The 60948-nt window shown below is 44.1% G+C and overlaps 2 protein-coding genes across 2 annotated transcripts; both read left to right on the top strand.

Annotated features, from left to right (window-relative positions):
- Positions 1–662: 662 nt before the first annotated feature.
- On the top strand, positions 663–33982 carry LOC129337057 (b(0,+)-type amino acid transporter 1-like). The gene is made up of 6 exons (XM_054990531.1): positions 663–1409; positions 4748–4881; positions 12174–12303; positions 23399–23523; positions 31458–31545; positions 33669–33982. Exons 1-6 carry the CDS (start codon positions 663–665, stop codon positions 33900–33902), a joined length of 1458 nt encoding a protein of 485 aa, XP_054846506.1. The 3' UTR covers positions 33903–33982.
- A 21285-nt stretch (positions 33983–55267) lies between these two features.
- Positions 55268–57708, top strand: RHOB (ras homolog family member B). The gene has a single exon (XM_054979438.1). The coding sequence runs from the start codon at positions 55667–55669 to the stop codon at positions 56255–56257; it is 591 nt and encodes a 196-aa protein (XP_054835413.1). The 5' UTR covers positions 55268–55666; the 3' UTR covers positions 56258–57708.
- Positions 57709–60948: the final 3240 nt, after the last annotated feature.

Genomic DNA, 60948 nt, shown 5'->3' with positions numbered 1-60948 from the left:
AACTCTACAAAGGATCGCATTGCTCATCAAGGAGCTTGTCCAGTTGCAAAGAGTGGAACATCCTTCTGTAAACATCCTTAGGAGCATGCTGATCTTTTATGGCATAGTTTTCCTATTGGGCACACTAAGACAATATAATACCTGTTTCACACCACTTTTAAGAGTATTGACTCATTAACTTGGACAAAAACACTGGGTCAACCTTGGTGTGAACAATTATCAAACTGCTTTTTAATCAGTCACAAGGCATAAAGTACAGCAGAGGCCGGAGCTTATCTCCCTCTTGTCTCACCTGAAGCTGAAAGTGCAAAACTGCTGTCTAGTAGGAGACCTTAAACTGCAAGGACTTAAATACCCTCTTCTCTGCTTGGAGCTAGGAAATTAAAACAAGGACGCTCAGCGGGATCGGAGCCAAAACAAAACAGTTCTTTAAAAAAAACTAAATTGAACAGGGTTAAGCAAGCTGTTACAAGGAAAGGGCTTTGAGACACTTAAGTGTAACACCCAAACTTGGCAAAATGCTTCTTTGGCTGACTTCCTGTAATTATTAACTTGGATTCTGGAATCCAGAAAGCATTGGCAGTCGGCGTTCTCTTTCTTCTTGACAGTCTAGTGCTGTCACTAGTCCTTTAGTTGGAGTAACAAGTTCTGCTGGTTCCATCATGAGGCGAAAGGGACGAGGCGAAGCAGATGGTTCAGCAGCTCAGCTCAGTGAGACGACAGAAATGAAGCTGAGGTTGAAGCGGGAGATCGGACTGCCCAGTGCTGTGTCATTAATTGCCGGGACTATGATTGGCTCAGGTATTTTCATGTCTCCAGAGTGGGTGCTGCGTAACATAGGCAGCCCTGCTGGCAGCCTCATCATTTGGGCAGCCTGCGGCCTACTGGCCACCTTTGGAGCCCTCTCATATGCTGAGCTGGGAACGATCATTAAAGAGTCCGGCGGCGAATATATTTACATTCTGAGGAACTTTGGCTCTCTCCCTGCCTTTCTTTTCGCATATACGTCCGTCATTGTGGTAAGGCCCGCAGGTGTGGCGGCCATCTCGCTAAGCTTCGCCGAATATGCTGTGGCTCCCTTTTATCCGGGGTGCTCCTCACCTCAAGCGGCGGTCAAGTGCACAGCTGCAGCCTGCATCCTGCTTCTAACTCTGGTCAACTGCCTTAGTGTTAGGCTGGCCACTTCTATTATGAACATTTTTACAGGTGCCAAGCTCTTGGCGCTCTTGGTGATTGTTATCGGAGGAGCGGTGTTGCTGGTTAACGGGCAGACGCAAAGTTTCCAGAATGCCTTTCAAAACACAAGGTTAGGGGCTGGGGCAATTGGAGTTGCTTTTTACCAGGGTCTGTGGTCGTTTGATGGATGGAACAACCTGAATTACGTGACTGAGGAAATTAAAAAGCCTGAAGTAAGTGAACAACTTTTAAAAAAATCTTTTATTGATAAGCTCAATTGCTTATACTTTATATTGTATATATCAATGCCAGAGATTGCTTGCACGCTTTACACCGACATAAAATGGCACTGGGATTCTTGGCTTTATAATACTGGAAGTACTGATGAAAAGCAAGTCAACTGGAAATCATTCATATGACTAAGAACCCAATTTTAAATCTGTACACTAGTACATCTGCATGCAACACCACAGAGTTGCTTATAGTGCAGAAGTCCAGGTGCAAAATGTGCTCATTTCTGAACTGCGCGCAGCCCTACAGAACTTGGCAGGCAAGAACCAGCACTGTGAATGTAACTCAGGGAAATAATGTTGAAAAGAATCATGCTTCTTTGAGGCACCAAACCAGGTTGGATATATGTCTTCTTTGAGGAATAGTATCATTTGGATTTTTATACTACAAAGTAAACAAATGCGGTTCCAGCTTAGAAAGTTCATTCAAATACAAGTTAATGAAAATCTGTATTGGCCTTACTTATCTAATCAAAAGTGAAACAAGGCCAATATCAGACATGTCAGACATAGATTGGATTTTACACCACTCTATAACACTACAATCCTAAGAACACTTTCCTGAGAGTAAGCCCCATTGAATAGACCTAAGTAGGATTCTGAGTAGATCTGCACAGTAAATGTCCTCAGTTTTGTCAAAGCATCCTGGAAATTGTAGTCTCAACGTGTGCTGACTGTCCTGAAGACTGCTTGTTCCCTCCTCACTCCCTTCTCCCACAAGGAGTTTCCGGGATTCACTCAGGAGTAGGAACAAATGCTAAATCGGCTGTCATGTAGATATATTCATTATGCTGGTGAAACTATACCACTTACAAGTACCATCTGTATGTACCTATGCTGGAAACTCCCAACTGGCAATGACTTCTCACAATGCCATCCAGAGCAGGTCTGCTCAGATTACTACTTAGATCTATGCAATGGGGCTTACTCCCAGAAAAGTGTTCTTAGTTTTTGAACTGTCCATGTGGTTGCACATAGAAAAATAGATGCAAGCAACCTCCTTATGTGATGTAGTACATTGATATACTTGTATTTTTATGTGCACACTTGTACATATTGTATCTGTATTGGTAAAATATAATGTGTGAAGGTGACCTTACTGAAGTCCTCAAACTATTAATGTCAGGAACTTCTCCTTTGTGTGGTAGATTTCCTGAGTCATGATAGTGTAGCTTATTTGTTTTTAAAATAAATGCCTCTGCATTCTTTTTAATTATGTGGCTAGATGATGATAGCTGAGGAAGCTCTGCTTATATACTTCCTTGCTGGATGTGGTCTGTTCTTAGAGCGTTGGTTAATATTTCACTTGCTCTCCATTTTTAAAGTTACTTTCTGCCCTGGACTTTTCTTTTTCACACCTCATTAGTTGCCTTTATAGTGCATTTTCTTTTCTATTTGCACTCATTATTAAATAGGGTTTGACGGGGGCTCCTCGTTTCACTCTGTTCTAATTTTATTATTTCTAAACTTCTTGCTGGATCAGGTACTTCGCTTTTCTTCATCCACTCCCCCCTCCCACCTCCATAGTAATCTGATGACACTACATTTCTATTGGACAATTGATAAATGATTTTTCTGTCCGACATATATTTTGGATACACTATAATTCACATCCATTGCATTGTATACCATTTGCTAATTTTCTCCCCATTATACACTTTGTTGTTATTATTTTGAGGAAAATATCTGTTCCTTTGTTTTGGGAACTCTCCTGATAGTTCAAATGACTATCACATTTTAATACTGCCTTTTGTATAAGGCGCTCAGGTAGGATATATTATTCTCTCCTTCTTTCATCTTGACAACATCGCTGTGAAGTTATGCTGAGAAAAAGTGACTCGCCTAAGATCACCCAGTACATTGTGAGATTTGACACAGGGTGGGGAATTGAACGTGAATATTCCCTGCCTAAAAGAGAGATTCCCAACCCTGTTGAACCTGTGGGCACTTTTGGAATTTAGAAAAACAGTAGTGGGCACCCCCATAAAATGGCTGCCAAGGTAGGCCTTCCATGTAACTGTGTGGTGAGGAATTACTTCTTCTAGGTGTGGTAGTGGAGAGTGCCCTCAAGTCCTAGCTGACTTATGGCGACCCCTTGTGGGATTTTCATGGCAAGAGACAAACAGAGGTGGTTTGCCATTGCTTGCCTCTGCAATCCTGGTCTTCGCTGGAGGTCTCCCATCCAATTACTAGGTTCTGACAAGATCAGGCTCACCTGGGCTATCCAGGTAAGGGCACCTCCCCCAGGTAAGTGGGAGAAAAAAGGCCTACAAATAGTGGTGCTCTAGGAATTTCCCCTAATTTCTAGGTTCGAAATCATATACCCAAGGGAAGGCAGCCTACAGTATCACCTGGGAGTGGCATCACTTCCTCCCCAGTCTCTGCCGTCCCCAGGCACTGCCCTCAAAATCTTCTGGAATTGGCCAAGGCGGTGTTGAGAACACAAAGTGAGAGTACAGCAAACCACAAAATGGGTGTCATGAGTGCTGGATCTGGTCACAAATGCTGAGAGGTCCTAAGCAAAGTGTCTTCCTACCATGGAGGCAGCAGTTTTTGAATGTGTGCTACCTGCAAACGCAAAGATGATGCTTCTTGGATTCTTCTGAAGCACCTCCTGCTCCAATAAGGTGAGAGCCAGGAGAGAGCCAAGACCGTTTTTTTGCCAGTCCTAGCAGGCCCTTTCCCAAATAGAAGCAGGAATTGCACGCCGAGCAGTACATCAGTGAATACCATGGTTCCCACGTTGGCAGCAGTGGCGCCAGGGTTTTCGGTGCTTGCAGCCGGCTGGCGGGGCCGGACGCCCCTGTGTGTGTGCGCGCGCGCATGCACACATGCACTGGCCTGCATGATGACATCACATATGACGCCATCACAGGAGCGTGCGTGCGCCGCCGGCCCGATTGCTGTGGCGGGCAGCTGGGATGGTGCGCAGGTGGCCTCTGAGCTCTCCCGCTCGGTTGCCTGCGCCGCCACAGACACCTGCCCATAGCTGCTGTGCCTGGCTGGGGGGGTGTGCTGGCGGCGGTGGCAGCGCAGGGCAGGAGGGACTGTGGCGCGTGCTCCCCCCCCCGCCCCTCCTCCGGCGCTCCCTCTGGCCCTGATGCCACCGCCTACCTGGCCTCAATGGGCACGCTGGCCCTGCACGTTGGGGATCACTGCACTAATCACTGCAGCGTACTGGCTCTCAGCATAAAGTTATATATAAAAATAAAACTAAATGTTGAATAAACACATGCTTTTGTGTAAACATACTCACATTGTTTCTTTTATTTTCTCTCCAGGTAAACCTGCCTAGGGCAATGATGATTGCCATTCCTCTGGTGACATGTTTTTATTTGCTGGTCAATGTGAGTTACTTCGCAGCCATGACTCCAAGTGAACTTCTGTCTTCCGGGGCCGTGGCCATTACCTGGGGGTGAGAAAAATTTCTCAGTGCTGAGCATTCCTATGCATGCTCTCCAAAAGCAGCTGCATTTTATCTGTTACTCAATCCTTGTACAGCTACAAGCGCCACAGTGTGTAGGATTGCCAACCCTGGGTTGAGAAATTACAGGGAATTTGGGGGCAGAAAGGGCAGATTTTGGGGTGGCGAGGGAGCTCAGTAGGGATATGATACCATACAATATAGCCTTTGAAGATGCTGTTTTTTTCCAGAGGAACTGATCTCTGTAGTCTGGAGATCATTTGTCATTCCAGAACTCTAGGCTCCACCTGGAGGTTGGCATCCCTAACAGTGTGTAACAGGAAGGTCACTTTTTGTGCCACTGAATGTTATCTCTTTTTAGCCTGTGTAATGTTTTTGTTGTTAGCTGCCCCAAGTCTGGAGGGACGTATGAGATTTAATTAAATAAACAAGTATAGCAAATAGATAGTTGTAACTGGAGGAGGGACAGGTTTGTAACTGGACCATTTCAGCACTCTTTCACATACTCCCTCTACCCAAAGCCCAGGAGATGCACTCTCTGGAGTACATATCCATTTAGGAAAGTATCTCAAATATCCATTCTTTAGCATTGCATTTAGGAAGAAATTCACAGTCTGTTTTGCCAAGGGGCAAACAGTTCTTTTGGATTTGAAGGCAATAAGCACACAAGGGTAGAAGGAAACGCAAATTTATTAAATCTCTCCAATAAGGAAAGAAATCAATAAAATGCAGAAGCAACAGAGAAAAGATACAAAACTTATGCGTACGCCCCTTCTGCTATTGGGAGCCCTCAGAGAACGATAGCGGGCAGACCCCTGCTTCTGGCCAGTTCCAGAGCACTGCTTCCACAGTTCAGCCTGAGCTGAGGTTCAACAGGAGAGGGGGCTTCTAAGACTTATATAGAAAACCAAGTTGCATAGTTACACCTGGTATTTGTTCTCTCATAATTGTCCTCCAAGGGAGAGATGATGAATCCTCTTCCAAGGGAGATGCAGGGCCAAGTACTCAAGGCCTCCTGACAAGCAGTGCATCTGGTAATCACCCAAGATGAAGACTGCTCTTATCTTCCCTAAAACTCTCGTACCAGGTGCTAATCTAAACACTTCATTTCTAAATGCAATAACCTGACATTGTGATTAGACAAATGGACATCAGAGTAGAAAGCAAGATCTTTAAGAGCAAAGCACTTGACATTTGCTGAAAGGTATGTTCAGGCTTGGTCTGCTACTGAGCCCAAGATGTTGGAACTGTGGCACACCACTGACCCCTCGAGATTACACTTCTCTTCCGCAAATTGCCATTACACAGTCATTTGGAGAAGTCATTTGAAAATGTATGCTAACATTTTGAGTGGATAAGGCTATAGGACATATCCAAGCCTTTGGATCCTAATACAAATAACACCCAAATACATAATCTGGAATCCAGAGGGGTATTACCGGACCTAATAACATGTCAGCCTCAGCCACTTGTTCATCCTCCAAGGACAACATTTGTCAGTATGGGGCAGGGGTCATAGTGTCATACTAGCATCTAGGAAACCCAGGTTCAAATCCCCATTTATCCCTGAAGCTCACTTGGGTGACCTTGATGGGTCAGCAATACTCTCTTAGTCTCACCTGCCTTACAGGGTTGTCATGCGAATAAAATCGAAAAGAGGAAAATGGTGCACACTGTGCTGAGCCCTTTGGAGGAATGTACTGGGCTGTACACGGGACAAACAGGAAAGTCCCTACAGAAAATAACAAATTGACACAAATATGCTGTTAAAAATTGCAATATTCAGAAAGAGGTGATGGAACATTTTAAACTTTCAGGACATGCCATTGCAGATCTAAAGGTTACTGTTCTCCTAAAGCAGAACTTCAAAAGCAGAATCTAAAGTGAAAGAGCGGAATTATGATTTGTCAAGAGGTTCAAATACTGTGTTTACCCCTCAGGCTTGAACAAGGACTTGGAATTCCTCACTCACTATAGGTGCTATAGGGGCTAATATATTTAAGACTCTTTGGAAACGGCAATTGGTACAGAATGATGAGGCCAGAGTGTTAACGGGCGTGGTTTGTTGGGACCTTAGAGCTCCAGTCTTGTTCCATCTATGCTGGCTCCCAATTTGCTTCCAGGCCCAATTCAAAGTGCTGGTATTGACCTTTAAAGCCCTATACAGCTTGGCACCAACAAGGACCACTTTCTCCCATATGAACTTACCTGCCTACTCCGATCGTCTTGGGAGGCCTTGCTTTGAGTGCCCTTACCATCCGAGGCTAGATGGGTGGCCACCCGAGAAAGGGCCTTCTTGATTGTGATGCTGAAACTTTGGAAGTCACTCCTCAGAGAGATCCACCGGTCTCCCTCTGTCACTGTCTTTCGCCAGCAGTGTACCCCCAGGAAACTCTTACTGGCCTCCTTCCTGATCGTTTCTGTGTTTCTTTATATGTCTGTATGTTTTTATTGTATTTATAAATACATTTTAAATGTTATTTTAATGGTTTAAATATTTTAATATTTGTTGTTCACTGCTTTGAGACTCTATTTTGGGTAGAGAGGCAGCATATAAATGTTTTAAATAAATAAAAGCGTAGCATGACTCACTTTTCCTAAATGCTGTGGCACAACAGCCCCACTAGCCTGAAGGCACTGCCCGGTCTTGCCCTCTGAAGCATTTGGGAATTAACCAGCGGCAGTCCAAGTGTCCACCTGGCACATGCAACCCACCTGGTCCCTCTCAACCCTTGGAGGGGCTTTCACTTCTTCTTTCTGGTATCTGCTGCCACCACTTGGCCTTTGTAGGAATTGCCTGCTGGGTGGGCCAAGGCTCCCAGCTCCTCTGCGTTGTCTTGCTGTTCCGGGCTCTACCTCATGCTTGAGTCTCCCCCCAGGAACTGCTTGCTGCATTTGCATACCAGAGTGGGATTAGCAATTTGCCCATTTTAAAATAATGTGTTTGAGCAGTGCAAGTGGAAGTGATATAGAGAACAGCATTTAAGAATTTAAAAGCATTTATTAGAAAAAAAGAAAAAATGTTCTCACAAATATTTTAAAGTACACCAACAGATTGCAAAAGTTTCAGGTGGGTAGCCATGTTGGTCTGTAGTAGAAGAGCAAGATTTGAGTCCAGTTGCACCATAGAGACTAACTAGATTTCCAGAGTATGAGATTTCGAGAGTCAAAGCTCCCTTTGCTCCAATAGGACACTTTGACTCTCAAATGTACATACTCTGGAAATCTAGTTGATCTCTAAGGTGCATCTGGGCTAGATGCTTACCAAGAAGTTCCCGTCTCTGATTTAGGCCTGCAGCCTCTCCCTCAACGGCAATGACTGCTGCCTTGCAGGGAGCCCAAGAGTGTGCTCTTCCTGCCTTCAGATAAAACCAACAAAAAAGGACTTCTCTATCCCAAGGGGTTTTATTATCTCTGTTGGCCCACCCCTTTGCAGATAAAGGGACAGGTCAAAGGAGTCTTTCCTGGAGTCTTCAGGAAGGAACATTCTGCGCCCCCCCACCATACACACACACCTGAAAGTAGCAGCTTTCATCAGAAAGTCTTCACTGGCCATTCTATTGTCTGCAGCGAGGCAAGTCATTTGCCTCGCTGCAAATGGGTGTGCCTGGGAAAACTTTTGGCCCTACTCCCTACTCATAAGCTAAGAGTGAAGAGACACTTTTTAAAACTACAAGTTTGGAACAGTCCAAACCTCCACACCAAAATGCATTTCTCCACAGATGTTAAATAGTTCAGCTATATGTTTATAAAGTGTCTCTTGCCCTAATGGTATCTCTGCTCACTATGTTTCACACTGCACTTTTCTTGATTAGATCTATTTTTACGTTTATCCTACTCGCCCTACCTATCAATATTTGGGACTGTTCTTCGCACACTCTGAATGAATTAATTTCTCTTTGATATTGTTTTTACCTGGCCTTTCCTTGTAACATCTCCCTCTCATGCCTATAACTCGAATGATAAATATATCTGCTGTACATGTGTTGCATCTGGTGACAGGAGCTCAGGTTCACAAAAGCTTATATTAGGATAAATTTTGTTAGTCTTTAAGGTGCCATTGGACTATCTATAGTTTTATACAAATATTGAGTTTATATTCAAAAGCTCTTAAGGAGAAAGCACAGGAATATACAATTGCCATTCAACAAAATATCACAGGGCATCAACAGGGTATCACTTCTTCACTTCTTTTGCCTGGGAGCAGTGAGAGACGAGAGAGAGAAAACAATGTGCCTGACAGGTTTACCATCCCACCAAGATACATAGCTCTTGTTCACACCACACATCATCACCCCCTGGTTGGCATTTCTGTGCACAGCATTGCCAAATCACGGAGAGACAGAGAACTGGACTAATTGGGCCAGTCAGTAGTAAAATATATTGCAAGCTTTGGAGTTTCCTTGAATTTCCATTAGGCATGAGTTCTAAACTACACACCAAACTGCCAGATACTGAACCAGCCTATTGGCCCATCAAGGTCAGTATTGTCTACTCACTGGCAGTGTCTCAGGCAGAGGTCTTTCCTGACCCCTACTACTTGATCCTTTTAACTAGAGATACTGAGGATTGAAACTGGGACCTTCTGTGTGAATGAACTTTCCCCGAACTAGTAGCATAAGCTCTTATACCTCCCATTTAGATTACAGCCTGAGTTGCTTCAAGAGACAAATGAAGACTCAAGTAAGGTAGTTACATTCCAGAAGCTTTAGAATCCTGGATAAAGAGTACAAAAGAGTTACCAGGGTAACACCTACACCGAGTAAATTTCAGAAGACTCACTAGGTTCATGTCTTGCAGCAAAAACAACAGTCTTCCGGCACCATGAAGACAAATTAATTGTGGTATTAGTTTTTATGGGCAAAAGCATACTTTATCAAATGCAAGAAGTGGGCAGTGAACGTGTTGAGTGTTACATGCATGCTTCTGAGTCTGTTTGTGTATGAGAGAAAACTGTTATGCAAACTGAAGTTAAAAGAGAAATGAACATATCCTGAAAGAGGGAATAACATGCTTGGCAAAGTCAGTTGAAATGAATTGCTAGGTATCAACAGAGATGTTGATAATTTTCACACTAAAACATTTTGTGTGTTTAGTCTGCAATTTATTGTCTAGGGGCAGTCTTAACCAATAGGCAAGAGAGGCAGCTTCCCTGTGTTCCTACTGGGGGAGGCTGCCCCTGCCCCCCCTAGAACAGAGGGGGGCAGCCAGCTCAGCAGCAGCGGCCACATGTGCTTGCTGCCATCTGAGGCTTGGGCAGCCAGCTTCTGGGGGCAGCAGTGGCTCCTAACCACCCCACAATAGGCACCTCTTATTTTATTCATGGCATCAGGGGGTTAGTATGACCAGGGCTCTGGTGGGGGGAGGTGGCCGTGATTCTGTGGCCCCATCTTGGATTTTTGCATAGGACCCTAGAATCACTACAACTGCCTGTCTTCTTATCTGACAATTCCTACTTTTTATTTTTATATTATTATTATTATTATTATTATTATTATTATTATTATTATTATTATTATTATTATTATTATTATAATAATAAAAAGATTCTCCTTCCTAGAGTGAGATAGCATTTTGAGTAGATACGATAGTCCTCTTTTAAAAAAAACACTGCTGTAAATACTCTTGTACATGATTCATCCACTATTTATGTTAATGCGCCCATACACGATTAATTGCCGGAGATGAAAAGCATTCTCCTAAGACAAATAAATTCTATTTAATTGCTTATGTCATGATGACCTTTCCATGCATTTCCTATCATTTCTGATTCATAAAGTATTTGTCAAGGTTCTCCTTGGTTACCACCACCCTTTTAAAGCTCTGCTCCTCCTGTTCCATTAACCCTTTTCCATTCCTGGACTCATGGCAAGTTGAAAGAGCAGGAAGAGATGCATGTGTGGACTACCCGATGGGATGGCCAGCAAAACTGTTGAGCTCATGCAGCATATGGCAGAGCAGAAGGTTATAGTTACACCAGGGGTATAACATTAGCAACTGAAACATGACACTGCTGGTTTCAGGGCAAAGACAAAAAAGGGCTGATCTTTTCTGGCAACTATTTTTATTTATTAAATTGAAAACTTACACATAAAATGAAAAGTAGATTAACAATATGTCCTTTTGCTGTCGTGTCACAGTCTGGGTGCAGAGCATTCCCATAATTAGAAATCTCAGTCTCGCATGCTATGCTGTACACAACGATAAAAACTTAACCAGTTCTGAAATTTAGCGGGGTAGATTATCAATGTGGAATGTATGGCTGACCTGACAGTCAGCAAAATGGGCACATGTACACAATACAACATTTGCATCATATGATAGACCACAGTTCCTATCATTATTTCAAAAGAGTAAAGGAGATCCATATAATGCCATGTATACCTAACACCAAGAGAAGATACTTCCCTAAGATGGAAATGTTAATACCATTTCTTGTATACCAGTCCTAATTCCGTTATGTGTAAATAAATTGCATTGATTCCAGTAAGCATGTTCAAGGTCCCATTCTGACTTGTGTCTAAATCAATGACCCTTCTAAGCGTATGTAATTAGGATTGTCAAAAAAGGAAGCCAGCCTGAGCAATTTGTAAACACATGGAGCTGCCTTGTACCAAGGTCTGACCATTGGTCTATCTATCTACTCTTGGAGCAGCTACCAGAATCTCAGGCACAGAACAATCTTTCCTAGCAACTCTTACTAAAAATCCCTTAATTGGCAGTGCAAGTGATTGCACACGGGACCTCCTAAGGATGGGCTCTACCACTGAGAGCTGTGGGCCCTCCTTCATGTCTTCCTCTCTCTCAATATTTTATCTCACCTTTCCTGCCATCAATGACAGCTCATGTATAAGCAGAGACAATTCCACAAGCCAGACATACAGGTTCTTGTACTGAGAGTGGGACTTCTCCCCAGATACCACCTAGGACAATGGTCTCAGTTGGTGTAATATTAGTATCACTGAAAATGACCAGAAGAGAGAACTTCACGAAAGAGGTGCTGTAATATGTCTCAGGTCTTTTTGCATTGGCTTGAGGCGGGGAATAAACCCTGAGAAGTATCTAGGGAAATGGAAATGTAAGCAACCTACTGAAGGAGAGTTCAAAAACTTGTTTTGGAGCACTGATCTTAGTGAAGTAGAGCAAAATTCCAGACCTAGGTTCACAAACACTGGAAAACTTTTCCAGCAAACTGACCCTTCATTTAGGATGCACTGACAAAATGAGATGGGTGTCCACTCTTGGCCCTGGGGTCTTAATTCAGTTTTCATCTCCTTCTTTAGGAACAAAGTTCTGGGCAACTCAGCATGGCTGATTTCATTGTCAGTTGCACTGTCCACATTTGGGTCAGCGCATGGAACATTCTTCAGCGGAGGCCGAATGTGCTACACTGCAGCAAGGGAGGGCCACATGGTAAGTACTCTGAACCCATCTGTAGTTCTGCTACTTGAGTGCAGATATTTAACAAGATTTTGTTCTCTTGCATGCATGGTACATCCTATCACTTTTGTGTTTCGAAAAGCTGATAAACATATTTGATCCTTCCATGGATTACCATGGCTGCCTCTGAACCAACTGAGCCATGCTTGCAGAGTCCCAGGGGCAGAGACTCCTGTTCTAGCAAGAAAAAAGCATGGAGCTTTGTCAGGTGGGGAAGTGGACACTGTAGGTCCCTTCCACACTGATGCCCTTAATGTTCCACCCTGTTTCTCATAACTAGGGATGTGCAATTCGGGTATATGATACCCGAAAAAACCCGAAACAACCTGTTTCAGGTTGTTTCGGGTTTTTCTGAAACGTTTCAGAAAACCCGAAACGTTTCGGGTAATCCGAAACAGCGATTTCCGAAACGTTTCAGTATTTCAGCTTGTTTTAGTAATAATGCATTTCAATGGGAAAAAGCCTCCCCCAGCCTCCCATAGGCTTCCCGGAAGCCGGGGGGGGCATTTTCCCACCGAATCAAGCCAAACTTGGTGGGGACCTTATTCTAACTCCCCTCTAACAACCCCCCAAGTTTAAGAAAGATTGGACTTTGGGGGGGCCAAGTTATGGCCCCCCAAAACAGGTCCCCCTATCCTCGCCTAAAAGGGAAAGGTTTTTGCTTGCTGCTGATGATCTCTTACGTTGTGGGTGCTGCTGCTGATCTCCATGTTTCCTATGGGGGGGAAATGAAGAGGCAGGCTTGTCTTTCTAGGGGGGGCATTTTGCATGCAAAATGCCCCCAACCCTCAGGGGCCCTTCTCCTACCTTTCCTCCCACCCCTCACCAAGTCTCAGCCTGCTGCCACTTGGGGGGGGCATTTCATGGCCTCCCAAAGTAGGTGCTCTCAGCCCCCAAAGTCTACCCCCTACATCCCCACACATACCCAATTCTCCCCCAGCTGCCACACACAGATCCAAATTCCCACAGTAGCTCCTCACAGGCCCAAATCCAGCCCCAGCAGCCCCACACAATCCCAGGAGCAGGCTGGCCAGCCTTCTCCCTTTGTTTCCTATGCTGTGAACTATAACACTCTGTTTTCCAGAGCAAATGTGCACAGCCCAGGGATGCCACAATGGTGGACACACTTCTGAGTGCCAGCTTGTCCCTGTGAAAGAGCACCTGAACCACAGACACCCTCCCTCAAATTCCCCCACCACCTACAGAGATGGCTGGCCAGCCAGCCCCATTGTTCTCTATGATGGGAACCAACTGGACAGCAAAGAATAAAACATGAACAACACAAAGTTTTTAAAAAAACATTTCTCACTTTCAAAGTACAAGTAGGCAAAGCATTATGACATATTTCACCAGCAGTCCCCCACACAGAAAAATAACATGACTCACTTAAGATCAGAGAATCACAAAAACACAATTCCTGTCAAAAATACTTTATTTCTTGAACAGATTTACATTACACAGCAGGGGGGCACACCAAAGGGCATTCCAGCATTCCACCTCACAAAAATAACACAACTCACTTAACATCAGAGAATCACAAAAACACAATTTCTGTCCAAAACACTTTATTTCTTGAACAGCTTTAGGTTACACAGAAGGGGGGCACACCAAAGGGCATGGCAGCGGTATCTTACACAAAAATAACACAAGTCACTTCACATTAAAGAATCACCCCAAAAAATTGCTGTCAAAAGCACTTTATTTCTTTAACTGCTTTAGGTTACACAGTAGGAAGGCACAACAGGGCGTAAAAGCAGTCTACTACACAAAAATAACACAACTCACTTCACATCAGAGAATCACTCAAACACAATTCTCGGGCAATTATCTGGTGAGCGTTTGAGATCAGACGCTGCCGTCCACTACCCACGGTTGCCTTCGGACGGCCTTGCCCCAACGCCAGTCCTGCCGAACCCCAAACAGCCACCGCCGGGAATTGGAAATTTTGCCCCGCATCATCCCATCAGCATATGTCCCCTTGGCATTTCTAAACCCAATACGGGACTGGTGACTGCTTACCTTGAGTCATCTATGTTCACCTTGTTGCGCCCACCTGTACTCTTGTGGAGTGATGTACTCTTTGTAATTAATTGCTCATGTGAGCTTTAAAATGGTATAGTTATTGTTATAGACGGAATTTGGAGACGGAATACTTTGTGAATGTATTCTTTATTTATTGTATAATAATTGAATTAATGTATTCATAATTGCACTTTGCACTTTGCACTATAAAGAAATATGCACTTTTTGTAATTATTGTTGATTATTGTATTTTCCGGTTGGTTGTTTTGTCAGTTTCTGTTTTACCGGTTGAATTCCCGTTTGTCTGTATAGCTTAGCTATTGGGAAAGATCTCAGAAGCTAAGCAGGGTCTGTCTTGGTGAGTAATTGGATGGGAGAACCTCCACCAAAGACCAGGGTTGCAGAGCCAGGCAATGGCAAACCACCTCTGATAGTCTCTTGCCATGAAAATCCCACCAGGGGTTGCCATAAATCATCTATGACCTGAGGGCACAACACACACACAGGCAAAAGAACACTTTTAAAAAACAAAATGTATATGCGTGTGTGTGTGTGAAAGAAAAAACACAAGTCAACAACAATTCCATTTCTACTTACAGACTGTACCTTTACATTGCCCTTGTTTTCTTCTTCGTTATTTCTATTGCTCAGTTTAATTATTTCCCTCACAGTGGTATGGCATTCATGAATGAATCCTTCCTTAATCAATTCTTGTTGAGGGGGGTGGTTTTAATTACTACTATTCTCTTTGCTGCTGAAGGTATTGCTCACAGTATTTTTATTATCATAATTGCCCATTAGTCATGAAAACGAACAGAAATGAAATTAACGACCACCACCCCTTTCGCTGCCAAGAGGATAGCAGTAATTAAAGGCTTATGAAAACATGAATCGATTAAACATCCATTCAGAAATACTGCATCTGCAAGTGAATAGGAAGTGGTTGGTTAAGCTGAAAAACAGAAGCAATGGAGAAGAACGGGGTAGGGTTGCCAATTCCAGGCTCGAATATTTTTGGAAATTTGGGGGAGGAGCTTGAGGATGGCAGAATTTGGAGAAAGGAGGGAGCTCAGAAGGGATGTGATGCCGCAGAGTCCATCATCCAAGGCTGCCATTTTCTCCAGGGGAATTGATCTCTGTGATCTCTGGAGATTGGTTATAATTCCAGGAAACCTCCAGGTCTGACTTGGACTTTGGCAACCTTGGAAAGGGAATATTTTAAGAGAAAGTAGCCCCTGGTAGCCGCAGTGAAACATTTTCAATGCCCTGGTGGACAGCTGGCATTTTTGTTTTAAGAGAGGGGAGAGTTACAAATCAGGGCAGAAACACATAGCATATGCTAGATTGAATGGGCTGACAATGACGCAATCTGGAGTCTTTCCAAAAACTGAGTAAAAAATTATGTCTATTAAGCAACCACAGTGTTACCTCAGATCTTAGCTACTTTTCTTTCTTCTTCTTTTGCCTATTACTAGCACAAATGCTTTTTTCCACCTTCTTTTGCAAGAGGGTTATTTAATTCTGTGGCAGCGTAGCCAACTTTTTTGGCAATTGTACCAGCGGTCAAGCTATTCTAGTGCAGACCTGTGGTGCCCCCTTGTGCTCTAGTGTGGCCTTAACGCTTTGTCTCTTCCTCTAAACTTCCCCAACCAGAAAAGGATGTTAAAATTCAAACTGTACAGGACTCACATAAAAGATCAGGGAATGTTTTGGAGGCGCTTTCTGAATATTAGTTCCAGTTTGGGCCTTTGGGCATTCTGCAAAATCTACGACTTTCAAACAACACAAGAACAAACTGTGGTGTTTTCTGCATGCATGCTTACAGTGGGTTGTCTGGCTATTCGATCGGCTTTAAGCGTCTGTAATTCCTCACTTGAGGGAGTCAAACTGAAACGGTATCTGTTTATTGTTTCTGCACTAGAAAAATGTTATTTTTGCTGTGCGTTTCTAGGGAACACATCAGCTTTGTTAGTTAATTGGCTGAGGAGACGTCAGTTTTGTCAATTGATCATCTGAGGAAGGCATCAATGTTGCAATCTTGTTTTTTTTAAAAAAATGCAAAAAAAAGGACTAAAAAGTACAGAAAGCACACAAGGAAACTTTAAAATATCAAGTCAAATTCAGGGCCCTCTGCAGAGTTTTTGAGTTAGCTATGTTGCAGCTTTTTTCCCTGTTCAGTTGCAAGTTTTTTTTGTTTTTAAGGCACCAAGGTTGCAATGTTGCTGTTTAAAATAAAATTTTCAAAATTCAGTAAAAAAAAACTGGATTGGTTTCAGTCCAACCAATCAGGGTGCAGGGGGACAAAGGGAAAGGTGAAAGGGAGGGCCAAGGCCAGGCCTCACATCAGAGAAAGCATTTTGCACTTCAAAAAAGCTGCTGTTTTATTTCTTTGGGAAAAAACAGAGATATGTGCACAGGGAGAAAAGCCACAGAAGAGCCAGGGAAAGACCTATTCTGCTGCAGATACAGCCTTTCTCTGTGCAGAATGCAAAAAATCTGGAAGCAGTTTGGAGACTGAATTTTGACCATGTGTGCAGAACTCTGGAGATAAATTAATGCAGTATGAGTCCAGAACCAATGAAAAAGCCCCATGCAGAAAAGACTTATTCTGCTCTCAACAAGGGCCTTTCATCCAAGTATGTTTGTTTAGAATGGAAAGTTTCCCATAGGAAGAGCTCAGAGCAGCTGCCATATTTCAGGGATGTTGGGTCAAAGAGCGAAATTAAAAATGAAACGAATATGATACAATGGGGGGGAATGTACGAAATTCATTATACTCCTTAAAATGCAACTTTCACGACTTCCGGTTTGGGATTCATGGAGGTCTAACGCAGCTCCATTTGCGGAGCTGACCGGACTGCCGTTTTAACCGGCCGGAGGGGTGAAAATAACCCGCGGCCGACTGCTCTCAGGCGGGGAGCAGGCAAAGAACGCTCAAGACCCTAGGGTGAGCTAGATCTCGGACGAGGGGGGGCTCTACTCAAGGAGTCTCCCCCCGATCCTTGAGGTCCCACCTTGTGACGGGTCGGCTATAATCTCTGCGGCAGTTTTGGGGCCAATTCGGCTGGCATAAGACCTACATACCCAAGCTTCGATCGGGGAGGGAAGTCGAGAGGAGAATTTAAGATCGAAACAGCGATTACAACCCGAGAAAGTTGAAGAGAAGGTAAAGATCGCTATCTCTTGAAACGGGACAGATTGATAAAAACAGAGAAGAAAGAAAGTAGATTTTTAAACTGCAACAGACTAGTGAAAAGGAGGCGAAGACTCGGCAGGAGTTGTATTTTAAAAGAGACTAAATTTAAAGAAGTTATTGCCAAAATTGTACTATTGTTTTGAATACCTGTGGTTTCGGAGCTGTGGGAAAAAGACACCATCGCGAGACCTGCTGTGGGAAGACGGGAGACAGGAAGTGCGTAACAACAATAGAGTGGCTGGAGGGAAGCGGCCCTTGCCGACGGATAGGAAGTAGGGAATCGCCATTTTTGAAAGGGGAAGGGTCGCGGCTTCAGCGGAAGAGGAAGTAGGCCATTTTGGATTACAATAACATAGAGAAACCATAGAGAAAAGACGCCCGACATTTTGGATACAAAAAATTAATCTTGGCAAAGATTGGGACATTTGAAAAAAAGGAAAACGTTTAAATATACGCCACGGAGCTAAGGAAGAGAGCAGATTCGTGGGAGCGAGCTAAAGCAAGCCCCACGATGTCGAAAAAAGAGTGGCAATCGGCGATAGAAAATTTGGACAAAAAACTCATAGACATGATGAAAGAACTTAAAGACACGAAATTGGAGCTTATTAAAGAGGTCAAAGAAGTTACACAGACAGTAAAGTCGGAGCTGTCAGAAGTGAAAAAAGGCGTGGAAACGATTAGTAGTGAATTACAAGGAACGCAGCAGAGAGTTAAAACAGTAGAAGACGCGATGGAGAATTTAATAGACACGCAACAACAGAGATGAGACTGGTGAAGGGGAGAATGTCAGTTGCAGAAACTAAACACATGGAGAAGCAGCTTCGTTTTCGTGGCCTGCCGGAAGTGGAAGGGAAGTCAGCGCAAGAACAGATGACTGAGGTGTTGGCTGATTACCTGGGGAAGGAGGAGGAGGAAATTGTGGCTATCCTAGATGTGGCGTACCGAGTGAACTCGAGAATTGCAACCCAGAGGAAATTACCAAGGGATGTGATTGTGCAGTTTACAACCAGAAACATGAAAGAGAGGATTGTGACAAAACAATTTCAAGATCCATTGGAGATTGATGGCAAGACGATTATCATAATGAAGGAACTGCCCAGATCAGTGTTATTGGACAGGAAAAAATATAGAGTGCTAATTCAAACCTTGAAGGACATGAATATCAGGTACAGATGGGAGTTACCGGAAGGAGTGTCCTTTGAGTTTGGAGGGGCAAAAAAACGCATCAGATCTGAGCGGGAGATGGAGAGATTTATTAAGGACAATGAAAAAGACTTACCAACAAAACCATGAATATGGAGTGTAAAGTATTATCTTGGAATGTAAATGGACTAAACTCACCGAATAAGAGGAAAAATATTTTTCATTGGCTACTAAAACAAAAATGTGATATTGTTTGTTTGCAGGAGACCCATATTAGAAAACAGGATGTAAAATATTTAAAATCTGGAAAATTGGGCAAAGAATTTGTAGCGGCCTCTAACAAGAAAAAAAGAGGAGTGGTGTTGTACATAAAAGAGGAGCTGCAGCCAAAATTTGTTATGAGAGATGTGGAAGCCAGATTTGTAGCAGTGGAATGTAATTGGAATTTAAAGAGAGTGTTGGTAGTTGGACTTTATGCACCTAATGGTGCAAAGGAAAGCTTCTTTGAGGATTTAAGGAAGCATTTAGACGATCTTGTATATGATCAGATAATTCTTGCTGGAGATTTCAATGGAGTGACAGATTTGGAACTAGACAAAAAGACTACAACAGCACAAAAGAAAAGAGGACTATTGCCAAAGCTTTTTTTTGAGTTGATTCAACAAGAGACTCTCGAAGACGTATGGAGGAGAGAATATCCTAAAACCAAACAGTTTACTTTTTATTCTGCAAGGCATCTTACATTATCGAGAACTGATATGATCTGGGCCTCAAAGGACTTAGCGTTATGGACTAAGGAGGTAGAAATAATGCCGATGGTAGGCTCAGATCACAATCCAATTATGTGGAAATTTGGAAAAAGGAGAAAAAGGAAAGCCTGGAGAATAAATGAGGACTTGTTACAGGAAAGTGAGAATATGGAAATATTGAGAAGAGAGACAAAGTTTTTTATACAATACAACGTGAATAAAGAAGTACCAACCAATAAAGTTTGGGATGCTTACAAGGCGGTTGTAAGGGGCATACTAATGGACTTAAATGGCAGAGCAAGGAAAAAGAAAGAGGAGAAAAGACAAGAGACTGAGGAGAAAATAAAGGCCAAAGAAGCACAGTTAAAAAAGAGACCAGGGAAAAAGAAAATATATCAGGAAATCAAAATTCTTCAAGAACAGTTAACAGCAATGAGTAATAAAGAATTGGAGTGGAACCTTAAAAGACTGAATCAAAAAGCTTTTGAAGGTGCTAATAAACCTGGGAAATATTTGGCATGGCAATTGAAGAAGAAAAGAGAAAAGAAAATAATAAATAAAATCTGTGAAGAAAATAAAACGCATCTGGAGCAGACTACCATTAGTAGAGCCTTTTATAAATTCTGTGCTAAGCTGTATAATAAAAAAGAAGTAACCAAAGAATCAATAACATCATATTTGGAGAAAACCAAACTTCCAGAGATTTCGGAAGCTTGGAGAAATAAGTTGAATAGTGAAGTAACCGATGAGGAAATAAGTAAGGCAATACAATCCGCAAATCTAGGAAAGGCGCCAGGGCCAGATGGACTTACGGCTAAATTTTATAAGACAATGGCCAATGAACTGGCACCATTCCTAAAAGAGGTGATGAATGGAGTTTTCAGGGATCAAAGGATTCCAGATACTTGGAGCGAAGCGAATATGTCATTGATCCCAAAAGAGGGCCAAGATTTGACTAACGTGAAAAATTACAGGCCTATATCATTACTTAACAATGATTATAAAATTTTTGCGAAGATATTGGCGGAGAGACTGAAGGGGTGGCTCTCGGAAGTCATAGAGGAAGAACAAGCAGGCTTTTTGCCAGACAGACAAATAAGAGACAATTTAAGGACAGTGATCAATGCTATTGAATACTATGATAAGCGTTGTGATAAAGAGGTTGGTTTCTTCTTTGTAGACGCTGAAAAAGCGTTTGACAATTTAAACTGGGACTTTTTGTTTGCCACTATGGAAAAGCTACAATTGGGAGAAAGATTCATCAGAGCAATTAAAGAAATTTATAGAGACCAGACTGCAGCAATTGTAGTGAATGATGAACTGACCAAGAAATTGACGATTAGTAAAGGAACAAGACAAGGTTGCCCGCTATCTCCATTGTTGTTCATTTTAGTATTGGAGATTCTGATGATACAAATACGACAAGATGAGGAAATACGAGGAATAAAAATAAAGGATTATTCATACAAGGTTAGAGCATTTACTGATGACATAATGTTAATTGTAGAAGATCCATTGGAGAACATGCCAAAAGTGATAGATAAGATCAAGGAGTTTGGTGACTTGGCAGGTTTCTTCATTAACAAAAAGAAGTCAAAGATATTATGCAAAAACATGACTAAGCAGAAACAACAATTGTTAATGGAAACAACGGATTGTGAAGTAACTAGTAAGGTGAAATATTTGGGAGTTGAGTTGACTGCAAAAAATATAGATTTGTTCAAGAATAATTATGAAAAATTATGGACTCAGATAGAGAGAGACTTGATTAAATGGAATAGACTGAATTTGTCATGGTTGGGCAGGATTGCAGCAGTTAAGATGAATGTGTTACCAAGAGTAATGTTTTTGCTACAGACAATACCAATCATCAGAGACTCTAAACAATTTGAAAAATGGCAGAGGAAAATATCAGATTTTGTTTGGGCAGGCAAGAAGCCTCGAGTGAAAGTAAAAGTTCTACAAGATGCAAAGGAAAGAGGCGGAATGCAACTGCCCAACCTGAGACTTTATCATGATGCAATCTGCCTAGTTTGGTTAAAAGAGTGGATGATGTTAAAGAATAAGAAACTATTAGCCCTAGAGGGATATAAAAAAATTTTTGGATGGCACGCATACCTATGGCATGACAAAGTAAAGGTCAACTCGATGTTCCTACATCATTTTGTAAGGAGAAGTTTATATACAATCTGGAAGAAGTACAGAATTTACCTACAAGAAGGAACCCCCTTGTGGGTGGTTCCATACGAGGTGATAGATCCGAGAGCTGTTGATAATGAACAACAATGTTTAACATACAAAGAAATAACTAAAATTGAAGTATCTAAACTTAGAATAAAGACGCAAGAGGAATTATCACCTAACTATGATTGGTTCCAGTATAGACAGATTAGAGACTTATACAATTCGGACTCTGTAAAAGGGGGCATACGAACAGAGAACTCGGAACTAGAGCAGACCCTTCTTAAAGAAGACAAGAAAAGAATATCCAAGGTATACCAAGTACTGTTGAAATGGTATACTGAGGATGAGATAGTTAAAACACAGATGGTGAAATGGGCTATAAATTTCAATAAGGAAATAACAATGGAGGCATGGGAATACTTGTGGAAAACTACAATGAAGACAACGACATGTATTAATATTAAAGAGAACATCTTCAAAATGATCTATCGTTGGTACATGACACCAAAGAAGATTGCGCTAGGGAACTTGAATACTTCTAATAAATGCTGGAAATGTAAGAAACATGAGGGCTCCCTCTATCATATGTGGTGGTCGTGCGAGGTAGCTAGGCAGTTCTGGGGGGAAATAATAAGAGAAATGAGTGAAATTTTACAGTTTCAAATAAATAAGAACCCAGAACTCCTGCTGCTAAACTTGGGAATGGAGGGAATTCCAGCCCATCATAGGACGTTGATTTTCTATATGACTGCAGCAGCTAGACTTTTGTATGCGCAGAAATGGAAAGTACAAGAAGTGCCAACTATTGAAGATTGGATCTACAAATTGCTGTATATGGCTGAAATGGACAAGATGACAAGAAAACTGAGAGATCTGGACTCAGGGCAGTTTAACACAGACTGGAAGAAGCTGAAACAATATCTGGAGAAGAAATGGGAGGTGGGAGGAAAACTGTGGCAGTTTGAGAACTACTGAAGTATAATAAAAGTATAAAAGAGAGGGGTGACTTTACCGGGGGAGGAAGAGAAATGTGAATTTATAAGCAGTTAGATTAATTGATTGAGATATATATAGATATGTATAGGTTAACTGATAGAACATTGATAGAGAATAATTAATGATAAGGTTTAAACATGAGGATTGAGTAATTAACAACATTTTCTTTTTTTGATAAGATTTATATGCACCAAACTGAATGTACAGAAGAGTTAAATTGATTGATTATGCAAGGAGTTATATAGAATTACCATAAAAAGATGAAATGAGTAATATATAGAGAACAAATCAAATTGTTTGATTCAAATGTGGGAAATTTTTATGGTTTATGATATATAGGTTTATATAGAAATATTCAAAACTGGAAAATGGGATAAATTGTTTATCTAAAGACGTATAGTTTGGGTGTATAATAAGTAAAGGAGTTAAAGATGTACTGCTTAATATAATGGAGAATGTATATCTGTTTTAGACAGAGGAATTTAATAGAAGAAAGGGAAAAGGGACAGAGGGTGGGAAAGCTGTTGGAAGTCAACAAATGGGGGGGAAAGGGAGGGGGTTAGAAACGAAAAATTAGGGGAAAATTGATTGTAATGTAAAAATAATAATGTTCTAACCCAATAAAAAACTTTTCAAAAAAAAATGCAACTTTCACATTAACTGCTCATTTGCTAATTAAAGTCTGATGTCTGAATTTTGGAGCAAGCTCCACTGAAGACAAGGAAAGAGGGAAATTATCCTTTCTTATATACTTTCTGCTTCGTGTCTTAATTTGCAGCCAGACATTCTGTCAATGGCACACGTACGACGCCTCACCCCTTCCCCAGCGCTCATATTTACATCAGCAATTTCTTTAATTATGGTTATACCTGGAAGTTTTAACCGCATAGTAAACCTTTTCAGGTGAGCATACAATGCACTTTCATTACTCTATTGTTATTTTTTTCATTATACCATTTGGACTGTGTTTTCTTCATAATTCTACAGTGCTACAGATTAGTAAGACCTATATTACTTAGTAGAGTCTGATTGGAGATCCATCTGTTTTAGTATTGGGCAACATGTGAACACCCTGACATAGATAGCCTAGCCTCTTACCAGATCTTGTCAGATCTCAAAAACTAAGTTGGGAGACTGCCAAGAAAGAACAGGGTTGCTATACAAAGGCAGGTGATGGAAAACCACCTCTGTTCATCTTCGTTCTTCTGTGCCTCCACACATGGGACTGCACAGGCACAGGCCAGCCGCCGGAAAATTCTTCATCGCTTCTATAGCTCCGAAGGGGCCGTTTGTCGCGCGGCTCAGCGACCGTTTCCCGCCCAAACGGTCACATGTCCTTCCAGCGACCAACGGCCCCTTCCCTCAGTTCTCTTCTTGCCGCAGCTTGAAGTGAACGTCTGCTTCGCAGCTCCGTGCTTGTAGTGATTGATTGAATGATTATTTGATTATTTGGTATTGACTTCGGACTTCGGACTTGACTATTCTTCTTCTGACTGATTTGGATCTTGACTGGACTTGGTAAATATAACCTTGGACTGTTTTGACGTCGCCTTTTTGCCTGACCCTATTATGGCTTCTAAGGCCTTATTTAAGCACTGCGTTCAGTGCCACACAAAAATGGCACAAACCGATGGCCATGATCTGTGTCTGTTTTGCCTGGGGGAGACCCACAACGTTCCGGCTTGCAAGGTCTGCCAAAAGTTCACTCACAAGGCCCAGCAGGAGCGTCAGGCACGCTTGAACTCCTCGTTGTGGCAGAAGGTGATGTCTGAGGGTACTCCTTTGCCTTCCCCCAAGGCTGGCCCTAGCCCCTCTGCTGAAAGGCATTCCCGAGCGGGCTCAGTGGCATCCACGAAGTCGGCGTCAAAATCTCAGCCGATGAGTGCTGCGGCATCGAGAGCAGCCTCTCCAGTGCAGGGGCCGGTTAAATCGCCCCAAGACGCGGCGTCGGTGCGCTCGGATCCGAAGAAGGCTTCGGGATCAGAGCCGAAGAGAGCGGATCCGAGGCCACTGGTGGAACCGACAGCGGTTACGGTGCCGAGGCCCCAGCTCGCCGCCGGGAAGTCGACCCCCAGGAAGGTGTTGGGTCCAAGGCCGGAGTCCAGCAAGAGGCAGGCCGCTGAGAGGGCTTCGGTTCCGAGGGCCTCTTCGGAGCCTCCTTCCAAAAAGCCGAAGAAGGCCAAGCATCGCCACTCTCGGTCCCCACGTCGGGCTTCTACGGAGGAGGTGGTGTTGGTGGTTCCGCGCACGCCTTCCCCTCACCTGAACTCGCCGGTCAGACCAGCTCCAGAGGAGGTGCCGGATCCGGGGGCCTTCATTGTAGTCTCCAGCGATCGTTCCCCCGTCACGGATCTGAGCCCGTCGATCCGCCGTCAGAGCCGACCTTCGCCAGGGCCAGCGATTCCTATGTCTCCGATGTCCTCCGTTCAGAGCTGGCGCCGTTCGGAAGCAGGGAGCGTCGGTTCCAGGCACTCCCTGGAGTCTCAGCACCGACAGGCCTCATACATCCCTCCGGCCTACCATTGCCAGTGGAAAGGGGCCCCTGCCGGTTTTGAGTACTCAGAGCCGAGACCATCCACCTCAAGACAGGGTTGGCTGCCCCCACCCTTCCAAGGAGAAGAGTCGGTGCCTGGTCTGATGAGGAGGAAGCTGACGACATCTGTGATTACAGATCGGAGTCGTGGTCGGAGCCGTCCCCAGACGACAATGTGGCGCCCAGTACCGGCTCCCCTTATGAAGACCTTCAGATCTATGCAGACCAGATGGCACGCATGGCGAAGGCGTTGGAGATGGATATTTCCTCGGCCACTCCGCAGACTAAAGACAAGCTCCTGCGCCGGATCTACGGAGACAACCCTGCTACGGTGGGCTTCCCCATGCTGGAGGGTGTGGAAGAAATTGTGGAGAAGGTGTGGAAGTTGCCTTCAGATCAGCCAGCTACATCTAAATGTATCGAACAGATGTACAAAATCAAACAGGGCACCTGGCACTCGTTGGTCAAGCACCCTCCACCCTCCTCTTTGATTGCTGAAGAGATCCAGCCTCGTCGGTCAGGCCCCTCTTCTGCACCACCAGACAAAGAGGGCAGGAAGATCAATGCCCTGGGCAGGCAACAATATGCCATCTCCTCGTTGGGCCTCCGGATAGCCCACTACCAGACCATCATGGCTGGCTATCAATTATACCTCTGGGAGAAGCTGGCATCCTACGTCGGTGATTTGCCTGCTGACAAGAAGGCGGTAGTGTCCCTGCTGCAGACAGAAGCCATCCGTCTCTCCAAGCAGCAGATGAATGCTGGGAGCCATGCTGCCGACACTGCTGCACGTGGAATGGCTTCAGCTGTGGTCCTCAGGCGTCATTCTTGGCTCCGGTCGACGGCTCTCCCACAGGAAGTGAGGACAAGGATCGAGGGCCTGCCCTTTGAAGGGGATTCTTTGTCCTCTAAGATGACCGATAAGGCGCTCAAGAAAAAGAAGGAAGACAGGCAGACGGCCCGGTCGTTGGGATTGACCTCGTCAGACAGGTCTGCATCCAGGCCACGGTATACTGCAAGGTACAATCCGTACCAATATCAAGGCAGATACCAGCAGCGGGCCTATTACCAGCAGTACCCTGCCTCATCTCAGCGCCACTTCGCTCCAGCTCAGCAGCCCAGGAGACGTAAACCCTTCAAGCCTCGCACGTCTCAGCCCCCGGCCCAGCAGAAAGATCAGCAGGGACCTGGGAGGCAGTACTGACAGGACGATCCAGCCGCATCCTTGAACTTCTCTGATAGGCTGAAGCCTTTCCTCTTTGACTGGGAGTCAATAACATCTGACTCATGGGTCTTAACAATTGTTGATAAGGGATACGGGCTGGAATTCTTGGAATTGCCTAGGTGTAGCTCACCCCTAACGGCTGTAAATAATACCATGGCCGAACTAGATGCAGAAATAGTATCACTCCTGGCCAAGGGTGCTGTGGAAGAGATGGCTTGTGACGAATCTGAGAAGGGCTTCTTTTCTCGGTTCTTCTTGGTCCCCAAAAAGGATGGGGGTTTACGCCCCATTCTAGATTTAAGAGGCCTTAATGCCTTTCTAAGGGTGACTAAGTTCAAAATGGTCACACTGTCTGCTGTAATCTCCTTGTTAAAGAAAGGGGATTGGTTTGCTGTCCTTGATTTGAAGGACGCTTATTTTCATGTGGGAATATGGGAGGAGCACAGGAAATACCTGAGCTTCGTTTACAATCGAAGGGTGTTCCGTTATAAGGTGCTTCCCTTCGGCCTCTCCACAGCGCCACGAGTGTTTACCAAGTGTGTGGCCCCTGTGGTGTCCTTTCTTAGGGAAGAGGGCTGTACCATTTTTCCCTACCTCGATGATTGGCTCATCGTGGCTGATTCAGAGGCTAAGCTTTTGCAAGATGTAGAGTTAGTACTGAACACTTGCAAACGTTTGGGCCTGCTAGTAAATTTTGATAAATCGAAACTGGTGCCCAGCCGTAAGGTCTCCTATATTGGTGCAATTTTAGACTCTGTAGAGGGTAAGGCACTGCTCCCCCTTGAGAGAGCTAAGTCCCTGAAGGGTCTGGTATCCATGTTTAAAAGGAACCGGTTCCAATCCGTTCGCACTATCCAATGTTTATTGGGTCATATGGCAGCAGCCACCTCTGTGGTCCCCTTTGCTAGACTGCGTATGTGCCCGCTTCAGAATTGGTTCGTGTGGAGGCATGATGCTATACGCCATCCTCCGTCTCTCAAGCTGTCCATACTTAGGGTTATTCTATCCTCCCTTGACTGGTGGCTGTCTGATGACAACTTATTTAGAGGGTTTGGTTATCAGCATCCTGAGGTTACAGTGACCACTGATGCGTCCCTAATAGGATGGGGTGCTTACTGTGGTACTGTATGTGTACAAGATGTTTGGACAGAAAGGGAAAAGAACCTGCATATTAATGTACTTGACTTAAGAGCTATTCGTTTTGCACTTGTGTCCTTTACAGCACTTCTACAAAACCATCAGGTGTTGGTGCAGACGGACAACACGACTGCCATGTATTACCTAAACCAGCAAGGGGGCACAGCATCTATGATTCTCTGCAGGGAGGCCACACTCGTTTGGCACTGGGCGATCCAGAATGGTGTGATGCTTCGGGCTATACACGTAGCGGGATCAGACAATGTTCGGGCAGATGCCCTGAGCAGGGTGCACATGTTGGACCACGAGTGGGAATTGAACGCAGAGTACATTGGGCCGATCTTTCGGATGTGGGGCCAACCGAACATAGATTTGTTCGCGACTTCAGCAAACACCAAGGCCCAGATATTTTGTTCAAGGGCAGGGAGCGACCCCTCTCTATTGGGGATGCCTTCCAGTTTACGTGGACCCACAGGTTGCACTATATGTTTCCACCATTCCCACTAATACCAAGGGTGCTGTGCAAAATAGAAAACGACAATGCAGATTGCATTCTGGTGGCACCCTTCTGGCCGAGACAAGTGTGGTTCCCCAAACTTTTACAAATGTCCAATCGGACATATGTGAGTCTGCGTCCCCGGAAGGATCTCCTGCAGAACGGGAGCTTGTTCCACCACGAACCCAGAAAGCTGCACCTGTTGGTCTGGTGGATACAACCCCGCCTGTAGTGTTTTCAGAGCAGGTGAAAAAAGTCTTGCTGAATGCAAGGAAGCCGTCCACTAGGCGGGCCTATGAGGCTAAGTGGCGTAAGTTTGAAACTTGGTCACTTGCTAAGAAAGTGGTGCCTGCCAGTAGCCCCCTGGGGCTAATATTTGACTACTTATGTCAGTTGAGGGACCAAGGGTTAAGAGTTACCTCCCTCAATCTTGCGGCTATTTCCGCTTTTCATGATCGGGTAGACGGTAGCACAGTGTTCTCACACTGTAAATCTCGTCAGTTCCTGAAGGGGATGTTTAATCTCTACCCGCCTGTGTCCCCTCCTGTGCCTCAATGGTCCCTATCCCTGGTGCTGTCGAGGCTGATGTTGCCTCCCTTTGAGCCATTAGCCACATGCCCCTTGGACTTGTTGTCCTACAAGGTAGCGTTTTTGGTGGCTATAACGTCTGCCAGGAGGGTTAGTGAGTTGTCAGCGCATAGTAATAGGGTGGTCCTGCGGCCATGCCTTAAGTTCCTGCCAAAGGTGGTGTCTGCTTTTCACCTGTCGCAGGAAATTACGCTGCCTGCATTTTTTCCACAGCCATCTTCCAAAGGGGAGAAGGCCCTTCATACCTTAGATCTAAGGAGGGCCTTGGCTTTTTACTTAGATAGGACAAGGGACTTCCGTAGTAGTCCTCACTTGTTTGTCTGTTTTGGGGCCAAGGACAAGGGTCACAGGGCATCTTCACAGACTCTGTCTCGGTGGATTGTGTCGGCCATTAGTAGGGCCTATGCTCTGGCCGGGGTGGTTTGCCCGCTAGAGGTCAAAGCCCATTCCACGCGTTCTCAGGCTGCCTCATCAGCGCTCATCAGGGGTGTGCCTCTGGTTAATATCTGTAAGGCAGCTACGTGGTCCTCTGCTGACACTTTTGTTAAACATTATGCCATGGATGTCAATGCAGAGCAAGAGGTTTCTGTAGCCAAAGCTCTCCTCCACTCCCTGTTTTCCTGAAGGGATGCTGAAGGGTATTGTTGTACTAATTGACAATGACAATTTGTGTATATTTGTATATATGTATATATTTATTGAACAAGTTAAATGTTATTGGAAAAAAATTATTTATTTCTTGGCCCTTGTACTAGGACTGATGGTACATAATAAAATTGAGTTGGATTTCACCCCACCTTTCTTATTGTGTGAAGCTTGGTACTCTCCCATGTGTGGAGGCACAGAAGAACGAAGATGAAAACAGGGTTAACATACCTGTAACTTATGTTCATCGAGTTCTTCTGTGCTGACACACATCCCTCCCTCCTGCCCCGCTGTGAATTCCAATGCAGAATAACAACAGGTATGATAACAATAATGAGAATTGGTGATTTGTAAGATTATGCCTATGTGTATTGGATGGCGGCGGCAAGGGAGAACTGAGGGAAGGGGCCGTTGGTTGCTGGAAGGACATGTGACCCTTTGGGGGCGGGAAACGGTCGCTGAGGCGCGCGACAAACGGCCCCTTCGGAGCTATAGAAGCAATGAAGAATTTTCTGGTGGCTGGCCTGCGCCTGCGCAGTCCCCATGTGTGTCAGCACAGAAGAACTTGATGAACATAAGTTACAGGTATGTTAACCCTGTTTTAGTCTCTCTGTCTTGAAAACTCCTGCAGAGGTTGCCGTAAGTTGGCTATGACTTCCACCACTAATGTATAACCAAAAACCTATGCAGAATCAAGAATATCTAAGATCACTGAAATTGTCAGATACAGAAGCATCTAAATCCCAAGCGACATGGTTTGTTTCTCCCTGTACTAGGTCATGGTTCTCCCATCCTGACTCACATTCTCCACAGCCCCAAAATGCAAATGTTTGTATGTTTTCCATACAACATACAAACTTAACCACAACTCAGACCCTCATTTGGAAATGAAAATTGTTGTTCAATGTCTGTTTGATAGCTAGAGCGGACAAGCCCCTGGTGGGGGAGAGGGAATCTCTCAACACAAGATCCCATTAATGTTGCAGTGTCACAAACATAAGAACATCATTTCTGGGAAAATCTGAAAGTGAGAGTTGGTAGCTCTAGGACTAGCTGGAAATTCTAGGACTAGCTGGTCTTACCATAGAGATTCTGATGATTCCTGCTGTTTACGGGTTTTCCTCAGAAGTTATGTCATACTCACAGCAGTGCCCCCACCACCATGTCCCCACCCTCCCACCAGCCCACTAGTTGGCAGGCTCAGTCTGGAAACTCTATTGTTAGTTGCCAATTTGGGTATTCTAAGTAGAGTTACACCCTTCTGAGTCAATTGAAGTAAATGGACTTTGAAGGGTGTTCTGTATAGGATGGTAATGCAAATATCCTAAATGTTGTGTGCTAGGTAAAGAAAATTAAGGACATAGCAATAATGAAAAAACTGCTTGCTTCATATAACAGAAAAAGATACTATCAGTTAATTTCAAAAAAATACTAGTAGCCATTAATTTTGGAGTGGGGGGTGATTTGTTTGTTTTTGTTTAAACAATTTACATCTACACTCTCCAAAATCTTCCCATCATAGCTACACAGGCACAGAAACGTTTTTCATGATATTTGAATCTATATGCAAATTGTTACTCTCACAATACATTTTTGCCACTCTGTTTATATGGGTTTTTTTTAAAAAAAATTATCATACAAAACTAGAACCAGTTCAGATATCAGTGACATGAAATTCATTACCCTTAAATAAGTTGTGCATATGGTGGTACATGAATAATAGTTAATCTTAGAATGTTAAAAGTCCTTTTGGCACTTAATTTCAGGTGGGTAACTTTCTTCGTTTGCAGTAGATGATTTGTTTCCAGTAGCACCTTCAAGACCAACTAGATTTCCAAGGTATGAGCTTTCAAGAGTCAGAGCTACCTTTGAAAGCTTATACCCTGGAAATCTAGTTGGTCTTTAAAGTGCTACTGGACACAAATCTTACTTTTGGCACTTAATAATCTTTTATTACTATTACTACTTATTGATCTTTTATTACTAGGGATTTTTAAATAGCAGCAGTTTATAGGGTGGGGTCTGGTGAGAAAGGATGGAATGGTACCCTTTGACCACCAAATGAAGGCTATGCCGGGGATCATGGGAGCCATGTGGGACAAGCTATAGTAAAGAGGGGAACGGGCTGAGATTGAGGAATAAAACCTCACTGGATCCAGTCCATTGCATGATCATTTATGGGCTAGATGCTTCAAATGTTATGTCTATTTCAGTTTCACAGCTTGGCTTTTCTATGGGACAACTATAGCTGGACTCTTGTACTTAAAGATCAAGAAACCAGAACTGCCAAGATCTTACAAGGTGAGCATAAATATTAGTTGTGCCTGTGAATAAATATATTCAATTCAACCATATTTTTTTCAAGTGAACTACCTGGATGGAAATTTGCTCGATCTGGTGTAAAGGCTATCACTACATTCAGATTTCTGGACAAACTGCAATTAAATCTCAGCTGGGCAAGAACACCTTTCATTGCTGGGCTTATGTAATGCCCATTGAACCTTCCACCTCTCTCCTATAATGACAGAGCTTGACAGAGCCTGCCCTGACTGTATCAAGCTCCAAAGGACTGTGACCTCCAAATGCAAGTAATGTCGTTGAATTAGAGCTTTGAACAAACCCTTAGTGTAATCCTAGTTTTGAATCCTAGCTTGCATGAAGTGAAATTGGGTCCATTCCAGGTTTTGAGGAACCCTAGGCAGAGAGTCCTTGGGGCCCTCCTACCCTTCTCTGCCCACCACCACTTGCACCTCCTTTTGCATCCTCACCTGCCTGTGCATCTTTTCCCCACCTGCTCACAAGCCTTCCCACCACAGATTCTCATGTTCACCACCTGCAGCCCTTTTCCCAACAGCACTGGCTGGTGTACATGGTGGGGAGTGCTGCTTCTGTGGCTACCAGGAGCACTGACTCTCAGTAGCACATGGGAAAGGATGGGGGAAGCTGCATCTGCCCACCTCAGGGCATGTGGATGCCCACCCTGTAGAGAGCAACCTGCAGCCTCCTAAAGCATTTGTGTTCAGACATCATGGTGCATTGGTGCTTGATCGAGCCAGGGAATATTCTGTGTAGCCACACATGCTAGAGGCAGAGGAAGACAGGAGGTGCACATATAAGCACAGCAACTATTTGTTCATTCCTTATTTAAGTTTAATTGCAGCTTGTAGTGGCATCTGAACGTGGACTAAGGGGTTCTGTTTTGCAAGGCAGAAAGTTCAGCGTGGATAGTGTTTAGGACCTGGCAAAATCTAGCTCGTGTACTATTATATGCAGGAGTAACTGCTGAGTAATTCATTTGTGCGAGCAAAGGGCTGACAAATTATCGAAAGGCCAAAGGTATTTTGCTAGTTATTTTTGCTACTGTACTTGGCCAGAAACAACAGAGTATCTCAGGTCTACAGGCTGAAAACTTTGTCTCTCTTTGCTATCTTTATTTATTTACTTACTTCATTTATACCTCACCTTTCTTTGCAATGGGGATCCAAGGTATCCTTCAATGTCCTCTCCGTCTCGATTTTATCTTCACATGCTCCTCTTGGAGTTTTGAGGACAGGAGCAGACAGGGCTGTGTTCAAATACTTATCTATGGTGATGCACATTGGAATTCTAAGCACAGTTATACCCTTCTAACTCACTGGCTTAAAAAATTTAGCTAACTTCATACATGAGCAAACATTTAATGTCATAAGCCCATTGGTCTTAACAGGGTGTAACTATGATTTAGATACATGGAATAACAAGAAATATTTTTGATGAGGTATCCAAGTGCTACCCTAGAAATATCCTTGATAGTACGCTGTCTGGGGTTGGCATCCCTACCCCCACACTTACTGGCTCCTGGGAGACCACTGAGGGAGCTGATGACTCTCAGGACTGCCCAGGGACCACCAGGATTCAAGCCCTAGCCAGAAGGCAGGGAGATGGGATGCAGGGGGAGCCACTACAGGGCCAACCTTGAAGCCAGGCAGGCCCACTGTGCAACTCCATGGAGAGATGCAGCTTTGGGCAAAAGCTACCCTAGCATGAAGCCCAGCATGCAAGGATGGTGGTGATAGCCCAGCTTTTTAAGGCCTTGTATGGGCTGAGGATGCACCACTTTGAGGTCTCTCCAGAATCCAGCCTTAGGATAATGGGGGGGGGGGCTGGGGGGCTGGGCTATCCAACGTCTGGAAGGCCCTTTAATAGGCTGGCCCAGGAAGAGCTAGGGAAGAAGAGCTAGGCCTCTCCCACACAGCCTAGGGAGATGTGTGGCACTGGAGACAGAAGTCCCTGGGTGAGGCAGAGCCCCCCTTCTCTCCATAGACTGAGATTTAACCAAGGCCCTGCACAAAAGGACACTGGAGGTTGCACCAATCTGGGGCTCTGGCCCACAACAGAGGGAGCTGGTCAAATGCCTTCCCTAAATATATGTTCTGCATACACAGGTACCGATCATCATCCCAATAATTGTGCTGGTGACCTCGGTGTACCTTGTGCTGGCACCTATCATCGACCAGCCTCAGACAGAGTTCCTCTATGTCATCCTCTTCATTTTAAGTGGTGTCATCTTTTACTTCCCCTTGGTGCGCTACCAGTATCATCCTGCCTTCTTAAGAAGATTCACTTTGCATCTGCAGCTGCTTCTGGAAGTTGCCCCAGCTGAAAAGAATCTGAACTGATTTAGTATCTATGTGATTGTAGTGAGGGCAGCTGAGACGGGAGGGTGTTTTAGTGGGAACAACTGTGAGGTTTTTTTTTTATTTTGTGAGAATATAGAGCACTTAATAAACTCCAATGCATTCTTGGTGGTAGTTTTTTTTAATTTTTGTATATTTGAGGACTACCCCTCACCCACTTCTGACACAGGGTAAACTCAAATAACTTAGTGGTCAGAGAACTGCGTAGGAACTGCCCTAAAAGTTCTTGGTAAAATTCTCTGTCAGCTAACCACTTATGAGGTAAATTATACAAATATTTAAAAGTCCACCTTCCTCAAGCATGCTGTTAAGGTCCACTTCTCCTCTCCCCCCACCCCCCACCCCCTGGTAATTAAGATGGAATAACTTTGTCCAGTAATGGAAACCAATAAGAAGAGCGCAGGTAATGAAAAAAAAGTTTATTTCCCTGGAAGGGGAATGACTGGTTTTATTATTCAAGCCTAAAGTATATACATTTGTAACAGTGTGTGAAATTTGGGCAATAAAGAAAGCTTACAGGAAGAAATACGATTTATTTGAAATGTGGTGTTGGAGGAAAGTTTTACAGATACCATGGACCCCCAAAAAGACAAGTAGGTTCTAGATCAAATCAAGCATGAATTCTCCCAGGAAGCTAAACTGACTAAACTGAGGCTATTGTATTTTGGTGACATCATGAGAAGACAAGGAGACTCACTGAAAAAGATAGTAATGCTTAGAAAAATTGAAGGCAGTAGGAAAGGAGGAAAACCCAACTTGAGATGGATTAACTCAATAAAGAAAACCACAGTCTTTCAGTTTGCAAGACCTGAGCAAGACTAATGATAGACATTTTGGAGGTCATTAATTCATAGGGTTGCCGTAAGTCAGAAGTGACTTGACTGCACATCACTCAGACAGGACAGAGTGTGATACTTAGACTGAAGAAACAGTTTCACTTTAGAATATATGTTTCAGAAAGAGAGAGAGCTAGTAGGAGTGTGCGCAGAAGAAAAAAATCTGAGAAAATTGGATCCAGATTTCAGGGATACCCCCCAAAAATCTGGGATCCCTGAAATTTGGGTAAGATTCTTTAATCCAGTTTGGCAAGAGTAGAGAATCCCGAATTTAGCAGGTCATTATTCACTATGAGGAAAACTATCCTCATAGGGAATGAGGGGGGCTAGAGAGGAGGCACTTTTTTCAAGCAAACTCCACCAAATTTGCAGGGAACCTGCTCCTGACAGTCACCCAAGTTTCAGGAAGATTGGATCTTGGGGTCCACTTCTATGGGCCCCTGAACAAGGAGCCCTCAACCACTCTCAATTGTTTCCTATGGTGGGAAAAAAGCCAATTTGGCTCTCAGGCAAAAAGATCACAGAGGCAAGGCTGCCACTGGCCAAAGGCACACTCCTAAATGCAAAAGGAAGCCCTACAGACCCAAACTGAAGTCCCCCCAGAGCCCAAGTGTCCCCTGAACAAGCTGTCCCCAGCCACTCCCTGTTGTTTCTAGGGTGACAAAAAAAGCCAAGCTGGCACTCAGAGAAAACCCAACATAACCAAACTGAAGCAAGGGAATCCTTTCCAGAGACAAAGCGAAGGAAGGGGATCAACATCAAATGAGAGAATTATGTCAAAGCAGTGAATTCCACCCAAACCGAAATGAAGCAAGGGACACTGTTGCCACTTAATCCAACAGAACCAGTGTCACTCACAGAAGCCAGGGCAAGCGGTGGAACACTGCCTCCTGCCTCTCCCTCACTCCCCCTCCCTCTTGGAAAAAACACCACAGAAGCATGGGAACCCAACAGCCAAGGGGCTGAAGCTGCATTTCCAAGATTAACCCAGATTTACCCAGGCTTCTTGGTCTGGGTCCTCAGATCTGACCTGGAAAAACTGTATTTAGCTGAAGCGGCATAAATCCGGCTTTTTTCCTGGTTCCCGGACCTGGATTGCACACCCCTAATAGCTAGTCAATCTACTGTTGGAAAACAGGATTAAGTTTTCCTCAGGTTTCCTAAACTTTAGTTAGATTTTATTGGAATAATAAACCTTGTAAAAACATTTATTGTTTGAACGTTTGCCTGCACAGGGAATTCTAGAGGAAGGGCACTTTTTCACAGGCTGGGTGAAGGGGTTGCTTGGCAACATGAGGGAAGAGGATCAAGAGTGTCAAAGATCAATGGTTTCCAATGGTCACTGAAGCGTAAGGCAGTCACTCAGGATGGACCGGAGAATGTGGGGTGTTAGAAGTTGTATTTAGAGAGGAGAAAAGCCTGTGGAGAGTGAGAAGAGCAGCTGGCCATCTTCTGATGAGGGCCATTGATCCTCAGTGTTTAAGGGATTTCTGCTGTGGCTATGAGGAAACATGGCTCCAAGTTTATGAAGAAGAGAGACCATACCAAGCGTGCCTGTTTGTGAGTCACAGAGCCCACAGACTAAGGAGGCTGACTTCCATTTTAACTCTTTTAACTTCTCTTTCCTTCAAGGAGTGTGCAAGCCCATCCAAGAAGAGGTGACACTCAAAATTCTGAGTCAGACCTTCCACTCACCAGTAGCACATCCATCTTGTTGGGATTAGGCATCGGTTTATTAGCCCGCATCCACTCCAAAACTGCCTTGAGGCACTGGTTCAGGGTTTCTACAACTTCTCTGGGATTGACCTGAAGCACAAGATAGAGCTGAGTGTCATCTGCATAGTGGTGACAACCAGTCCAAATCTCTAGATGACCTCACCTAGTAGCTTCATGTAGATGTTGAAAAGCAGAGGGGATAAAATGGGGCCTTGCAGGCCCTCACAGGCCAGAGGCCAAGGGGAGGAACAGCAGTTCCTCAGCACCCCCTTCTCAAACCTACCCTCCGAGTAGGCCTGGAACCACTGCAAAATGGTGCCTCTCAGTCCCAGTCTGGAAAAGCAAGTCCAGAAAGATACCGAGGTTGATGGTATCGAAAGCTGCTGAGAGGTCCAGGAGAATCAACAGAGTCGCACTCCCTTTGTCCATCTCCTTCGAGCACAGGGTGGCCAAGGCTTTTTCAGTCCTATAAGCAGGCCTAAAATCAGACTGGAAAGAATATATAAACAATTTGCCTCATCCAGGAAAGCCTGAAGTTGTCCGGTCACCGCCTGTTCAATCATCTTGCTCAAGAATGGAAAATTAGAGACTGGTCGATAACTATTCATGTCTCCTGGGTCCAGGGCAGGCTTCTTTAATAGTGGATACACCACAGCCTGTTTCAAAGCTGAGGTAACCACCCCCTCTCCCAAGGAGGCATCCAATTACCTTTCTAACCCAGTCAACCACTACCACCACCCAGTAGATTTAAAGTAGTCAGGAAAGGCAAGGGTCACACAAGCAGGTGGCAGGCTGCAAACCTCCAAGGAGCCAGTCCACACCCTCAGTCTGAATAAATGGAAAAGTATCCTAAATAGCTGGACAAGTTGGCATCTTGGCATGATCTGACCCTGTCACTGCTAATTTAGAGTCCAAGATGATATAGATGTGAGAGATTTTATCTGCAGAGCATTGACCAAAATAGTTACACAGCAGCCCTGCCACTGCCATGTGCATTTGACTGGTGCTTCCCTACAGGGTGAAGTGTGGATGTGGGGGGGGGGGCGGCACTGTCGATGTATAACATCATAATGGCAGAAGAATTAGCAGGATGGCTATAGGAACATTGGTCACCACTTTGATTTCCACTGGCGGAGTCCTGCTTTCTATTTAGTTGAGTAGGATTAGCACCACACTAGACTGGCACAGCAGGACTCTTGAGGTTGACCTGCCATCAACCTGAGTAAGGCCCAGGGTTTATTGTGTGTATAAACACACACCAGCACCTCATCTGCATCTTTTCTCGCCTTGATACAGCCAGCCAAGACCAGCAGAGGTCAAATCCTTCTTGTCTGTTTCTCACAGTGCTGCCCGGGAACTTTGTGTAAATAGTATGTTGGCTCTCTAGAGAATGACTCATACTTTGGCTTATACCTAACTTCTGCCACTACCTACACCTATGCATGTGTTGTCCTAATAATCTCCTTAATAGGAGAGATCTTTTTATTCTTTGGTAAGCTGGCGTGACATGAGAGCATGTGGGTAGATTGGGTTTATGCCTAGGCAACGATAGCAGGATTTATTTTCTTTCCTAAACATATGGTCCCAAGAGAACAGGCAAGAGAACTGTGAGGTGCAGAAGAGAAAGTAGGCAGATGTGTAGGAGGGTTAAGTTAAGGAGAGCTTCGGAAATGTTCTAGGAGGTGCAAAATATTACAAATAAAATAAGCAAGTGAACAATAAGAAAACAAGGAAAAGCAAGCTTGGGCCGAAGAAGGAACCAAACATCTCTGAGGTGATCAAATTTTTGTATCAACAGGCACAGGAAGAAATGTGCTGGGACAAGGAGGCAGTAACCAGAGATGGTGATAAGGTTACAATCAGATAAAAATGTCAAAATGTATGTAGCCTTTTTGGGGATGTTATTCGTTTGGTTGTTTTGATCTATCGCAATTCCTTCGGAAAGGGGAGGGAAACAAACAAAGGTGGAGGACCCTGCTTCCCCAGTCTTGTTGACCAATTTACTGTTGTTGACCTCTACACTATGAACAAATAACTGCCCCCCAAATCCCAGGCAGAAGCTAGTCTCTGCAATACATATGCACACCTCTCCCCCAGCTTAACATAAAGTCTGGCTCTACTGAGGCCTGCCTTGCATGGGATACTGTAGTGTACTGGGAGCTTCAAGCAAAGATCATTGTTAGAGAGGCTCCTTGCAGCTGCTCTCAGATTGGCTGCGCTTGCTGAGCTGGCCAATCAGATATCGTGTACTGGGAGCTTCAAGCGAAGACCCTTTGTTAGAGAGGCTCCTTGTAGCTGCACTAGGATTAGCCGGACTTGTGGAGCCGGCCAATCAGGATACTCCTACGAATTACTGATTAGCGAATGGGGTTTCTGAATGCCAGGTGTTTACTATTGGTTGATGTGAATTTGGGGAGGGGGGTGTTTTGGCGATGGGTTGCGGGTATACAGTTGCGGCTTGCCACATGTGTTTTCAGCAGTGTTCCTGCCAATAAAAGAGCTTTGCTGAAATCACTCTAGCATCTGAACCCACTACTTTACAGAAACCTCATCCCTCTCTCTGAGACGTTATGATTCACTTCTCTCTGGATACAGGCGCTGGCTGAAGGAATAGCTTGATTATGGCAGCTTACGCCTCTCTCTGCGTTGGCCATGTGGCTCAGCTTCCATGGCTATGGCCACCATGTTGGGTATATTTTTCAGAGTCAAATTTATATGTATTGTTTTGTATGAGAAAGATTTTAATATTTGTCTCCTTCAGGAAGACTTTTCCCCACAGTGGTGTATTAAGTTTACAACATGGGGCCATGTTGCTTTCCATCCACCCAAAGAACTAGTATTATTTTTCTCTTGAACTTGGGTTTGTACATTTTTTTCTCCTGTGCAGCAAACCGAGGAGGACTCTAGAGAAATATCTGATGGGTGCATGTCTGGTCTTCAGAGAAACAGGTCAAAAATCGCACTGGACTTGCCCAAGTCTAGAGTAGATCCTAAGTTTTGATGTCATCAGCCACGCTTAAATCTTCAACTTCGTACCTTGCAGATTTATTTATATCTTACTTTTCTACCTGGAGATCCCAAACAGCTTACAATACAAACAATGCCATAAAAACACAATAAAAAACAGACACCAAAAAGAAGGGGGCAGGCTTTAAATCCGGAGCAGGTCTTAATCTTTCCTTCGGCAGGCAGATCTTCCTCCCTGCTTTAGATTGCAGGTCTCAGACTGAGACACAAAAGACCAGGTTCATTTGGATCTTGCCCATCAGCTGGCACCCAACAGCTCTGGGCTTTGAGGACACCTGAGCTTTACATACCTGGCACAGAGGAGGAACAAAGGCAGCTCGTTGTCCTATTGCTGCTGCAAGGCAGCTAGCAGAATGTTCCACACTTCCTCCTCTACCAAGATACAACCTAAAAAGTAAAGAATCTCATTTATGGTCTGGTATGTTCCCAAAGCTGGTGAAAGTAAATGTGATTCAGATGGATGCAATAAAAATAAATATCCTTTGCAAAGAAGTTTTTCACTCCATTTATTCTAGGAAGTTGGTTGCAGGGAGTCACGGTAAATTTCCTTTTGAAGGAGCTTTTAAAGCACTTTTTTAGCAGCATAAACATCAGAGTTCCTTTCTCTATAAATTCTATGAGTTCCTTTCAAAGCTCCTTTGAAAGAAAATTCACCATCATAATTTTATAGAAGTACTTATGGGGGAAAGTACCAATTCTCTTATCTCTTTATGATGAAATAAGTACCTACCAAATACAGCACGACACAGAAGTTACTACAGTACAAAAATGATTCGGCAGTCCTTGTTAGAAAGACTATGCTCCCTGCTTGCCTTTTCAGATACTGGTGGATAGATACATAACTGCTAAAACATGCAGTCCAGGATTTCCATCCCTTGGTAAGAAAACATTCATCCTTGACATTCAGACACTCAGCTAAAACCCCTGCATTATCCTCTTTCAAAACCATCTGGATGAGTAATTCTAAGCACCAACTAAGCTTAGTGTCTGAAGGCACTCACAACAGAACATCATGGACAACATGCACACATGTGTGGGGTGGATAACTGAGTTTCCAATTAAAATCACTCAACGTTTTAAAACCTGATCCTTGAGACAGCTGAAACTATCCAAACTGGAGATTGTTCATGCATCATGCAACCAAACAGCTGAATACTAGATCAGTGTACACATACAAGGATATGCAAGTGCACCTTAAAAAATAATCATTTAAGTTGCACCTCTGTGCATATACACTCTTGTTCATCCCTTACCATATCTGTTCCCAAAAGCCCCACAACCGCATCATAAACATTTTTAAACAGTTGTAAAACAGCTCAAAAGATTGGGGAGGAATCAGATGCTGATATCAGGAATTGGTTCTGTACTGGAAACCAGCTCCTGATTTGGTTTGTGCAAGCAGAAAAAAATGTGCGGTTGGATCCAGTGCAAAATTTCCACTTAAACTAGAACTCTCTCGCAAGCAGAAACCCAAGAAAAAGACCACAACAGCAACTTGGGCTAAGTCAGGCTTACTGTATCCCCTCTTGCACTTTTGCTTATGCAAGATCTTTTGAAACTAATTTCTGCGTACTATAAAACATAGGGTGGAAAGCGCTTGGTGTTGCACAAGATCTTGCAAAAGTGGGACTGTACTAAATCTGTTTATGCTTCCACAGGTGGATCACTGGATCCAAGCCAATGTCTCTTACATTTCACAGCAGGGAAGACATTTTCAAACCTCAACCCTACTTACATTTTTTTGTCCATCTTTACTTAGGCATTACCTACATCAATGTCTTCTTAACAGATTCTTGCTGAGATTTTTCTTATAAGAGGTTGGTGACTCTTCTGAAGGACACCACTGGTAGGAACCAGTCTTCCCTTTACCCCATGGAATAGGAGTGTCTGGATGGGGCCACATTATCACCACTGAACCCATGCTAAAAATTGTAAAGGTGAAGAAAGTGGATCTATTCTAAGGAACATAGAAAATATGATTGATAATCAGTTTCATGAAGAACGTTTGCCAAAGTCTGCCTCTGGGAAGGGTTGCCAAGCATGTCAAACGGCCAGAGGATTGGTAATTTTCAAAGCCTCGCACATATTTTTCCTATACTTTCCCACTACCCTGGATTCACAGGACTTTCTTCTCCCACCTCCAGTTCATTTTTCAAAAACTCTTTTGAAAGATCCACCTGGAGTACTGCATTTTATTAGGGACACTGTACTCTCAGCACCATAATTTTGGCAAGCCTGATGGCTTTCTATAGACTTGCCAAGCCTCGGCTGGCTAAGGAACCACCCCCAGGCTGCATGTGATTTATCCAGGCTTGTATGAATCTGTCTTTCACATAGGCTGCAAGTAGGGTGATTGGTTGCAGAAGATGGTCATGTAAAGGTAAAAAAAAGCTACATGTACTGAAATGGTTCTCCTCCTTCATTATTATTATTAAAGGCACAGAAGCTCCAACTTCCGTTCTACCCTACCAATGACTGAGGCTGAAATCCTCTTTCTTGGGAGTAAGCCCCGCTAAATAAAATGAGACTTACTTTTTTGTACATCAGTTTGGGATTGCGTTCTAGGTCAGCCAATGAACTGAAATGTAAGAGTCATGCTCTTTTCCGTCTGAATTCATAAAGGACGCTGCAGCTGTTTTTTTTAACAAGGCCTTTATATTCTCTCAGTGCTATCTTATGCAGAGTTAATCACACCCTCCTAAGCCTATGGACTTCAATGGACTTAGAAAGGTGTGCTTCTGCTCAGGAATTCCCTGTTTGAGTACCAGTTAGAGGCAAAATCAAGATTCATAGCTCCGTTCTGGGGCAATAGGGGTTGGTTACATTGATTCTCTGCTCTGTTGCTATTGTAGCCTGTGGCTGGCTCTCTATTAAAGCATGCTGCTGGAAAGCATTTTCACCAGACCCACAAATCCTAATTTCTAAAGTCAAAAGTTACATATCTAGCCAGGAGAACACACACTGCATCAAGAACACAGACGTTGGCCATCCCTGTATCGAAAAATCCCTTTATAAAGCACCCTGTGGTTCTTCAGCAAACAGCAACCCATTTTAATTACTTTTTAAAAAGTCGTTTTAAGCAGAGCACTAGAGTTTGATGTTAAATCTCCAGGTCAATATGATGAATTAATCTATTTCATAGTGCCCAGAGAACCTTTTCACAAAATTAATATTTGATTAGCTTGTTCTTCTCACATGTGGTTAGCGCTAAATATTTTATTTCTCCTATCCATTTAAAAGGGCTGGAGTGGGGGGGGGGACGATTTCCTCCCAGATCTAAATTTTGGACACAACCTCTTACAAACAGAAAGCAAATTTTGATAGAGCTTGCTATGTCAAAGAAAAAACAATTTAAAGTTTCGCTTTGAGCTGTATCCCAAAAATATAACAACAACATTTGATTTGTATACTGCCCTTCAGGATGACTTAACACCCATTCAGATCAGTTTACAAAGTATGTTTTATTATTATTCTTACAACAAAACACCCTGTGAGGTGGGTGGGGCGGAGAGAGCTAGAAGTTGTGACTGACCCAAAGTCTCCCAGCTGGCTTCATGTGGAGGAGTGAGGAATTAAACCCGGTTCTCCGGATTAGAGTCCTGTGCTCTTAACCACTACAGCAAACTGTGTTATTAAATGTTTCATCTAGTAATATTATAAAAAACATACAGTGAACTTCTTAAATATATGATGACAACAGTGACAGTAGTATATGCCGCAAAATGGAAGACAGAATCTTGGTCAGATGTGCCTAAGTGGATGAACAAATTGTACAAATATGCATCTATGGCGTTATTAATTTCTTACATACATAATAGACCAAGGCCATTTTCACACGTCTTATGGGTCGTGCAAAATCACGCAAAACTCCCAGAACAACGGAGTCTTCCCGACGTAATTTCCTGTCCTGGCTCCGGTTTGTGGCATGATTCACCACAAATCGGACCCATGATGGAAAATCGCATCAGGAAGATGCCGTCATTCCGGGAGTTTCCCGTGATCCTGCGCGGCCGGTAAGACGTGTGAAAATGGCCCAATCTTAGAATTTCAGAAAAAATGGAAGGACTTTCTTGACTACATAGCTGAAAATTAAGAAAAACTAAGAATAGCTATTATTAAAGTAGTCAACTGTAAAATTAATTTTTTAAAACTTCTATTATAAACGTTGAGTGTATGTATGTAAACAAGGGGATGAAGAGAAGAAATAGTTTTGTACTATAATAGGCTGTTATATATTCTGTGTTTATTGTTTTTGTATATTGCTATATTATTTTATCCATTCTTTATTGTCTTTTACTTTCAAATAAAACCTTTTAAAAATCAATTAAAATATATTTATCTGTTTTATTTTTATCCCATTCTTACTCCAAGAGTCCAGGGTGGTGTAGTTTAGGCTGAGGGGGCAGCTGTCCCAAAGCCAACCAGTGAACTTTGTGCCTGGATGGAGATTTGAACCCAGGCCTAATCTGGTACTCTATCCAATACACCCCAGTTAAGGGTGGAGGGTAGTGATGGCAGCTCTAGCATTGCAAAATTAGTGTTCCCACAACAACTGGCAAATTGGTACAAGAAAGTGAAGGCCTGCCATAAAGTGAATGTTTATGGTTTACTGCCTGAAAGATGAGCATTCAGCCTCTATGCTACAATGTGGACCTGTAAGCTGCCTGTCCTTGTCTTTGTCCCCCACCTTCAGAGGTTAGGCACATGGCATCTACAGATGGGCATTTTCAGTGGTGGCTGGCACCTCTCCTTTGGAATGCCCTTCCCCTTCAGGCTCACCTGGCACTAGGGTTGCCAAGTTCTCCTGGCAACTGTCTGAAGGTCAGAGGGTGCACGTATGCACAATTCTCCTTCTCATGTGCAGTTTTTAGTGTGCATGCACTTCTGCACACTGCGCAATGACATCACTTATTGTTAGTGACATCATTGCACCAGGGCCGATTCTTTAAGAATTGGCCCAAAACACAGCATTTGGGGCTGAGGTGCAATTACTTTGGATGTAACTGGAAGTGACATCATCACATTGGTAACAGGAGCACAGACGCAGCTATTTCTCCCAGGCTGTATGATTTAACCATAGAGTTTTGCCTAAATACCAGAGTGTCCCTGGCTTTCCTCAGAGACACACTGATGTCACTTCTGAGTGCCCAGGTAATTACACCAGAGCATCGAGACAATGCTGATGTTCCTCTCTATTTCCTGCCATTCCTCCCCCCCCCCCCACTAGCCAGTGAGAGGTGCCTGCCACAACGGGAGGAATGATAAGCCTGCTTTCCTAGTTCTCCCAACTGGAAATAAGGAGATTTCTGGGTTTTCTGCAATGGGCTTTTGAGGCAGAGCAAGCCACACTCAATCCTTCTTATCTGCCTCAGCAGCAGTGGTACAAGCCGTGACTCACACTGCTGCTGCTAATGCCTTGTTTGCCAGGAAACGCCTTTGTGCTCTTTTCTTTGTGTATTTGACATGGCCGAATCCAAAGAGAATGTAAGAGGCAAAGCAAAGCCCTGCATGCCACCTAAAGGCCTTTACAGCTAGAGTGGGGGAGCTGCAGAAACAAAACAAACTAGTTTTTAAAAACACATTGCTGCTTATTTTCACGGCATGCCTTCACTTTGGCGCTTTCTCCTGTTTCCCGGAGAGTTCACATAAAGCCCACCTTTAAGCCATTTAGACAATGGCCATTTAGACAATGTCTTCTGAGCATGTCATTCCGCTATTTATCCTGTTAGAAGGTGGAAAACCACATGTGTAGGAAGGCAAAAATGAATCAAATAAATGAAACAGCAATGAAGGTCAAAGTGAAGGTATATACTAAATCTGTTAAGAGTACAGAATTCACATTACAGTACCTTCTATTCATACACTTACACTACATGGACCATTATAAACTAATAAACAATTCAGTGAAAAATCTTTGTGATCATAATTATTAACAAGAAAGCTCAACAGATTCGTTTTCGTTTTCCCAGCCATGTCGGACGCTCCTCTCCGCAGGTCCGGGAGGAAGCGGCCGAGCAGCCTGACTGGGTGGTTGACCTGCGAGGGTTAACCCCCAGGACTCCCAGTGAGGGGTTCAGGGTCCAGAGCGCTGCGGGAAGAGCCCCCTGAAGTCGATGCAGGGGGTAAATTGCCCGTCTGCTCCTACGGAGGCTGGCAGACTTGCGCAGCACATCGCGTGCTGCCGGGCCATGGAGAACGGCAACAAGCAGATTTAAGGTGAAAACCTGTAAGTCAGCGAATCCCTTCTGTCATTCCAAGCGTATGCGAAGGATTGGTGGGAGTTGAAGCTAAGAAGGCTCGGATATCTTCCCTTTCATTGAGTTTTGGAACTTAGTTGGCAGACACTCCCCCCCCAAGATGGCGACGAAAAAGCAGAGCCCTGCTGTGGGCAAATCTGTTTCGGCTGCTTTGCAGGGGAAAGGAGAGTCTCTTGAAGAGGTGGTTAAACGGTCGGTCGTTGAAGCTATGAAGCCCTTTGTTGATAAGCTAAATGAAATCGGTCAAAGGGTTGGCTCAGTTGAGAACGAAGTGAAAACCATTAAAGACGTAGCGTCAGGGGCAGAGCAGTCTGCTCGGGAAAACGCAATACTCATGAAAGCAACAAACAAAGAAGTAAAGCTTTTGGAGAATCAACTGATAGGGTTACAAGTGGATCGTGCTCAGACGGTATGGCGTCTTCAGAATGTGAAGGAGGAGGAAAGTGAAAACTTAAAGGATTTGGTGTCGGAACTTTTGGCGTCATTCGCAAAGGCAACTAAAGAAGAGTTAAAAAGCAATATTCTGGAAGTCCGCCGGACATCTTCAAAATATGCAACGAAGCGTCAGCTGCCTCGCGAGATTATTATCGATTTTTCATCTAAGAAGACTTGGGACACCATCTTATATAATTCGTACAATGTGGACTTGGACTTTCTGGGTAACAAGGTTAAGATATTGAAGGACGTTCCATTTTTAGCTCGGAAAAGAAGATTCAAATATAAAAGGTTTGCAGCTCTTCTGAGGAAGCGTGAAATAAAATACAAATGGTTATTTCCGGAAGGCATCTGGTTCAGTTATAAAGACCAAGCCTACAAGATAACATCAGAAGTACAGCTGAGGGACTGTGTGTTTAATCATCAATCAAGAGTTCCAGCAAGGAGAGGATTTAGAATCTGAAGGGGGGAATGGGGAGGAGGGAGTAAGCGCAGCTACTCTAGCTGTTCAGAGAGAGCTGCGACCGAGACGCAGGGGTGGGGGAAGAAGACTTGATCCTGACTGTAGTTCGTATTTTATAAGATCTACCAATCTAATAGCATATTAGAAAGTTTAACTTTAAATAATTGTATTATGAAGGGAATGCAATACTTGTAGATGTAGTGTGTGTGTTTTATATGTTGCTTCTTCCCTTTCCCCCTGTTCCCTTTTTCCCTTTTTTGTAGTTTTTGAGGTTAGTAATTAAAAAAAAGAAAAGAAAGCTCAACAGGTAAAGTAAACAACTCAAGCTGAGAAGACATTCAACAGGTAAGCTTCCAATTCAACAGGTGCAGCAAGAAACTCCAACTGGGAAGACATCCAACAGGTAAGCTTCCACAGTATAACACATTCAGAAAGAAGGTAAGTACTATATTCTTATATTTGTATGTACATGTCCTTTACAATTCAACAGGTGCAGTGAGAAATTCCAACTGGGAAGACATCCAACAGGTAAGCTTCCACAGTATAACACAATCAGAAACAAGATAAGTACTATATTCTTATATTTGTATGCACAAATAAGTTTCTTTTACAACAAGTTTCTTTTTTCTTTTAAGGTGGTGCGGGTGGTGTCAGGATGACAGAAGACGCTCCCTTGTCGCCCAACATACAGGGCCGGCAGGATACCTGATGTTTCGTTAATGTAACCTCCTCAGGGGCGAAAACTTGATCCACCATACAAGCATTACATGAAAGAAATCTTACAGCACCACGAGACAATGAATCAAACGCAGTGTCCTAGCTATTTATGGCTAGGACTGATCTGTGTTGGCTAGATGGCATTATGCTCTGTGTTATACAGGTACTGCAATAAAGATGTTGGATTCATTAGTCTTACGGTGATGAAAGTAATTTAATGCACGGGCAAAATTGGCCACTAGAGGGAGTCACTGCTGAGCGCAAACAGGGAAAGCAGTTTTTTCTTTTAAAAAGGCGGTTCGGTGTTACAAAGATGCTATGACACTCTCAGTTCCAGCTCATGGATTTATAGGAAGCTAAGCACTTTAAAAGTCTTTCTACTACATTTTTATCCCTTCCTTGGTAGGTAAGGCTGAGAGAGAGACTGGCCCAAAGTCACCAACATGCTTTATGGTTTCCAGGTGCTAGCCCAACACTTTTAACCACTACACCCCACTGTTTCTTTGCGGAGGACCTCTATAATTTTATACCAATATACTTCTCCTCATTAGTATATATGACCCAGATTTGATGTCAGCAATGTATGAATGTATATACAGCAAATTAATATTGCCCTGTGGTGCAGGGGCACCAGAGCGCCAGTATTAAACTAAACTTTCTAATTTAATTCCTCTGACTACTTTGGTCAAAGGCAGAGGTAAACACCTCTTGTATTTATGTATTTATACCCTGCTTTTTTCCCAATAGGGACCTTAAGCAGCATACACCACCATTCACCCCTCTTACATTTTCTCTCAACCACCCCATGAGGTAAAAGTTTGAAAAGTTAATTAAAAATACATTAAAAAAAAGAACACCCCACGAGGTAATTAGACTGAGAGTGACTGGCCCAAACTCAGTCAGCGAGCTTCCAAGGCAAAGTGGGGATTTGAACCGGGGTCTCCCAAGTTCTTAGTCCGAGATTCAATCCACTATGCCAGGCTGCTTCTCAATCGCATATAATTGAGGTACTCTAAAAATTATACTTACGGAGTTAATTGGGAACCTTTAAAGAGAAGGTGCAAGTTTCCCTTTGATGTGAGCAGCTAATAAGGAGGCTGAGCAATTAGGGGAAAGAAGTCTGTCTAAATTTCTCCCTTGTTCCACAGACACTGTTGGTGTGTACAGTTGCCCAAAGTCTAAAGGTTGGTACTTAGCCAACATGAAGCAAACACAGATTAATCCGAAAGCAAATATGAACAGAGTTAAAACAGATAATCTGCCTACGGGAACAGGGGAGAGGGGAGAAACAGCTAGAGAAAAGAACATTAATACCCCAAGATAGACATAGAGAGATTATCGCATGCAATTAAAGAAGCACTACAATTTTAAAACTATACTTACAAAGGTCAGGGTTATTTCGATGTTGGCCTTCCTTAGAATTCAATGGGAGATTTGGTGATTCGTGGAATTCAATGGGAGTGATATAGTGGCACCTGGTCAACTGAAGAATAGCAGAGTATTGGGATTTGAAACAATAACTGTTAAAGGCACATTGAGCAATTCGATCTCTTTTCAGACACTAGTTCCATGTCATCAGGCTCTTTCCATTTTCAGGCTCAGCTGTAAGGCTAGGGACTTGAAAGCCCAGTTTTCAAAGTTAGATTGTGTTCAACCAAAGTTTTCAAAGAAAGGGAAGAGAATAATTCTCCTAATCTACTTTAGAAACTCGTTCTGAGGTCTCCAACCTTGTTGAGTCTGTGGGTACTTTGGGAGTTTTGAGAAAAGGTAGTGGGCACCAAAACAACATGGTTGCCATAGGAAGCAGGCTCAATCACAAAATGGCTGCCCTGGGAGCCAGTTACAAAAGTTTGAGAAATCCCAAGCCAACCATCCTCCTTTGATGGAGGAAATTATTTCAGAATGGATACTCCCTATACACTCAAACAAGGTGCCTCATGGGGTATTCTGAAAGAACTCCTACTTCAGTGAGATGGAAAACAGCCAGGTTTCTCTTTTTGGTTTGGGGAAGAGATGCTTTGTGAAAGAAGTAGACACCATGGCCATTTCCACACACGTTGAATAATGCTTTAAATGCACTTTCGCAATCCTTTTGAAGTGGATTTTTTGTTCCACACATGGAAAATCAGTTTCAGATGTTCACTAAAGAGTATTGAAAGTGGATTATCCAACGTGTGTGGAAGCAGCCCATATTAGAGATCACTCAACTAGTGTCATACAAACAAGGTCATGTACAAACCATGCTTCCCTGCCACAGTCCAGTATGCAGGTCTGCGCATGGGTCCCATGGAAATCAAGAGTTCAGCATGTTTACCTCAGTTTCTGCTGAATTAAGTCTTTCGTTTATATTTTCGTTTAGTCACTTTCTTCTTTGTGTTAATTATGGAAATACAATTCACTGTTGGCCAAAAGAGTTTTAACCAATTTTTAGGAGGGATTTTAATTATGTATCTATGAAATACATATCCCAAGATAACCCTACTTTTTAAGTGCAGAACATATATAATGTTGTCTCCCCAGGTCATTAGAACAACCACAAGATGGCAGTAAACTCCAGTGAACATTCTGTCTTCTTCCCACCCTTCTTTAAGTAAAGCAGATAGAAGGATGAGGTGCTTTAATACCAAGCAAGCCAGGTCTTTGAAACCCAAGACAGGACTTTGCTTGTTCTAACAACCACTTCTGTGTAATACAACATGCAGTGTCTCCACAAACTGGCTGGAGAGATTTCTTAGGAAATAATTGTTTACAGATCAGTGTGCCAATTTTTCCCCTTTAAGCCTGCCTTGCTGTCCTGCCTTTAGCAGCTTGTTTGGTACGGAGAAATTAAGAAAAGGTGAAGCTTCCTGTGGATAATAATGAAGTTTATTTGTATACTGCCTGTAAGCCTTCACTTGCTTATTCACTGCATGTCAGTCTGCTACTTAAGAATAGAATCACTTTTGAGTAAGTTACTTTTCCAGTGACTGATGAGGTCTACTGTAGATCAGGTTGCCAACAACCTGGAGAAAAAATGCTGTCCTTTCAACAGATGTTTAATGTGTGGAAATGGGCAGTTGACGCTTTTCATGCCATTGTCAGCTAGTAAATAAAATCCCATTAAGGAGGACATTTTTGTGTCCAGTCTGTGGCAACAGTTAGTGTAAGGCCTAGTTTCAAACCTCCATTCAGCCATTCGCTAGGCAACTTTCAGCTAGTTACACACTCCCAGCCTAACTTACCTCGCAGGGTTGTTGTAAGGATAAAATGAAGAAGGGGAAACTGTTGAAAGCTGCTTTGGGTCCCCACTGGGGAAAAAACTGAAGTAGAAAAGAAGCAAATAAAAATTTCCATAGGGTTAGCTGTGTGAATCTGTGTATTGCTGCCAACTGCCTGGAGATATTAAGCCTCTATGAAAGGGCCAAGATATTTTTCTCCAAGCCAACTGGAACCCCTAGTTTGTTGCCAGAAAAGTAAATGCAAGTTTTGTGGCTTCTTAAAGACTAACAAAAAGATTTTATTTCAAGCATAAACTTGCATTCTTCAAATACTATTTATTTATAGTATTTCTATGTCACCTCTTCAGAGACCTGCTCAAGGTGGCTTACAATTAAGAACCACAATATTAAAATACTAGTCATTGGACATAAGCCACATAAAAACTATCCATAGAACAGACCTTAAAAAGCCAATAAGTTAAAATCCCTAATTTAAAAAGATGCATTTTAGCCTGGCACCTTAAAGTGAATTAGGAGCCAGGTAAGCCTCATGGATAAGAATAACAACATTTGATTTATATACCGCCCTTCAGGACAACTTAAGACCCACTTAGAGTGGTTTACAAAGTATGTTATGACTATCCCCACAACAATCACCCTGTGAGGTGGGTGGGGCTGAGAGAGCTCTGAGAGGGCTGTGACTGACCGAAGGTCACCCAGCTGGCTTCAAGAGGAGGAGTGGGAAATCAAACCCAGTTCTCCAGATTAGAGTCCTGCCGCTCTTAACCACTATACCAAACTGATAAGGGCATTCCAAAAGTGAGGTACCACCACATAAGATATCCTATCTCTAGTCACTACCCACCTTACCACCAAAGACAGAGTCACCGAGACCAGGGCTTGAGGGGCAGATCCTAACTGTTAAAGCTGGATAGTTTAGAAGGAGATGGTCCTTCAGGTATCCTAGCCCTGAGTCATTTAGGTCCTTAAAGGTAAGAACCAGCACTTTGAATAGTCCTAGGAAACAGATGGGTAATCAGGAGAATGCACACTAACACCCCCCCCCCCCCGCAACAAAAACTTGGAATTAATCACCGATTGTAAGCGTTAACTAACTCAGCACCACCAGCAATAATTTCTTTTTGCTTGATTAGTTTTTAGTTTCACATCATTACATTTTATCCTGTACTTCCCGCATGTCATTGGCCCAATATAAAGCAACCGTTCGCATGGTAAGGACCCACTCCTTGCATTTTAAGAAGCAGCCTCTTGTTCACAATGGCTGAGGCTGAAAATTAAAAATGTTGTTTGTCTTTAAGGTGCCACATGACCCATATACTAGAACCAGCAACACTCTTAACAGGGATCCCTGCCTTTAAACTCCATTGCGATCGTACTTCACCATACATAAATTCCATCTCTGCAGTTGTCAGATCAGATTATTTAATCCTATTGAACAAATAAGAGCAGGGTGGATTGAATAGGCATCCGTCTGAAGAACAAGGATCATGGTGGTCAGACAAGTAGAGTGGACCAAGGGAAGGGGAACAAGAAAAGGAGATAAGAAGAAAAACTCACATCAGGCCAGCTCAAGGTGAAGGGGGAATGTATTTGTGGTAGGAAAAATGGGGTTGATAGGTAGAGGGCCTGGTGGATCAGATAATCTGGGCCAGTTTTCGAGCAGGCATCTGAGGTCCTGGCCCATGAGGACAGCAAGAGTCCCTCTTCTGCAAATGCAGGATGTAACTTTGCATATTACCATCTGATGCCCCCCCTCCCCTCCCCTCCCCTCAAGACCATTAAAGTTATCTAGGTGCACCACTGGAACAAGATTGACCAAATCCCGTGTTTGCATTTGACTGCTGGGGCCAGTCATCATTCTGCTGGCAGCTTCCCTGCATGTACTGTTGCATTTTGGTTCTGTCTGAAACAATTCCAGGCCGTGCTTACATCCAGTTCTCAAACAACAACTCTGTTTCGAACGGCTCTTGATAATGTCTGCAGACGTTCACTTCGCAGTTTTTATAGGATGAATGCTGGTTTTTAAAAAAGACTTGTTTTATGTATATAGGCTCTTGTGCCATGAAATTTTATAAGGTGCCTTGAGCTCTGAAAGGCAGGCAAAAAAACGACTTGCGCAAACGAAACTGTGAACTTCCTCTAATTCACTCATACAGATTTCTTGATCAACTAAATTATCAGTGCAAATTAACATAGGGAAGGAAATGTTCTGTTTCTTGATTTACAGCGCTAAACAATTCTTCAACGAACAGAGGATTTTGCAGGAGAAAAACCCTCTGGAACTATAATGTGTTAAACTAAAACAAAAACCTTGAACAGCCATAGTAGATCTTAATGGGAAATTCCTTTTCTCCATTGGAGTCTCAAAATAATCCCCTAGGAGCCTAATTTCAGACAATCAAGCTATCAACTATTACTTCTGCTATTTCTGGGCAATTCCACAGGTGCCCTCCCCTTTTTGGAAAAAGAGCCTTTGCCACTGCATAATACGGGGGGGGGGGGGTGATTCAGCCCTCTAAAATGACAGCAGGTTTACTGCACAACAGCACATGACCTCTCCTTCATTTATAGTGAAATCCTAAGCAGAGTTACTCCAGTCTAAGTCCACTGATTTCAATGGGCTTAGACTGGAGTACCTCTGTTTAGGATTTCACTGTGAATAATTATTCTGTGCAAAATTATTCTGCTCTATACCAATGAATCAAGCCTAAACTCTCCCTCGAAGTTGAAATGACTAAACGGAGGCTATTGTGACTTCGGTCACATCATGAAAAAACAAGATTCACTGGAAGAAACCATGATGTCAGGAAAAGTTGAAGGTGGTGGGAAAGAGGAAGACCTAAAGTGAGATGGCTTGACTCAATAAAGGAAGCCACAGCCTTCAGCTTGCAAGGCCTGAGCAAGGGTGTCAGTGCTGGGATGTTTGGGAGGTCATTAATTCAGCGTGTCATCATAAGTTGGAAGTGGCTTGTCGGCAAGTAACACGTACATTCTGGTGTTTCCATTGGGATAATTCCATATGGGTAGCTGCATCAGTCTGTGGCAGCAGAATAAAACAGGAGTCTGTGGTCCCTTAAACACTTAACAATATTTCTTTCAGCATAAGTTTTCATGAGCCACATGGAAGGGCTGTATTGTAGGGATGGGGGTCTCAGATGCTTCGCTAATATGTTAGGGACCATAAACTTCATCACTATATTGCCTTACATATCATCTGTTGCTTTAAATATGTACTCCGATGTACCACCTGTGCTCCTTGTTGTCTAATGTTAGTCCTAGAATTATGTTCTGCTTCAGTATTTTTTCTACTCTGTATTAGATTCTGACTAATACTATGTCTTTTAAACTTGTATCTATTTACCCTATGGCATTGTTTATGGAAATGTTCTTGATACTGTATTGAAATGTACTTCATACTGATTGTACTAATCTCATACTATGTCATCCGCCTTGAGTCTCAGTGAGAAAGGCGGACAATAAATGACATAAATAAAATGAAATAAATGTAGTAAAGAGACCAGTAGCACCTTTAAGACTAACCAACTTATTTGTAGCATAAGCTTTCGAGAACCACAACTCTCTTCGTCACATACAAACAAATAAGCTGTTGAGAACCACAACTCTCTTCGTCAGATGCATCTGACGAAGAGAGCTGTGGTTCTGGAAAGCTTATGGTATAAATAAGTTGGTTAGTCTTAAAGGTGCTACTGGACTCTTTACTATTTTGCGACTACAGACTAATAATGTGATGTGTTGGAGATGAAGTGAGCTGTGACTTAGGGAAGCTTCCACTTGAATAAATGTTAGTCTTCGGAGCCACAGGGCTCTTATTTCCCTCAGGGCATCATAACATCATTAGAGGCAGACTCCCCATCCGGCGCACTTCTTCCTACTTTCCATCAAATCTGACATTTGCAGCACAAAAAGAAAATGCAAACAAACAAACAAAAGCGTTAACAAAATCGTGCAGCCCCACCCGAGGTGGGAGGCGACATCATCCGTCAGCGTGTGAAACCTTTTGCTCTCACTGCGCTTTCGCCAGCTGATTTACCTGCTATTGGGCTACTTTGATGTAAACTGACCGCGGCCAGTTTCTCGCACTGGGGGAATCCGCCTTAGCAACAAGTGACCGAGATCACAGAGATTCTTCGCAAGGAGGGGGGGCTCTGACAGTACAGTCCTAACGGCGCATTCCTGGGAGAAAAGTCCCACTGAATAACAGGGGGCTTACGTCTGGGCAGACCCGTTTAGGATCGCTAAATCCTGCTTTGCGCGCTGGGAATGAATGAGGCCAGCACAACTGCCCCGCGACGTCTTGCAGACCCTCCCGCGGGGATGAAATGCCAGGATCAGGGCAGAAAGTTGTCAGGCAGCCCTCCGAGCCTAGACTGATCCGGGTCTTTGGGAAGCCGCGAAGGGTCTCTCTCCTCCATCCTAACGACCCCCACACAAACCCCCCACGGCTTGCAGCTCCAGCAAAAACAGGCCCACCCACCTCTCCTCCCTGTCTGCCAATCAGTCGCCCCTTAGCCCCGCCCCGGCGCCTGCAGCACCCTCCACCAATCGCTCGCCTTCTCCCAAAAGATGACCTCACCCTCTCCCTTCCCATTGGCTAGCTATATTAAGAAAGTCGCCGGTCCCTTTAAATACCCGCGTCCGGTTGCCGCGGCAGTATGGAACGGCGGCGAAGAAGCGCGGTGCTACCTTAAAGGCGCAGCCGCACACGCACACACCAAAAAAACACGGGTTGAGGAAGGGGCGGAGATTTGCTGCGGACCGGAGAGCCGAGAACTAACCAGAAGGAGAAAAAGCGAAGCCGCTCCGTCCTGATCGCTGCTGGGATTCAAAAGACTGGCGGAAGGTACAGGGAAGCGCCTTCTCCTCGCCTGAGCTTGGAAGGAGCGGAGCGGGCGGCTCCCTTGACGATCCCGCTGGGGACGCGCGCATAAAGGAGAGGCTCGCCCGGCTCGCCACGGTGCCCTATCGCAAGGGAGAAGCGGCGGCAGAGCGGGGCGGCGGCGAGGTCTCGAGCTCCCTGCTGGAGCAGCCTCCCAAGGCGGGCTCGGCGAGGCTGGCCATGGCGGCGATCCGCAAGAAGCTGGTGGTGGTGGGCGACGGGGCGTGCGGCAAGACGTGCCTGCTGATCGTCTTCAGCAAGGACGAGTTCCCGGAGGTGTACGTGCCCACCGTCTTCGAGAACTACGTGGCCGACATCGAGGTGGACGGCAAGCAGGTGGAGCTGGCGCTGTGGGACACGGCCGGCCAGGAGGACTACGACCGCCTGCGCCCGCTCTCCTACCCGGACACCGACGTGATCCTCATGTGCTTCTCGGTGGACAGCCCGGACTCGCTGGAGAACATCCCCGAGAAGTGGGTGCCCGAGGTGAAGCACTTCTGCCCCAACGTGCCCATCATCCTGGTGGCCAACAAGAAGGACCTGCGCAACGACGAGCACGTGCGCAACGAGCTGGCTCGCATGAAGCAGGAGCCGGTGCGCACCGAGGACGGCCGCGCCATGGCCGTCCGCATCCAGGCCTACGACTACCTCGAGTGCTCGGCCAAGACCAAGGACGGCGTGCGGGAGGTCTTCGAGACGGCCACCCGGGCCGCCCTGCAGAAGCGCTACGGCACCCAGAACGGCTGCATCAACTGCTGCAAAGTGCTATAATGGCGGGCACCGGCGGCGCGCACGGAGGCTGGCCGGGGAGGGGGGGGAGGAGGCGGGTGAGGCACCGGGAGTGAGGCTCGCACCCCGCCCTGCCAGGGAGGGGACCCTCAAGCACGGACGGCCCTTGACTCCCTCCCCCCGTTGGAGAGCCAGTTGCAAAAGCATCCCCGCCTGGACTGACCGGGAAAGGCAGGCTTTGCCGACGGGCCACGGACCTGAACGCACCCTCGACGGGGCGGACTTGTTTTGCAAGCCGTCGCTTCCGCGCCAAGGAACTGGGAAGCTGCCCCGCCGAAGGGTGGGCTCTCTGCCCCTCCCTTGGAAAGAGGAATACGGCAGCGAAAGAGACACGGGGAGGGGGGCAGCCTGGGCCTTTCCCTCCCGGTCTGAATGGGAATTTTCCGGGAGGGGTTGGATCCAAAGACGGGGAGGGGAGGGAGGGGTGGCTGCTGTGCGTGTACATAGGCCGTATTCTCTCGTGTAAGCGGGGCGACTGAAAAAAAACAATAGTGTGGTTTATTGAACTGTGGACTGGGCCGCCGCCCCTCTTGGGACTAGAACTACCATCAAGGGACAGAGGGGGGACACTTCCTAGAAGGAAGGGGGAAGCCTCTTCTGAGAGGCTCGAACCTGCTGAGAAAAGATGGCAACACGGGGTGTGGAGGGGGAGGAAAATGTGTTCCCAAGCGTCATGATTTTTTGTGCCTGCTCCTTCGATTTTTCCCCCTTTCTTTGAAAACTGCAAATGTTTCCATTGGGTTTATTTAAATGATCTGATTTTACACAAAAAGAGAGCGAGAGAACTTATTGCACAACTGGGTGTTTAATTTAAAAAAAAAACAACATTGAGACTTTATGCACTTGTAATCTGCAATTACAAGAGAGAAACTTTTCTTAAAAAAGAGAGAAACTTTTCTTAAAATCTTAACCTCATTTTGGGACAGGGTCCAGCTAAGCACGCTTTCACTGAAGAACTTCGAAATGCTATTGATTTGTAAGCATGTCTTACCTTTGCCAGTTAGTTGGTGGGAATTCGGGTGCATCACTCTGGCTGGATCGTGTCCTTTGTTTTCTGTTTTATTGATTGACTTAAGCAAAACCACTGTATTTTTTTTTTGCCTTGAGAAACACTGTCTTTATTTGCGACAATTGCATATCGATTTTTGGAATGCTAAGTGCTGTTTATTTGGGATCATTTTAAAACCATAGTACGTGCATTTCTGATCAACTTTGACGCCTCTGTAAGAGAGTAACTTGTGATTCTTTATTTTACATGATGGACTTCACCCACCCACCCCCAATTACCATTTTCTATAGTGGTACTAAGGACTTAAAATAACCCTAAATTGACCTGGTTTTAAAAAACAAACAAACACATGAAGTTTACATAAAACAATATAAGCTGTGTATGCAGTTTTTTATGTAAAGTATTAAAAGATTCTATGACGACATTCATGATATCCTCTGTGCTTTTTGTTTGTGGTGTAATGAATGAAGATTTTGGACAGAACTGAGACTGTGTAAGGCCTTATAACTGTTTTTTGGATAAGTATTCATAGTTCCAAAAGGAGCTTGCTCCCAAATAAAACTGACTTCATTATTATGTCGCTGATGGAGATCTGCTGTAGCAGGAGTCCTGTAAACGGTTTAACATTTTTAGGAACCTAATGTACAGTCGTCGTGTACAGTTGTATAAATCCAACTGAAGTCAACAGAACTGTCGCAAGGTGTACGGGATTGCAGTTTTGGTGAGCTCCTTGCACTACAGAGATGTCTTCCCCTCACCCTTCTTTAGGAGAGAGGAAAGCCTCTCTTTCCAAACAAAAACCTAATGCTGATTTCTGAATCCTAAAAAAAACCAGCTGAACAGAATAAAAACGCCCTTTGTCCTGTGGGGTGAGGTCAGTGCCTCTCACCCGGTTTCCTTCTGGGTCCTAATGCTCCTTGCTGCTTTTGCACAGCTGGACTGTGCCTCTGACTGCTCCTTTGGCAGGAAGTTTGGGTGTGTGTTGATTCCCTTGGGCTCTACAACTAAGCAGAAATCTGTTTTGAAAGAGCTAGATCGCTGCCACTGCCTGCACAAGGTGCTCTCGCAGTTTTGCATGCATTCTTGGAGAATGCGGTTTGCCTCTTCTAGAATCTGGGCTTTGCAGTGCTTGCCATGAATATGTCTTACAGAAAATAAGTTACCCATAAGAACATTTCATGCAGACTTAACTGGTCACTGTCACTCCTTGATAGTTTAGTGTGAAAAATGGAATCTTAACAGTCCCCATTCCTGACAATTTTACAATGGGGCACTGCTGTGTTTGTAGCAGTAAAAAAGAGCAAGAGTCCATTAGCACCCATAAGACACTGACTCACGAAAGCTCATACCCTGCCACAAATTTTGTTAGCCTAATAGGTGCTACTGGACTCTTTCCTAAACTTTTTTAAATGGGCTGAATCTTAAGTTTCATTTCAGTTCACTCAAACTGTATCACTCAAACTGGGCATGGAGCAGGGGTCACTGGGGCAGTCGGGGGGGGCGTAGTTGTGAATTTCCTGCATTGTGCAGGGGGTTGGACTAGATGACCCTAGAGGTCCCTTCCAACCCTATGATTCTATCATTGGTGTAGGGATTAGATTGAGGTTCAGATTTCTACTCTTCCATGGAAGTTCACTGGGTGACCCTAGGCCAGTCTAACTGTCAGCCTAGCCTACCTCGCAGGGTTGCGAGAATAAAAAGGAGGAAGCTAGATGCATCTCTCAGTTCCTAGAAGGAAGAGTGGGATAAGCATGTAATATGTTGACACGGCCTGCCAGCTTGTCAGTCTGCTCTGCCTGGTAACACGGATTCTACACACAGCATGGGCTTAACCAAAAATTTGGTAGCATCAAAGAGTTTGTGTGTCCATGTGATGGAATCTGCTCTACTTCCACATTCTGAAGCTGCATTTCCTAATGCAAAGCGAGGAAAAATCTATACCCATTCTGTACTTGCTGAACTAAACTGTATTTCTTGAAACAACTTAATTTTCAGTCACAAGCTTTATACGGCTTACAGATGCTATTTCTATAAAGAGTCAAGAAAGTTTTGTTGCTTCAAAAACAAGAAAAAAGTTTGGCTGGGGAAATAAAAGGAAATATTCTGCGGAATGGAAGCCTACCAAATCTAGTTTGTGCTGTGACGCTTGTCATTTTGAAAAGCATCCTAAATGAAGTCAAATACCTCTTAAGATCAATAGTAATATATATATATATATATACACACATACATACATACATACATACATACATACATACATACATACATACATACATACATACATACTGTCAATCAAGGAGCTCAGGGCAGTGTAAATTTGTTTCCCCTCCATTTTATCCTTCCAAAATGATTTGATCATCGGGGGGGGGGCGGGATAGGGGAGCATTCCAATAGGTTTCATAACCTATTTGAGTAAAAAGCCACATTGGACATCCTGAGACAATTACAGAGATGATGCTAGAATACACCTTTAACATGTGTCTTGTTTTGCCATTGCATTTTGTCTGTAAACCTTTTTAAAAGTACCTTCCAAATGCAAAGGTTGCCATCTGGGCTGGGGAAGAAAGGTCCTATCCCTTTAATAGAGCTTTAATGGGATGTTATTTAACTGGTGATTCCCTTTACCTCCATACTGTGAAAAACTTCAGCTGCCTATTTCCACACATTAAGCCTCTATTAAAGGGACAGGATGCTTTTCTCCAGGCCAGCAGGCAACCATACGAGTTGCATTTGGCCCCAATCCATAAACCAGAGCAAGCCTGGGCTTGTGCTGGTGTTAACCTGATGCAGCCTATAGGATTTAATTGAATGAAGTTAAGCTGATTTCTGCAGAAAGAGCAGTCTGTTTGTTTCCCCATATTCACAGTAAAATTCTATGTGGAATTACTGCAGTTTAAGTCGATTGAAATCAGTGGGCTTAAATTAGAGTAACTGCATAAGACTGCATCTGAAGCTGAGCGGGAAGCCCATAATTGTGTATTTTCTGAGGGCATGGTGTAGCGGTTAACGTGTCAGACCAGATCCGGGAGGTAAAGGTAAAGGTAGTCCCCCCTGTGCAAGCACCGAGTCATTACTGACCCATGGGGGGACGTCGCATCATGACATTTTCTTGGCAGACTTTTTTCGGGGTGGTTTGCCATTGCCTTCCCCCGTCATCTACACTTTACCCCCAGGAAACTGGGTACTCATTATACCGACCTCGGAAGGATGGAAAGTTGAGTCAACCCTGAGCCAGGTATTTGAACCTGGCCTCCGCCAGGATCGAACTCAGGTCGTGAGCAGAGCTTGGGCTGCAGTACTGCAGCTTACCACTCTGCGCCATGGGGCTCTAAAGTGTAGATGACTGGGGAAGGCAATGGCAAACCACTCTGTAAAAAGTTTGCCAAGAAAAATTCATGATGCGACATCCCCCCATGGGTTAGTAATGACTCAGTGCTTGCACAGAGGAGACCCAGAGATCTGGGAGACACGGGTTCAAATCCCTACCCTGCCATAGAAGCTTGCTGGGTGGCTTTGGGCCAGTCATAGACTTAGCCTAACCTACCTCACAGGGTTGTTGTGAGGATAAAACAGAGCAGAGTAAGTCACTTTGCGTCCACTGCCCCACACGTTCCCAACCAGTGCAAGAAATGGGCTTTGCAAAGGATGCTTGTCTTGCATGCTG

The sequence above is a fragment of the Eublepharis macularius genome, chromosome 1 (genome assembly GCF_028583425.1).
Source record: "Eublepharis macularius isolate TG4126 chromosome 1, MPM_Emac_v1.0, whole genome shotgun sequence".
NCBI classification, from domain to species: domain Eukaryota; kingdom Metazoa; phylum Chordata; class Lepidosauria; order Squamata; family Eublepharidae; genus Eublepharis; species Eublepharis macularius.
The sequence above is the reverse complement of the archived record's forward strand: the minus strand, read 5'-3'. Positions and strand labels throughout refer to the sequence as shown.

Excerpts from the sequence above, each read along its gene's own strand:
- RHOB (XM_054979438.1), top strand. The coding sequence starts at position 55,667 with ATGGCGGCGATCCGCAAGAAGCTGGTGGTGGTGGGCGACGGGGCGTGC.
- LOC129337057 (XM_054990531.1), top strand. The coding sequence starts at position 663 with ATGAGGCGAAAGGGACGAGGCGAAGCAGATGGTTCAGCAGCTCAGCTC. Across the intron at positions 1,410-4,747 it reads AGGAAATTAAAAAGCCTGAA|GTAAACCTGCCTAGGGCAAT; the intron begins GTAAGTGAACAA and ends TTTTCTCTCCAG. Across the intron at positions 23,524-31,457 it reads CGCATAGTAAACCTTTTCAG|TTTCACAGCTTGGCTTTTCT; the intron begins GTGAGCATACAA and ends TGTCTATTTCAG.